Consider the following 70,182-nt stretch of genomic DNA (forward strand, 5'->3'; position numbering starts at 1 on the left):
GGGATCTGCTCTCTGCCAGCTGAGCGGTCCCATCAGCTGCTGGGGGCAAGTTATAAGAACTTGTAAAGATCGGGTCTTTCTCCTTCCACAGGATCCTTCAAGTTAAAGTAGGGTGATTTTTTAGTGATGCTCTTCTTTCTGAAGAGAAGAGTTTGTCCGGCCTGTTGCTCCGTGGTAGGGTGGTAAGATTTGTACTTGGGTTTTATGTATGAAGAGGCTGGTGCTAGTAATGGTTTTTGCACGCAATGGTTCAAACCTGCCACATTCCTTCAGATCCGTGTGCTTTTTCACTAGAAGGACGTGTTACACCTGAGAGCTTGGACTAGTACAGAAGGCAAGCTTTGTGTGGCAGGGCAGAAGCATTCAGGGCAGAGTTAAGGGTCAGCTGTCAGAGAGACAGTTCAGTAGGACTGGAAGGGGCAGAAGCACCTCTCTTGGACTCGTGAAGGTCTTTGTGACAGTGGCCAGGGCTGCTCTGTCCTGTTTGCTCTTAAATTTTGCAGTCTGGCCCTGCACGAACCCAACAGAGGATCAGGACAGACCAGGAGCTGTGGGGCAGTGAGCTGGCAGCCTGTTAGGATCAGTAAGTCCTTATTTTTTCAGTGCACACATGAAAAGTTTCTGGAGCACTGGAGCATGTTAAGCACTCCTCTTTAAATCTCGCTGAAATCTGAGTTAAGTGTAACTATAAAGACAGCCCTAAATAAGAGTTCTTCTAGAGCAAGGCACAATGTTGCAGCTGAGCTTTGCTAATAGCTGCTGAACCACCACCTGAGTTATCCTGAAACCCCGTAGCACTCAGGGCTGGGTACCTGATCTAACATAAGCTCTATTGAAAAAACATTAAAGAACTATCTGGGGCTCTGTTATAGACTTGTAAACTACTGGCAAAGCTGGAAGGATGTTAGAGGACAATGGAAGCTGGGATGATTAATCCTGGACTAAGAAAGGTGTGAACAGGGGCATATCCAAACACACATAATGACTCTGGATAAGGAAACCACATACCTGAATGCCCATAAGGAGTTGGTGATTCAAGTGAGATAGACTATCAATATTAATCTGACATTAAGTCTTCAAAGATAAAACAACTTCAAGATGATGTGTAAGATTTTTAGTCAAGTTTAACACTGGCTACAATTGTCTTTTAGTAGAATGAACAAAAAATGTACTTTCTTCTACAGCAGCTTGTTCAAAATAAGCCTGGAAAGGGTAGGACAACATTTCTTTAAAAGAAGTGTCAAAATCAAAATCAAACTAATATGCTAAAACTTTATCATTTGCTGTCGTTTCAAAGTTGTCTAGCCTATTAGCACTCATGTAAAGAAATTAGGCCCATATCCAGACAAACATATCTGGAAATTAAATGTTGATATATGTTCTATGAAATGTTTAAATTTAGGTTGTGTTAAAGGGGTTGTTGTTTCCTTATTAAATTACTGTCCAATGTGACTGGAATTTGACATCTTACAACAGTGGGGCACACCCAAAATAACATATTGGGGGTTTTGTTGGTGGTGGTTTTTGGGGTTTTTTTTAGGTAATTTATTAATGGTATCAAATACATGTTTTCTCCCCACTCCCCAACGGATCACGTTGGACACATCCCACTTTGGGGACAGCCACTTTATCCTGTTGTGTCACAGCAACATTGGCAATGCTGGCACTTATCACTGAATTTTGGTCCAGTGGTCACATGAAATGAAGAGCCAACAGTCTCATGTCCCTTTAAATATATTTTTCTGAGAGTTCTTGTGGTCAATCACATCAGCCCTGATTTAATGAATCATAGTATGAAGCACGATCCCTGTGTATGGCAGTGGGAATTTACATGCCAGTGATGGGACAGACTTTTCAGGTTAAAAGAAAGTTTTGAGCAATTTAAACAGCGTTAAGATGTATGAGCTTCCAGGATGGAACATGTACAGGTAGACTTACCAGCTTTGACAAACAGAGCTGTAGTGGAGATGTAGAGGAAAACCTGCAAGCTCAGGTTGGACTCTTGAGTGACTCTTGGACTCACGAGTCCAAGCTGTTAAGCTTGCAATGTCCAGAGACTTTAGAGCATCACTTACCATTGTTAGAGAATTTGGAATTATATGGTGCAGAATGCCATGTTTTTGCAATTGGCATTGTTATAGCTCACTTGCAAAGAGAGTTGTAGGGAATCAGTTCTTTAAAGGTTTCCTGTTTCATAGCTTAGACAGCTCTTAGAAGTTAGCAGCTCTGTCAGGAGCATGTCCTAGGACTGTGCTTCCAGTGGGGACAGCAGGAAAGGAGCAGAAATATGTTCCTCTGCAGTCCTGAGCCTGCCTATGCTATTCCTCTTTCTCTGGTAGCAGGGAAGCTGGGAGAGAGAAAGAAAGGGCTTGGCTGTTTTCAGCTGAGAAGCAGGGAAGAAGGAAAAGAGAATAAATCAATAATGCAGCTGTGTCATCTGGGCTGTTCTTCATTGCTGCAGAAGCTTCAAATTGATTTTCAGACTTTGCTGAGAAGCAAAAGCCTTTGCCAAAACAATCATGGTGCTGTAGCAAGGTTTACATGGGCACAGGGTACAGCTCCTGAGTTCACTCCCATCCTTGCAGAACTGTAAGCTCTGCATGCAGCAATTAGTTCATCCCATGCCTAACAGGTGTACACTGCTTCAGGCTATTTGAGTTCTGCATCGTGTTCACAAGCTTCATCCTTATCTCCTGTTTTTCACTGCATTCATGCTGTATTTGTGATATGAACAAATAACTCCTATTCTTTGTTCATTCTTCAACTCAGGTTTTTTTATGCTGCAGTCTGGGAGACTGGTAGGACTGCTACTGAATTTGGAGATCATGTTTTGCCAGCAAATGTGCTGGGAAGCTTCTAGGAGCAGTGGTCTCCTTGGGTTGCCATCTCCCAATGGAATTTCATGTTGCTGTAGTGAGAATGAGCAATAAGCTTCTACTTTTCATTAAAAATGTCCTAGGTCTATCCAAGGATGGAAGATTTGAAAGCAGATGACCTTGGAAGCTTTAAATTCTGCTTTGAACAAGAGAATGAGAAGAAGACAGTTGTAAAAAAGGCTTAAAAGTGGTGCAATCTTAAGATTTCTAAAGACTTTTAATTACATGAACATTGAATATCTCATCTTACATAGACAGGCTTTGTAAAAGCTTGACATCAAAGATCTGCTACAAATATGTCGAGGGAAGCAAAATGTGTGGAAATTGTAAGCAATATGTATGTTAACCAGAAAGAAGTTGAATACCTTATGCTGTACCTTGGCCATGGCTATTTTTATATTGCAATTGACCCACAGGTCTCAGCATGGGTTTAGATGCTCCTGTTCATCCTACCTGATGCAAGAGTGTTCATTACACAGCTCACAACATTTCAATGCCCTCTTCTTTTTCACAGGCTCAGGTGCCCATGTTAGAGCAGAGATCACTGCTCTTCACCCTGAGACTGGCACAATTAACAGAACCGTCTGTGAAACATTTCTCTCCTTCGGGGATGGACTGTGGGAAGAGCATGGAAGGTCTCCCACATTACTACAGCTCCCTGGAGCTGGCTCCAGGCACATTAGTGTAAGAGCCTTCATCACTGCTGTCAAGTAAAAAGACTGACACTGTCCTAGCAAAGAGCTCAGGGTGGGAAAATGTGTGCGTGTGGGGGTGCTTGTAAATCTTAACTCAGCAACATGATATAAATTGGCAAATATAGGTGAGGGAAAGCCTGAACTCCTGTTTGGTCATACTACTTAGGTGTTGCCTTGCTGTTTCTTGCTGTTACAAATGGACCTTTCCCCCAGCTCCCCACAAAGGGAAAGGTTAGCACACTGTAGGGTGGGTAATAAGACATTTGGTGCCATTTAACTTTTACCAGACATCACTTCCTGGCCCTTTTCTATTAAGGAATACAAATATGGTCTTAATGACTCTTACTGATGGAGGACATATCCTCATGGATGACAATTTCCTTCCAATCCTCAGATATTTCAATTTCCACCTTGACATTAAAGTGAAAGCATCTCTGAAGTTGAGTTCTCATTAACCTTACAGTGTGTGGATGCAATGAAAACAATGCTGTAGAGGACTTCCCATGCTGCCATACACTTGATCAGGCTCATTTTCCAGGCTGTGTTAAATCACTGACAGCAAAACGTGCCCCCTCTTCCATCCTGTCCCAGGCAAGGACAGTAATGTGTGATCTAAGCTTTCCCAAATGCAGGGTGTGACCCCTGTCCTGCAGTCACGTGCAGTGCTTAAGGTTGCAGAACAATCCCTGGCAGATTTTCATCCCATGGCAGCTAGCCTGGACATGGTTCAGGAGCAACACAGAACTGTTCCCTGTAGGTGCTATGGATGAACCACCAACACTTGAGGGGAAAAGGATTTAGTTATATGGATGTGAGCAGCAGTTTGCCACTTATCCCCTGATAAGTCAGATAGCAGATACTGACCCATTTGATTTACTGGTATAGATGTCACTTACAAGTCCTGGTTAACCCTGGAAGATTCACAGGACATCTGTTGAGACTGGGATAAAGCATGATTGCAAAGTATTAGCACAGTCATTTATGTTTAAGAATGGAGGCTTATCCCACCTCAGTGTGTTTCTCCTCCCATCCCAGTGCTCCAAGTGAGAAGACATTAATTTTGTTATGGATGCTCAGTCAAAAGCACTTCAGCAGAAGTCAGTGGAAACGTTGACATACTATTGAGCAGGAGTGAAGGCTGAAGCAGCCATCCTGGAAGAAAACAATTGGGACCATCCAGCACATGCCTCACCAAATCTTTCAGATGTGGACTGTGTGCCAAAAAAAGGCATCTGAGGCTATATTCAATACAGATCAAATAACAGAACCTTAGGTGCCTTTTGTTGGTTGAATCCACACGGCCTGGTAAATATGCTTTCTTATGTATGCAGTATCACCTGGGCACCAAATGATTTATTGTCTCTCGGTTTTCGTTTATAAAACTGACAAAGTCGGGGCTGATAAATGCTGATATATGTTAAATTCAACCAGCTTATGATAAAAGTTGCTTGCCAAGTGGCGACAGCTGGCCGCCTCAGTAAACATGTCATGTAGCTACCTTCACCCCTGAGGAATGTTGATTGCTATTTGATATAATAAAGCATTTTAAGGAAATAGGCAAGGAGGTTAAATGCAACAGATACATAATGCTACCAGCCATAATGTCTACCACTTAAAAATTTACTGCCAAGTAGCAAAACAGCTAATACCTACTTCAGTGAAGCCTCCCAGGGCAGTGATAATGACTGTGAAATAATGATAATCACAATGCCTCCATATTTACAGGATACCATTGCTGAAGTGTCATGCAGATGGCTATGGAGGGAGGAAAGCATCTTATTGGGAGGGGAGGTCAGTTCTGCTCTGTACATTCAAGTTCCTCCAGATGCATCTACTGTGGCGGGCGGAACATTGGACAAAGCAAACCTGGAGCCTGGTGTGAACCACGGCTAACAGAGAGTACATCCAACCCCTGCTCCTGGATGTGCTCATCAAATCCAGGCACTGAGTGACACCATCAGCCCTTGGTGCTCTTGAGGCTAGTCTATGTTGCAGGCACAAACACTTCTAAGTCGATGCTGATGCATGGCAGGACTCTGACTTTTCTCCTTGCTTTGTCTCACATCTTACTTCAAATTTGTGCCTGACACAGAGATTGGGTCTGAGGCAAGATGCAGCTCATGAGTCGACTTGGGTCCATACTTAGGTGCCAAAGGAGCACTTAGGTAATGTGACTGGGAAAATCAGCAGAGCTTGGGGGCACAAAAGCCATTTCAAACCTGGTAGAGAAGTGTGGGGAAGCACCTGTGTTCAGGAAAACCTGCTAATTTTTTTCCAAGCTTTCCATTGGGCTAATTAAATGCATTGCCTCTCCCACAAAATTTGCCCCTTTTATAATACAAAACCTTTGGGCTTGTACAGTGCTAGGAGTAGCAAGGCACTGGAAGCCTTCACTGTAATATAAATCATAAATTAGTAATACATGAAAACCTGATGTTGGCATTTCCAGCACTGGAAAAGATTCATAGCAGAATCTGATTTACAGACCTACCTTGCACCAAGTAACAGCTATTTTATGAATCACTATTTCTGTCACATTGATTTAAAACAAACCTGAAAACTCCTCCAGAGCATACTGGCCTGGCTCAAGAGCACTCCTTTGCCCTCTGCGGTGGTCCTGCAGTTCCATTTAATAAAATATTCTTGTGTAGTTTTCTTCTAGTGATGTTCTGCAGAGCATAGAGAGCATAATACTCTGTGTATGCAGAAAGAGATGGACCTCTGTTTGACCCTGCTGGAATTTACTGGAGAAATTTTATTGAAACCTGGGACCAGATGTCTCATCCTTTCTCCAGTGCCACATTTCAGGACCAAGTAGTTCTTGCTTAATATTTACTGGTTTTTCCCTGTTGGGATTATCATATTGTCATATTTAAGACATGTAGTGCTTTAGAGGAAAAGCATCTACATATTCTGGGGGACTCCTAGTGTTGTTTTGAGTGTCTGGCCTCATGAGAATAACCGACAGTCTGATGGTTCCATTGCCCTGAACTTTCTCCCCTGCAAAATTCCCCTGCCCACGAGACAGCTTTTTAGGTCAATATGCCCATGTGCATAGCACAGAAGAGCCATGGGTGGCCAGGCAGAGCAGTGTCACTAAGCTCATATATGTAAAACTCCTGGGATACTCAATTAGAAGCTGTTACTAAGAAAGAACAGCAGGTAGGACTGGGAGCTTCTTCCTGGACTTCGCTTTACTCCCAATTTTATCTCACTCCTCCCCCCAGGGTCACAGGGGGATGGGGAATGGGACTGTGCTCAGTTCATCACATGCTATCTACACTGCTCCTTCCTCCTCAGGGTGAGGACTCCTCACACTCCTCCTCTGCTCCAGCATGTGGTGCCTCCCACAGGAGACAGTCTTCCATGGGTCCTTTCCATGGGCCACAGTTCTTCACAAATTGAAGACCAGAATGTCAATGAAACGTAGATAGAAGGAAAAATTGGAATATATATGTCCTTCTCCTTAAAATAGTCTCTGCAGGTAATTGTTGAATGTAAGACTGGAGAGCAGAAAGTTACAGAATACATCATTTTGTCGTGACTGGAGAAAAAAATTTGGCATCTAAATTTTCAGGTTAGTTTTCTTCTTCCAAAATTTTTGAAACAAAATTAATGCTTTGCACTAATATATATGTTACTGATACTGTTCTTCAAAATGGTTCCAGTGGGGTCTAAACATGACTCACAGTACCTAAGGACAGGATCAATCACTACAACCAGCCCACAAAGTCTTGCAATTGTTTTTCAATTGAAAATGGGGTTCTGATTAAATAAATTTTTGAGAAAGTGCTTGCCTCTATTTCAGAGAATGCAATTCCTCTTATAATATGTGGTTTCATGGGGTTTTTTTTCTGTAAAAATCAGAATTTTGATCCAAATGCTTCTTGATTGAAGCTCTGGGAGTTTAAAAGTTATATTTTGAATAAATTGAATAAACTTTTTTTTATAATAACTATCTTTAAATTTTGTGTTTAGGGCTACTGATTTTATCGCCTTACCAGGCTGTTGTGAATTCAAAATCCTGATTTATACCTTGTTTTTCAAGCATGTGGTATCTGCAGAAATGTACCTAGAAAGACTCCCACACCTGAGGCAAAGTGATCCAGGACTTCAGCTTTTTTGAGATGTTTCCATTGTAACAACTTGTGTACCTCCACCTGTTGAAATGGCTCTCCTTGAATGTCTTTAACTGAAAAATAGCAGATAGTATATCATTTGCTTGTCCGTCAGCCTCTGGCAAAATAAACAGTGTTAATAAGCCAATAAGCATTTTTGTTCTTCACAGCTCTTTTGGTTAATTATAAGCCATTCTGGACCATGATTACATAGAGAAAGCCTCAAGGCTCCAGCTCCCTAAACTGAAATGATGGTCAGAATTTTCCAGACTGACAGATGAGAAAGACAAGGAAATATTTTGTTTCTGCTTGGAATATTCATAATTGTCATTCACCCATTTTCAAGTAGGTGTCCTAATTCATGTCTATTCCAGGTTTATCCCCTAAGCCTCCTCCCCTCCCGTGTCACCTAGTCATAAAGCTGAGTTTCTGTTTGTGGAGAAGAGGTGCTGCCCATCTCTAAGAAAGGGTTAGCAAGTGCACTCCTCAGGGCTTTGCGTGGGAAAGCACTTGCACAACCTACTGCCTTCATGTCTTCCTGGACAGAACCTGCATCCTGTACAACGACATGGAGCTGTCTCCACCTCCCAGCGTGGACCAGCCCCGGGCACTTAAATGATGCATTCTGCTTAGACTGGCAGTGAGTGGGTGGGACACAGCTATTTTATGTCCTTACTTTCACTGAATTCTTTACAGAGTATTTCCCTATAACACCTTCCTGTCACCTTCAAACAGATTCCCACTTGTCACAGCTTCTGTCTCCACCATCTGGGGGGTGACAGCTGGTCAGGCTGTCCTGGAGTGCTTGTCCTAACTCCCTGAACTGAGATTTCCAGTCTACTCACAAGCTGCACCCCTAACCCCCTAACTTTCTAATATTATAAACTTCTTTTAAAAGCGTACTAGAATTTGTGCATCCAGGTGCAGTCTTTGCTCTTCTGTACTCACAAACACTTTGCAAAGCACACCTGTTATCACCCATCAGACTTCTAGGAAACTTGCAAAACTTGTATTTCTGTGTGGGAAATGAAAAAACCCTTGGGGGTCTGCAAAATTAAACCTGCCAAACCATGTGACAAGAGCAATCAGTGTCTGAGCTGGCCACCTACTTACACAGGACAATTTCCCCTCCAAGGGGGCTGCAATAACAGGTCTTTTCCCAGCACACAGTGCAAAACCTCCAGTAGAAAAGCAGGTAGGAAAGAGAAGAAGCTTCTGCTGGTTCTGGGAGCAGCTTGCAGGTGTCATTCAGCTCTGACAGCCCATGCTGAGGCAGCTCCTGCCCTTAGCAGAGCTGTGGCTGGGGACTACCTACCAGTATGAGAGGCAGAAGGCTGGCAGCAGTGGCTCCTACCATGCACTGGATGGCACTGGATGGCATTGGAAATCAGACCTGAGAGCACAAGAGCCATCTGCTCACCACCTTGTGTGGTCTCAAGGAAACCTCTGTCAGTGAGAAATAAAGGCTCAGACCACTCTTCAGTCCAAGTCTGTGAGCCAATAGTGCATCCCAGAGGCAACAATAACAGGACCTAAACTGGCTGATCACAGAACACTTCTGGTTCCGTTTTTTACAGCTTGTGAAAAAAATAACCAACCAACCAACCAGTCAGAAAAAAAAAAAAAAAAAAACCGTCTTCAGGGAATCCAGGAGCAAAGGCTGATGTATCAACTTCCTCCAAGAACATCTTTCCTCTGGAGAATGGACTTTTCCCTGGTCCTTGTGCATGCCAGCCAGTGTTTTTCATGTCCATGCAGAGAAGCTGTAGGGACTTCTATGGAAAGAGACTTCCTTCTCTGTGCCTAGCCAGAAAGATACTGCAGGTGTCAGGGTTGGGGTAAAGGTGTTTGGGATGGGGGAATGGTCTTTGGGAGGAGGTCAGGTTCCTTGGTGACCTCATGACTCTAGAAAACCAGTGAACTTCTGTGTTGTTTCCTGAGGCAAGAGGCTGCTCTGTCTTTCCCAGCCCTGTAGACAGCAGTTCCTCCCTCTTACTCTGAGACACTCCTAAGGTGCATGTTTCTCACCTCAGCAGCTCACCCCCACTGCTGACTGCATGAGAGAGATACCCTGACTGCAGAGCAGCTGATAAATGCATACCTGCCATTGGCAAGATGGTAGGACATGTGGTCATGAGGAGCATGCTGTCTCCCAGTGGCAAAGAGGTTACTGCTGGCTTGCTGGGCATGGCATGACCTCTGCAAGGATCAGGCAGGAGTTTTGCTTGGTTCCTGAGGCTGTACTAAGTGGCTGGCATGGCTCAGGCTCCAGGCAGAGTCCTGAGTGTTTGTGGATAGAAAACAGGCAAGTGAGGCACATGAGAGCATCCTGATACTCCCTCATTTATATCTCACCCAGGTGTGTGGGGCAAGAAACTGGAGAATATGCATCTTGCACTTGGTATCAGGTTTGTATCAGGCTATTGATATGACAATGGCAATGCTTAGAAATGAATTAAGGGCTTTGGGCAGCTTCCCACCTCTTCCTTCTTTCCAAGCCCCAAAGTACAATTGTCCTCACTAGGAGATAATGCCAAATTAAAACAAAAGGACGTGTAGGTGGGATTTCTCTCCCGTAACTGAAGAACTGAAGAAGTCCAAGCCCAAGTGAGCTGTTGCCTTTGCAGCAGGTGAAGATTCATGAGCTAAACACATTGCATCCATCTGCCTGGTGCTCACGTTGAGTCAGTGATTAGCAGGGGCCATTTGCCTCTCCTGAGCACAGCTCAGAGGCTGTCTCTGAGGGCTTGGCTGGCTGCCTGGCCCTCAAAGGCAAAAACCTTGTGGAAAAAACATGCAGCTTTGTGGTCTGCAGACAGCAGCCCCCAGAGCCCAGCTCTGCTGCTCCCACTGAGGGGGATTAAAACATTTGCAGCTGTACACAGGGAACAAGTGCAGCCCTCAGCAAGAAAAGAGGCACTGGCAAGGCAGGGTCATGGAGGCAGAGGGACTTGTGCCAGGGTCTGGTTTTGGGGGTGGCTGATGTGGGAAGCAGCAGATGAACTCAGTAGAAACCACTGGAGGGCAGGAGGGAGAATGGGACTTTTGCTTTGGTGAATTCTAATTTAGAAGCATTTTCCCCTTTTGTTGTAACCAGAATTGCTGCTAGTAAAGTCCAGGGTAAGGAATCAAAAAGGCCTTTGCACAGTATCCACAGATGTTTAATTCAGCCACCTGGTAAGATGTTCAGGGCCCCAGGCACACATCTCAGGAGAGTCCAGGTCTCTTCTTGTCCCCAGAGGTTCGAGCTGACCTGTGGCATGCGGGCAGTACAAACATCATGGCCAATGGGGGAATAGGGAGGGAGTGGCTGAGGGACATAAGAACAAGGGAAGGAGCCAATGGGGTCCCAACAACCCCTGAGGGAAGCCTCTTGTGTCTCCCCAATCCAGGAAATGCCTCCCAGGGTCCCCACACCTTTGGTTCATGGAGTGTCTAAGTCTAATGCTATAAAAAAGAAATGAGGAGCTTGTGTGAAACCCTAGGGAAGGGCACAGAGGGTGTTTGTGGTGTGGCCTCACCTCCACAAGAGTTTGTTTCCTTCAGCATCCCTACCACAGTTCCTGCTTGGCTCCTGCAAGGGCACCAGAGCCCCAGAGGATGCTGGCACTATGTATCATGGCTCCAGATGAGAAGGAAATCCTAGAATGCTTTGGGTTGGAAGGCCCATTAAAAATCCTCTATTTCCAACCCTCCTGCCCTGGTCAGGTATGCCTTTCACTAGAACAAATCTTTGGAGCTAATTCCACACGCCCCCAGAGCTAATGCTTCATCTCAGAAAAAGTGTTAAATCTATCTAGGCTTTGAAAACACACTGATATCAAATCTGAATTTAAAACAATTTATACATAGACCATAATAACATTTTAATGGGGAAAAAATACACAGTCATTTCAAGCTTGAGGAGTCTAAGTACTATGGGTTTGTATAAATGGCTGATATGCTATTTGTTTATTGGGCAATCTGCTTTTTTACATTGTTTGTCAGGCTATATAATTTTAGGTGAAAGCTTTTTAGCATGCTGCACCTGCCAGAAGAACTTTCTTAATACACAAGTTTCTGCTCCAGTGTGCATAGAAAATAGACCACTAATTGCCTTCTAACCCACTCTAGCACTGTTAACCAGAACCTGGCTGCTCTGTAAATTAGGCAACCACATTAATGGTGCTGCTACACAAACCAGCTGAGCACTACATAGTTGATTTCATTTGAGGATCACAAGAGGATCATTTATGTTAAGAGGCTGGTTTTGGCAACAGTAGTACTCTTTTATTAAATTGTATGTTTCCTAACCACAGTGGGGAGCAGGAAGCAATCGCTTCATAGGACACCAGCCAAGAATGGGAGACCTGGAGTCTTTCACTGGGTTTATTTCTTGGAATAGGTTCCTTCCTTCCTTCCTTCCTTCCTTCCTTCCTTCCTTCCTTCCTTCCTTCCTTCCTTCCTTCCTTCCTTCCTTCCTTCCTTCCTTCCTTCCTTCCTTCCTTCCTTCCTTCCTTCCTTCCTTCCTTCCTTCCTTCCTTCCTTCCTTCCTTCCTTCCTTCCTTCCTTCCTTCCCTTGAGCCTTTGCCTGTGTTGGTCTGCTCTGGATCTTTGGACTGCACATTACTCCAAGAGGAGGTCATCTTCTAGTTTGAGCTAGTGGTAGGACCATATGGCCCAGATGGCTGTGGGGTTTCTGAAAGCTGCTTTGCTACAAGGTGATGTCTCACTTCCTTCAGTTGCTGTGATTAAAATACTCTCAAAAAGGTTTCTGCAGTGCCACGTGGATTTTATTGACTCTGAAAAACTATTCTAGATGTAATATAGGAGAACTGCCTCAAATCAAAAGATCTAATGGTCTTGCCTGGCTAGAAACCCAGTGGCTGGGTGTTGCTGTGTTGTAGCTCACCAAGCAGCATTTTAAGCACTCATTTGCTCCTTGGCAGTGCAGACACCAACTTTGTCAGGGGTCAGTGCAGGCTGCCCAGAGCTTTTACTGAAACTGAAATGAGCTGAGAGTACCAAGTGTCTCACTTGGTATCCCTCTGCAAGCACTCAGGTCTTGCTAAGAGCCATGTCCAGAGGTGCCCTCCCAAGGATCAAATGCCTGGTGCATTTCTTACCAATAGGGAGAGACCGACATTCGACTCTCCCTTAATGTACTACAAGACCAAACAGTCTCCACTCACGCTGAGTGTTTTCTGACTGCTGCTTTTTAAAGCCTCCTGTTATTCCCAAAGCTTGGACCAAATACTGAGTTAATGATTACTGGGTGAAGTTTCAGTGGTTATTTTGAGGGGACAACCTTTTCCAGCCTTCTGGACACCTGAGGCAGGACATTTAATCAATGTCTTTGTCCTTGTCAGCTGATGCATTAAATCAGATGGTGTTCAAGTACATAAAATCATTTCAAGCATTGACAATGTGCTTTCCAGTGTGCACGTAAGGAGCAATAAAACCTACATGCATCATTCAGAGAATAAAAATCAGGTCAAATTTTCAATTAAATGTGCCAACCTATACCCATTATGTGTGTGCAGTTCATCATCCCTTCATAAAGATATTGGGTTTTTTTCTAGTGTTCTATGTAACTGTGGATTTAAATAACAGCTTTATGAACTTGAGCTGGACTTGAATTCTGAATCTTATACAGAAATAAATATATAAATACTGAATAGAAGTAGTATACAAAATAAGGAAATTGATAAGGGATTTGGAAATACTAGATGGAAATATAATTAAGAAGATTAGAAGAGAAAGTGAAAGAGAAAACAAATGAAAGAAAGTGGTGGGAGACGAGGCAAGGGGCAAGAAAGGCAAGCAGAGGAGTTTTGCAGATCAGTGGAAATGTTCGTAGCTACATGGATCCTTGATATGTCTAAATTGCATCTAAAACAGTGTATTATAAAAAAATAAACAAAGGTAAGAGATGTTACACTGTACAGAAAATGTTTAGATTATTTTATATACAATGGAAATCAGTGGTCATTGCCATTGGGCAAGTGAGTAATCCATATTATTTAATTGGCTCCACTTACTTTTGTCTCAGTGAGTTATCTGTGAAAAAATTCTAGCTACTTTTCCTACTTTTTTAAAACATGAGAGGTCCAAAAAGTTTTCAGAAGGGCGGATATCTCAACTTAGAAAATATATCATTATTTCAATATTTAGAATTGAACCTGTGCTAGTGACTGAATGAGCCTGTAAGATGTAGATGGATACATTTCTCTTCCCTTTTTGGATAAATGTAAGAACTAGGCCATTGCAGTGTATTACACAGGCAAGGAAATACAAGCAAGGAAGAGGTTCAGCTGATACCACATCTATGTACTCTGTGACACAGTATTTTGTCTGCTGCCCTCCTCCTCCTCCTCCCCAGGGCTCTTCTCTTATCTGCAACACATTATAGACAAACTCAGTTAAAAGAATGCTGCATTTGTTCTACTTTGCCTCTGTAGGTGCTCGAGTCCAACACTTACTCACTGCTGATTTTAGAGCACCCCTGCTCAGAGGACAGAGGGATGGGTTTTCTTGTGGATTCTTCCTAGCACTTCCCTCTGTGGAGTTTGAAAGTTTCACAGCACCTCCAGAGATTATATGGTGTCAGCTATGGAGGGAAGAATGAAATCTGATGCCCTGATTTCCAAATGAATTTCAGTCATTGCATAACCATATAAATACCTTCTGAAATCTATGTTAGATCAAGTGTCATAAGGCTAAAAAGTCTCCCCTGGTTCTTAGTGTTGACTTGAAGTGCTCAGAAGTGCTACTGGAGCTAAGAAAAAGACTGGACAGCACCAGAAGGGGTTAAGACACTTCCAGAGTGCAGTTCCTGTGTCATTGGGTGTTTGCAGCCAGACTCCCTAAAAGCTTCCCCATCTCTTGAGAGTACCTTGAGCTGCTGCAGATCAGCTGTCCAGAAAAGAAAGGTGTTTGCACTGGAAACCCATTCTGGAAAATTTTACCCAAGAGATTGACCAAGGTTACATCATGTCCCTTTGGTCAGACCTGCTGTAGCACAGCCCAGGTCCTGCTTCCCACTTGGGCAGAGGGATGATGAGAGCACAGCCTCCCTCTCTCCTGGCCTCTAGACCCATGTTTTTCACTGTGGGCAGGGAGTACACCTTCAAATGCTTTTCTCTGAAGGGTGTTCACCTTGTGTGTATTTTTTACACCCTGTATTTTTGCATAAATCACCTTCTTCCTCCATGCCCAGGGCTGGAGAATGGAGTGTGAGGAATACCTCCCAACTTTTCCCTGCAGGGCTCAGTATCACAGCTGCCACATGGTGAGCTCTCACTCAGTCCTCAGGTCCAGGCCAAGGATCTGCTTACTGTTGTGAATACATAAAGGACTTGGCTGCTGAGTTTTAAGATGTATCTGTGGAACCTGTGTGATGTGCAGCAGTTCAAAGTTTGATCAAATGTAGGACGCTTTGCACAGAGATATTGGTCCAGAGAGACATTGATGTGGGACAACATCCCAGCAGGAATTCTAACATACTTAAATCCAGCACAGAAACACAGCAGCTAAGAAAACAGAGCAGGAAAATTCTGTGCAGGGTTGCTGTCTCCAAATGTCAACTGTTCCTGTCCTCTACTCATTTGGGATCATCCATACATTGCCACTTTTTCTTTCAGAGCCTTGCAAAGGAGGCAGTGACTCCACACCCTTCCTAGTAGGCATGGGTAGCTGCTGTGTCACAATTTCCCAGCTTCACTTTATACCAGTCCAAACAATTGTAAGGAAAGTTTCCCTGCACATTTGGTGAGAGGCAGAGATACAGAATGGAAAATTTCAGCTCAAATGGTTGAAGTCCAGCAAAATTCCAATGGACAAACAAGACAGGAAGACTGTGATGAGAACTGCCAGGTGCCACTTGCCTGGCCAGGTTCTGTCTGAGCCCCAAACCTCATGTGCCCCAAAGAGCCTGGGGTCTAGGGGAAAAATCAAGCAGTCAGGGGATGTGAGGAGGAGTTCTTTCAGGCTAATGATTCTACCCTGGATTCCTCCAGCTGTAACTTTCTGGATAAATAAATAAATAAATAAATATACATATTGATTTTTTTTCTACTCCAATCTGGTATAATAAACATTTAGTAGAAAACAGAAAACTGTGTGGGGCAAACAACACAAAACAGCTGTGTTTTCAGAAGGAAGGTTCACAGTATTCAAAGTAAATCCTCAGCTCTTCTTACAAGACAGTGAAAGTGTGCTTCCCCGGTGATAATGAAATAGTTAATTTTGGGAAAGATGGAAAAAATTCAAAGGTGTATATTAGAAAGTGTAAAAAGAGGCTACGTATGTAAAAGACTTTACTATTCTCAGCTTTCCCAAGGCAAATTCCCGATATATTTCCTGGACAAGGTCTTGTTTAAAATGGTTGCGTAAACATGTCTTCCTGCAGTTCAAGCTCTCTTCTCTCACACCTGCAGTGTGAAGAAGCTGATGTGTGGTGGGAAGAGCAAACTGAACCTGCTGTGTGCCAATGCTGAATCATTTAGAGGCCTAAAAAAGCTTCTTGCCAAAAAAAAAGCTGATGAACCAGTCTTACTTTAGGGCAGCTGGAATAGTTCATGCTCTCATTTTTATCGTTAGCTCTAAGAGGGAAAGACAGATTTGTTTTCACATGGTTATTGATTATTAACCAGCTTTGTGAAAGGTTACCTTTCTGCTAGATACAGCCATGGTGGGGGGTTAAAAATCAATCCCTGGGAAAGCTCTGTTTCCCAGTCACCTTCTCCCACTGAGGTCCCTTGCCATGGATAGAGTTTACACATGTTGGTTTGAGCACAGGTGAGAGAGAAAAAGAAATTATTGTGAATAAGCTCCACTCACCTTCAATACTTCTTTTCTGTCTAAGTGTGGATTCCAGAAAAGGGTTTGTGCACTGAGAAGTCACTAACTATCATACAGATAGAGAAAATCTAACCAGATTACTTTAGGAAGTGGCACTGAACTATACTCCTTACTGTTGTTTGCACACCCTTCTGCAGGTCTCTCAGGGATGCATATTGACCACTTTCAGGGACGGATTTGTGTCTGCAGAGCCCAGTTCTGGGGCAAGTGGGGCCATTGGCCATTCCCATCATTCCCATCGGCCTCCTCCATCACCCATTTTCCGCATCAAGTGGATCATTTCCCTCTCTGGTGGGACACATTCACTGCTCAGAGACTTCTCCTGCGAACCCTTAGCTGATGGGTGGTGGAAGGACTCCAGCCAAGTGTCAGTGATTGCATCCTAGGTCGAGGAGGCAGGCAGAGGTGATCCCTGGGATCTGGCTCCAGGCGGACTCACCTCCCCCAGGAACCCCGGGCTGCCGGACATCACCACCCCCAGGACGTGGCCGAGGTCTCCAGTGCCGGGATACCCAGCGGGGCCCTTTTCCTGCTCTGCGGCTCGCCACCTTGTTGTCAGAACGGCAAAGCGTGCCCTTATCGCCTGCTCACGCAGGCAGAATGAAAGAGAATTAGCTCTAAATTATACGAAATTCATTTGCTTTGGAGGGTGAAGTGTTTGCTCTATTTAGAAACGTTCGTTATAGAGAGAGGACCGCATTAAGACGCCGGGTAATGGTCCTCCCAGGAGATGAATCAATTTGCTCCGGGTTTTATGGCTTCGGGTTTGTTTGTCCGCGCCGGTTCTCCGCGGAAAACCCGGAGCAGTAAATGCTCCAGGTAACAGATCTCTGGGGAAGGGGCTGTCGGTGCTGCTCTGGAGTCGGGGCACAAGACTTCTCCGGATCAAAGGACAAGTGCCAGCAAGTGACCTGAGTGGAGGCATCGTGGGCGCGGATGGGGGAACCACCACGAAGGGAGCTGCCCATCCCCGCTGGCCGCACACTGTCTGCGAGCCTCGCCGGGCCGCGTATCCTGCCCGGAATGCCAGGGGATGGAGGGGGCAGGTGCCGGGCGCAGGGAGCCTGAGCAGCAGCCATGGCTATCTGTAATTCCCGCTAATAAAATACTTTTTCACTATCCGCACTATAATTGGTTTACAGCCTTTTTTGTTTATTTATCCATAAGAGCTGCTGTTAAATGGCTTGGGAAAGCAATCGCTTAATGGCTCAATATTGAATCAAAGGCTCAGCGTGCTTTCTAAGAGATGGGGGACCCGCGTGAGTCCAGAGCGGAAACTCAAAGCGTAATGGACTGGGCGGGTTTATGATCCCACGGAACAGGGCGCAGGAGCGAGGGAGCGGGACCCTCTTGCCTCGCCGCTCAGGGCGTGCATCACCACTGCCCAAGCCGAGCCGGGCCGGGCCGGGCCGGGCCGGGCCTCCCGCGCCCGCCCTACACAAGGCCGAGGGAGGGCACCCCGACGAAGGCGGCCGGAGTGTCGGGGAAGCGGCGGCGAGAGGAGGCGGGCCGGGCCGATAGGAAGCGTGCCTGCACCCGAGCAGGAGAGAGCGGCGGCCGGGCCGAGCGCAGGGAGGCAGGGAAATGATCTTTGTCCCTTTCGGTAGCTCTCCGCCTCCTCATAGCCTCGTCACCAAGTCAACCGGCACCAGCTCGGAGCGCATTATCTCCGAGGGTCAACACATTGCAGCCCAAGCCGCGGGGAAGGCTCCCAAATTTACCTCTTGGACAAACAATCCGCTGCCTATCGCTCGCTCTGGTGATAGCATTGTGGTCCTCCACCGGCCGGTGCTGGCCTTCGCCCAGGGCTCCGGAACACGGGTACCCCCGGGGGAGCGCCCTGCCCGTCCCTGGACACCCACATCCCTAGGGGAGATGCCCTCACAGCCAAGAGTGCCCTGTCGCTAAACCCCTCCAGGAGCCGAGTCTACACAGGCCGTCCGAGGGTTTTCCTCCCCGGGGCTCACTGAGGGAGCAGCAGCTTCTGGGCAAGAGAGGGGAGAGGGAAAAGATGAGTTTAAGCGCCATCCGTCCCGGAGCGCCCCGCGCATCGGCGCAATGCCCTGAGCCCCTGTCGGGCCCCGCAAGCCCAGCGCCGCGGGATCCTCACCCACAGCAGGGAGCAGCACCCACCCAGCACAAGGCCGGGGGTCTGGGGTCGGCCCGGCGGAGGGGAAGGAAGGGAGCTGCGGGGCCAGGGCCGCTCCGGGTGGCCTCCTGCGGCCCGCGCCCCGCCCCGGAGGGTTGCGGGAGGGCTCACGTGGGGGAGAGGCGCCTATGGGGAGGCGGCGGGAGCCGGGCAGGGCGGTGGGGCCCGGCGGGGCCGCCAGCTGTCAAAGAGGCATCCCGGGCTCCGCCAGCGGGAGCAGCCTTATGTGTCCCTAAGCTGGGAAGCCCCCTTGGCCCCGCTCGTCATGAACACCGAGGAGCAGTATTACGCCTCGGCGCAGCTCTACAAGGAGTCGTGTGCTTTTCAGAGAGCCCAAGCGCAGGACTACAACCCCAGCCCCCCCGCCTGCCTGTACATGGGCAGGCAGCAACAGACTCCTTATTCCAGCGCCTTAGGGGCTCTCGAGCAAGGCAGCCCTCCAGACATTTCACCTTACGAGGTGCCCCCCATCACTGAGGATGCCGGGGTCTCCCACCTTCATCACCATCACCACCACCACCACCCTCATCTTCCTCCTCCCCACCAGGACGCGCTGCCTTTCGCAGACGGGGCGGACACGGGGGCTGTAGAGGAGCCCCGAGTGCGGGTGCCTTTCGCCTGGATGAAGTCCACCAAATCGCACGCCTGGAAGGGACAGTGGACCGGTAAGCCCCGTCGCATCCCTCTGCCCGCCCGCTTCTGTCCCACTCGGCGTTCAATAGCTCTCCCTTGCACCGGTCCTGCTCCCACCGCTCGGATGTCGTGTGGAGCATCCCTGGAGGGTCGTTTTCCCCCTGCTAGCCTCTGCAGACCCACTGCTCTAGGGCTGCTAGTGTTGGGTTGAACGCCGGGGAGAGAGCCGGCGCTCCAGCCCCCGCCGGCGGGCTCACCGCTCCCTGCGCCTCAGCAATTATTAACGAATTATTTTTCACCAATTAACTAATTGTGGCCAAGCCGGGACGTCGTGACGCCTCCCGGGAGCTGCTTCCTCGGGCAGCAGAGCAGAGCGTCCCCCGGGCGCGGTGAGCTCCGAGCGGGGGCCGGGTCGCGGCGGCACCTGCGAGGTGGAGCGGGCGGGGAAGCGGCGGGCAGGGCAGGCGGGAGGGGACAGCCCCCGCGTCCCTGCGCCCACCGTGCGGCCGCGGAGCAGCCCCCGAGCCCTCAGGACAGCCACCGAGACCCTCTGAGCTGCCTCTCGGCTCTGCCCCGGCGCAGAGCCCATCTCCCCTCCTGGCCTCTCTATCCCGCTCCTCCCGCTCCCCGGCGGGTTTTAGGCACAAATGCACCTCTCCGAGGGAAAAAAAACAGGGCACGGAAAACAATGCACAAACGAAACAGAGTTGCCAGTGAGGGGAAGAAACTCTATCTAGGCAGAAAGTTCCGCTGCCCAACAATATTTCTGTCTCTGCCGGCACAATGTTATCGTGTCCTGCGCCTCCGTCACGCCTATACGGCAAATATTATATTAATGGCTTTGTTCAAATAGACAGTTGGAAAAAGGACCACAGCATTAAAATCTCCACGAAATAGTTTGGGAATTGCATGGGGCAGGCCGAGGGGGAGGGAAGGACAGGTGGCGGTCCCTAGTCTCCCTGAGGCGCATCCGCCCACAAAGGTAGAAGAGAGTGCTGTCCCAGCCCGCGGATGGTGCCAGAGCGGAGGTGGGGAGAGGGAGAGAGAAAATCAGGTTGTTTTCCGTGAGTTGAGTGAATTTCGGGAATAAATATAATAATAATAATAATAATAATAATAATAATAATAATAATAATAATAATAATAATAATAATAATAATAAGCCAAACTTTTGAACTACACCTCTTTTTTTTCTCTTTCTCCTGTACCCGAAGAATGACAAAACCAGCAGGAAAGCGAAACTTTCCCGATGGAAGCCTAAAATTCTTGCCTGCTGTCCCTAGCCCTCCCGGGAGGAGCAGGCAGGGGCCGTGCATGGCCCGGTCGGTGCGATGAGAGTGCAGGGTTCCTGCCGGAGCATGCCGCAGGAGCAGAAAGGGGCTGTGAGCGCTGTGCCGAGTGCGACAGAGCGCTCACAGCCAAACCCCGGCATTGTTTGTACCGTGTATGTGGCAAACTATATGGCCCGGCGGTTTATTTTTCATGCAAACCCTTGGGATTTAGGTGTCCATGGAGGCTGCGGGCCTTTGCCCAGGGAGGCCGCGGCGAGCCCGGCCCGGTGCCACACGCCGTGCCCGGCCCCGGGCTCCGCCGCTCACCCCGGGCTTATCGGCCTTGTCCCGGGGCCCGACCGACCGCGGCCCTCCGACAGACCTGGGCGTTCCGCCTTCCCGGCAGCTCCAGTAAAGTTTAAAGTAACAGAATAAGGGTTTTTTTCAGATACAAACTCATGCGTGCATAGGTTTAGATTTACCAACATTTTTATACATATATACAATGATTTTAATATTTATTTATACACGCACATAGGTATATACACATCACTATGCAAACGTTATATGTGTATTTAAATATATATTTTAAATACATATATAAGTTTTATACATAGGTTTACATTTACAAACAGTGTATATATAAATACAGAATCATGGGAATAGGAAGATGAGCTGTGGGAGAGTCCACGTATCTCTCTTGAAATTATTATTTCATTCTGGCTATTTAAAGCACCATTCCCCGCAGATGATATCAACCCAAAAATCGTTCCCAGAGGGGCGCTGGCACTGGCAAAATCGGTCCTGAGTTTCCGTGCCCACCTCCTGCCCCTCTCGATGTGCCCGCCTGTACTGCCCGTGCCCCGGTGCCCACGCGGGACTGCGGCGGCCGCGCTGGGGACGGCGATCCCGCTGCCGCCGCTTTTTACGGGAGCAAGAAACCCAAGGTTTCATCAGCCTTGGTGGTTGATGAAATGGAGCGGCAGCGGTCCAACTCCCGGCCCGACCCAGCAGCCCCACTAATTATAATGGTTATTTTTGCTTTGTTTTAGAGGGGTTTCTTTGGTGCGTTGGTTTTTTTGAGGGGTTAATTTCTTCCATTTTGCTTTGGTTTGTGTGATGGAGTTTTTTTTTCCTTTTTATTTTCTTATCTTTTTTTAAAATTATTTTTAAAATTAATTTTAACGAGAACCTGAACAATTGCGGCCCTGGATCCGGGAGCCTTTCTGAGCTTTCAGTGTCACTCAAACGATGGCACGTGAGTTTCTTCCTCGGCTCCAGAGACGGCGCTTCCCTGAAAACCTCATCCAAATCATTGCTAAAAAATATTAAATTATTGTCAAATAAAATAACAGCAGCGGTGACTGCCGACAGCAGCACCACCTCGCTCTGCCCAGCAGGACAGCTCCCCGAGGCCTCCCCATCACCCCGCTTGCTTCCCCCCGCGAATCCTCCGCGCCGCGCAGGGGTCGTGGGACGTGGTGCCCGCAGCCCGAGGGGGAGGGCGGGTGGGCCCAGGCTGACTCTCGCTTCTCTCCAGGTGGATCCTACATGGTGGAACCAGAGGAGAACAAGCGGACGAGGACGGCGTACACGCGGGCGCAGCTGCTGGAACTGGAGAAGGAGTTTCTCTTCAACAAGTACATCTCCAGGCCGCGGCGGGTGGAGCTGGCTGTCATGTTGAACTTGACCGAGAGGCACATCAAGATCTGGTTCCAGAACCGACGCATGAAGTGGAAGAAAGAAGAAGACAAAAAGCGAGGGGCGGGCAACAGCAATGACCCCGAGCAAGACTGCGTTGTGTCCTCCGGGGAGCTGCAGACCAAGGAGGATCTCCAGCCGTGCCCCGCCGGGAACCTTCCCTCGGGAGCCTCCAGGGACCTTCTCGCCCCCAGCCTAGTCCCCAGAAGGCAGCAGGACTCCCGGTGAGCCGCGGGGAGCTCCACGGCCCGGGACGAGGAAAAGGATGGGACATGGAAAAGAGCGAGAGGTTGGGGCCAGCTTGCCTCCGCCGTGCACTGCCGTGCCGTGCCGTGCCAACCCACTCGCGCCTTCCCCCGGGGAAAAGCGGTGCCTCCGCTCCGAAACTCGCGTTCTCCGGAGGGTAAATGTAAGATGCCCAGCTGTGAGAAGGAGAGGCTTGCTGCGGGCGCTAGCGCCGGAGGAGGCCTCAGGGAGCCGCCGGGATGGCGGGGAGCTGGGCCCCGCTGCCCCGGGCCACCCGCGCCTCAGCGAGCCCTACGGGACAGCTTCCCCCGGGGAAGGTGGGTGTCAGGTGGCCACCAATGGTGTGTGCCACCCCGGGTGCACGGAGAGCTCTGGACACCGGCGGAGAAGCGAGCGCACGCTGCCTTCCTTGCCGCCCACAGCCGCTCGGTCGGAGCGCGCGTCCCGCCGCGTCCGTCGGTCCACAGGCGCGGACACGGGCCCGAGTATCCCGCACCATCCATGGGCTAGCACGCCGCCGTCCCCGTCCCTTCCAGTCCCCCAGGGCATCGGCTCTACCGAGGACTCTCTCAGGACTGTTACTTACTTCTTTGGAAACTGGAACCTGGTGTCTGTCGTTTTCTTTTGCTTTTGGGAAAGACAAAGGGGGGGGAGGGGGAGGGAAGGAAAAAAAAGAGACAAAAAAAAATTTAAAAATTAGGAAAGAAAAAGCCCACGTGTCCTGCGGGCAGGATTTGTCTCCCCCGATGACCAGCACAGGTAGCCAGATCCTCCTCCGGGCTCCTCCAGCGGCTGCGGGACCCTGAGCTGCCACCAGCGCAACTCCTCGGCTCCAGGGCTGCGCTCGCCTCTTCCAGGGCTGAATGCGAGCCCAGGGATGCAGCAAAAAAAGTCGCAGGTGCTCTCCGGGCGAGCAGACAGCCAGATATATCTGGGGGTAGGGCTGGTTCCAGGGGCATTGTCCTTTGGGAAAAAGCTCCTGCCTCTCTTCCAACTCTTTCGCAAGCTCGGACTCTGCCTCGGAGAGGAGAAACCTCTCTGCGGCATGAGCTCCTGTCCCAGCGTGGCTCTCTGCGTGGTTTTGCTCTGCACACTTGTTTTTACACCCAGCAGAGGCCGGGGCCAGCTGCCTCCCGAGGCACTGCAGAGCACCGCGGACTTTTCCTGGGTGCTGCTTTTCGGCCGGCCCGATGTGCGGGAGAGCTCGGCTCCTCCGGGCTGGAGCGGGGACAGAGCCCGGCCGGGGCTTCCCTGAGGACACACGGGTGGCGGAGTCCGTGCCGGCCGCCCCGGGCCCAGCCTGCCTTTCCCGCTTCCAGGAACAGCTTCCCCGTCCCGACAACGGCGGGGACTCCAACTCAGCGGGGAACAATTCACAGCCGACCTAGGAACAGAAGACACCGGTGGGAAGGAAGCAGGAACTGTCCGGTTTGCTGTCGGTCAGGCAGATCTGCCTTCTTTCCTCGACGGGAAGGTTCCTGCCCCGTACCCGGCAGCAGCAACCCCTCGAGCATCCCTCGGGGGCCGCCACGGGCCCTCCGGCGCTGCGGGCCCGGGAGCGCCATGGGAGGAGGAAAATGAGGATAACCTGTCGCAGCCTGGCCAGAGGGTGTTCCCAGTCCCTCGGCTGCAAGCGAGGGGGAGAGCAAATAGCTTGGCACAGCTCTTTGGGGGTTTCTCGTTTCACATGGAACTTCTAAGACTAAGGCAGAAACTTGAACTGAAGGTGTAATTTGTCTGTTGCTTTTCTTTCCTCTGGGGACATTACTGTCTGTGTGCAAACAGGACTATTTCTGGTAATTTTTCCTGCAAGTTGCCTGAGAAATTTATCATCCGAGCCTGTATATCCTTGTTCATCAAAATGCAGTCAATGAGTGAGAACTGTTACTAATCATGATATGAGCAAAATTCAAATAAAGCTGTTCTGCTTAAGAAGTAAAGCACCATATTAATTAAAATAATATTTCTTAAACTTTTGGGGGATATTAAGCCATTTAGCCATTTTTAAACCTCAGATCTTTTAATCCCTATTCATTAGCATTAACCTTTCACTGGTAACATGAAGTGGAACAATTTCCATGTACCTTTTACAATGGCTGCCACAGACATTACAAATCAGGAGCCGCAGTAAAAACAGATCCAGCTGAAGAAAGGATGTCTCTGACACAAAATACCTCGATTTTATTCTAAGATTTGTTGAGCCTGGCTGAGCCCTGGCTGAGCAGCATACATGGTAGCTGAAATGTTGCCTGTCCTTTCTTTAATATAGTGCATTCAGTTTTGATTTTCTTCGTGCACTACTCTGAAAAAAAAAGCGTGCACAATTAATGGGAATTATTTGATCACGGTGCCAAGGTGTTTTTATTAGCAGAAGCAGAAGCACATAGTTTAGTTTTAATGAATAAAGTATTTTTTTTCTAAGAGCTGACATAGTTTATTTGTTTAGCACTTACATTTGTCTATGTGTATATATATATATATATATATATATATATATATATATATATATACACACCCTTTTTACAACTGCACCAATGGAAAAATTAACATTAACTAAATCAAGATACCTTGTAGATCTAAAGATTCATGGTAACTTCACCTGACAGAACAGCAGAACAGCCAGCCCTACACAGTGCTGGGGAAAGGCAAGGCTGACATGGAGAGTTACTGGACCACTGGAGTTCTTGAGCCATTTGAGCCATGTCACCTCACCAAAACCAGTTGTCCAGATATATCCATCTACCAGGGAGACACCTCCCTTTATGAAATAGTTTATGACTTACTTGGAATCACCTTTAAGCCTAGGATAGAATGTCCATAAAACTTTCTCAAACTACTTTTAAAATTAGACAAGAAATAATGAAGTGTGAGACATCTTTTTCTTTCCTTTTTGGACAATTGTGAAGTCTTTTAGGCAAGTGTGGGAGAGGTATGTCCTGAAAAATTGTATGTGTTCAGTGTTGTTTTAAGGAAATGCTGAGCAAGATTCAGGGCAATTTTCCTGTCCCTGGGTGCACCTTGCCATGGCATCCACCCCATTGGAAACTATGGAGACATCAATTGTATCTATACCTCCAGGGAAGATTGGCTGTGAGTATGGATGGAGCTTTGCACAAGCAACACCTTTGCTCCTCCTACTTTGCTCAGATCCATCCCCCAGTGCTGCAGGGAAAGCGTTCTTGTCCTGCTTCTGCACTACGGAGACACTGACTGCCATCCCATGAAAGAGCACAAGGCAGGACCTCTCCTTCCCCCAGGCTCGGCTGAGCACCTGAGGTGAACGGCAAATCCACTGGCTGAGCACCTGAGGTGAATGGCACATGGCTGGGAAAACCCCAACAGCGCCTCGGGGCTGCTGTCACACCGGGCCAGAGTCTGCTGCCAACCCTGCCTTACGTCCCCCAGCAGGACCATGTCCCGCAGTCCTGCAGCAGTGGCCGTGTGAAAAGCAGGATTGCAAGACTATACTTGTCTCCTCTATTACAAACCTATATTTTCACCTGGAGATCTCTCCATTTATGGATAATTACACCCATAAATCAATACTGAAAGCAGTGATTTAACCTAAGGTGTGAAAGATTTTCCAGTCAGGCACTGAAGGCTGTTACCTCCTACTCTGTGATTGCTGCTGCTGCCATGAACACAGCCAAAGAGATGCTGCAGGTTGAGAGATGAAATATTGCTCAGAAAGGCTTTGGTGCAGCCAGGAAGTGCAACCAGGAATGGGATGCCAGCCCTGCAACCACCACCAAAGCAGGGCCCTGTAGCCTTCCTTGGCAGTGCACCTCATGGTCTGTGCTCCACACAGGGCAGAGGTGGCTGAGGGTTACGTGTTGAGTTTCAAGGCTTGTTTTGGGAGTAGAAAGAAATGCAATTGTGCTCCCTTTACTGGTTATAGCTTAGAGAGACCTGTACACATTAGCATAGACAAACCATGCAAACACACATGCACACACACGGCTTCCAAAAAACTGTGACTCAGAAAGGCAATACCTTTTCTGCTTTCTTCTTCCGTGGATGGGGATAAAAATGGCTCAGTCTTCCAGGATATTTTTTTATAGCAATCAGGAAGAAATCTAGGGCGGACAATGAAATGAAATGAAATGAAATGACAATGAAATGTAGAAACCCTGCAGTGTCTGTGTTAGTAATGAATGCTATCTACTTTCACCTACCCGCTATTTACATTCATTTAACATTTAGCATTTATCATCACTGCTCCTGTCTTACTGGTTTCCAGCACCCTTTCCAGTGTCTTTCTGTGCACTCTGCCAGCACCAATGTTTCCCAGCAGTGCTTTAACTGCAAGTGCAAAGAATGGTGGAGCAAAGGGGAAAGTGCTTGGAGACAAGGCTTCTCCTAATCTTTGCCTTTCTACACCTGCTCTCCTCCCTGTCCTGGTGTGCAGCTCCTCTGTTCCCCAGCGCTTTTGGGATCACAGCATATGCAGGAACAAAGAAAATGCAGAGGAAATGAGCTGAGTGCCTCTCTCCCCAGCGTGCCTCGGGGATGAATCAGGCCTGGCCAGCCTCATTCATGCAGTAGGAAACTCAAACACGTGGTTCCTCTACTATAAGGTCTGACGCACTTGCTGCCTCATATCAGGGCTTGTTCCAGAAATCATTGCAGCACCACTGCAAGGAGGAGAGGACTTGTTCTCCTTCTGCATGAGGTGCCTTTAGGCATATTGACAGGAGCTCTGGTTCCATCCACCAGGATTTACTGGTCACAAGAGGCAGGTGCCTTTGCAGACAGGCATATTCTTCACAAACAACCCAAAAATAGATTGAATGGGAAGCTACTCTGGAGATGCAGGTGAGCTGGACCAACAAGGCAAGAAGATTGCAATGACCCCTGCAAAAGCAATGCATTTGGCAAAGACAGGGTTGCTTTGTCTCATAGCACAGAACAATGGAAACTATAAGCTGCTGACAGTGGCAGCTTCATTTTCTTCCTGTTCTTTGACCTAGACCCAGGAGGAGAAAATCATCTGCCCAAAGAACCCCTGGCAGAGTGATTAAGGTTCAAAAGTAAAACACATCCATCAGGCTCAGGAAGCAGAGGGTGCAATGGTTTGTGTCTCCCCTGCCAGGGCTGGACTTGGTGGTGGATACTGGAAGAGTTGTCTTCAAGAGTGATTGGTAGCACTCTGGTGGTGTTCTGTTTGAGCATGGGCAGTGTGTGCCATTTTATATTCAGCTGTGCCTGCTTTGGGCATTCCCTGCAGACCTCGGAGCACCGAGCAGAGGCAGGCAGGGATTAGTGACTCCCCTGCTGTAAGAAGGAATCAGAAACAGGGTGTGGACCTCCCCTTGCAGAGAACAGAGGGTACCCACAGCCCTTGCTGGCAGACCAAGCTGTCTCAGGACCAAGGTGGAGCCAGGGGAGCTATACCAGGTCCTGGACTGTGCAGAGACTTGTGTTTGAACACCGCTTCCCTGGGCCCAAACCCTTCTCCAGAGAAAAGCAAACAGTTGCCTGTTGGGAGCCTCAGCTGGGTGCGGCATCATAGAGCTCCAGGCATGTTTTGAACACAAACCCTCCAGGATAGGAGGCTGCACCTCCCTGCAGCAAGCAGTAGCAAAGCAGCCCCCTCACATTCTGGCTTTTAACAACATTTCAGCACAGTGGCTCGAGTCCCTCTGATCCAAACACGTGCCTCTCACTCCCTGCCAGGATTCCAGCCCGGAGAGCTGCTCTCTCATCTGGTATGCCCTCTCTCCTTTCCTGCTGCTAAGCCCTTGGTGGTGAGTCAGTATTTGGCTAAGGGTGAGACTGCATGAGGTGACATTGCTCAAGATAAGGTGGCAGAATAGCAAGTCTTGTTTTGGCATTATTTTTATTTTTAGTCCATTCTGTAAGCTGAATTTTTATCCAAAAAATGAAAACTATCATAAGAGGGGAAGGAGGGGGTAAATCCCTTTTACTTTGAAGGCATCATATCCTTTACCTTGGGATGGATGTGATAGAACTTGTTGTTAAAGCCAGGCTGGTTCCTGGAGCTGTGATTGAACACCTGCTCACAACTTCACCCTCTGCTGCCACATCATTGCTGGTTTGTTATATTTATCCCACATACTTTAGTGAGACAGTTTCACTTCAAACAGAAAGAGGTACATCTGATGGCAGCTGTGCAAGAGAGCATGTTGAGCTGTGCATGAGGTTAGGTGGAGGTAAAGGCAGAGGAAAGGGCCATAAAATGTAGAGCTGCATGACCCTCTCATGACAAAGAAGTGATTCTTTAGGACCACCTCTGGAGGAGCAAAAATAGAGCTGAAACTGGAGCCACTGAGCTTTCTACTCTGTTCTTCTGCCCACAGTAAGATCACTTCAGACATGTTCTTTTCTGTTCACTAAGGGCTACATAACTGCAGATTTCACAATCTTGTCTGTTCCAATGCATCATTACTCCCACCACGAGTGCATTTTCCGAGCAGCCAACCAATCTTACATATTACAGCTATAGCCTATGGTTTCTTGCCCTAATAGCAAGGAGAGGACAATGTACTTCTCTTTAAAACAACCTCCCAAGAAGCCAAAGGAAAAGTTTTGGTGACAAGAGAATTAATTTTCCAGGCAACTTCTGCCTTATTAGAGACTTTTAAGAGAAATTCCCAAGAGCAGATTCCCAGAGCTGAATCACAGAAGCGGGACAAGATGGGCTTACAAGGCAAGTAGAGGAATGGTACTCCACGGAGTGATGGAAGGCAACACTTTCACAGGATGGACAGCCAGAAGGATGAGCAGGCACTGAAAGCAGGAGAGGTCAGAAGAGAGGCAAATTAGGGCTGAAGCAGTTGGTTTGTTATGGAGAGAAGCCAGAGGGAAGCATTAATGGAGAAGGGTGAAGAAAAAAGTAACTGATGTAATGCCAAGACCTCAACAGCTACAGGATTATGACACCAATGAGGTCATTAGCTGGGAACGCCATTTGGCTTCTGGGGAAAAGTCATGATACAGAAACCAGGTGTTTTGTGTGTTTTACTTAGCTGTTAATTGCAGCTTGCACCTTCCTTGTAGAAGCTTAATTCCCCCTTGTAATGTGATGGAGTTTTCTCACTTGTCTTCACATTCTTCCTGGTCCATACGCTAAAGGAAAGTTGTGATTCTGGCAGAGATTTCCATTTAATGCAGTTGCTCTGCAGCAGTGTTTATTCACTTGTTCCAGCTGTTCCTGCCTATGGCAAATCAGGTACTTAGAGTCCTGCTTGCTCAGAGCTCTAAGTCAAGCTCTGTTTTGGCCAAAAATCTTACAGACCTGCCTCACAGTTCCTGTGAAAAATAATCCAAATTCATTTAGATGCAGGCACTGGAAATTGTCAGAAAATCTGCAGAGATGTGGGAGATAAAAATCCATTTAGGGTGGCAGATTTATGTCCTGCTCCAGCAAAGTCCCATTTGCCCCTGTGTCTCCTTTTATCCCATCCTCTCAGCTTGGCTCTGAGGAGTGAGGTAAGGCCCACAGCAGCACTGCTCGTGGAGGGTCTGGAATATCCCACCCTCACTGTGGTGTCCCAGCTGCTGGATTACAGAGGGCTGGGAGTAGTGCTGGCTTGTTGGAAAATCTTAGTGCCCCTGCTTCTCCTCCAGGTGTGGTCCCCAGATAGGTCAGGGCTTCATTCCTCACTGGCTGGAGCTCTAGGAACATTGGGAGAGTGTGGGGAGGGAGGCTCAGGAGAGGCTTTTACAGGCTGACATCAGGAGCTAAGAAGAGACAAGCTGACACCTGCAGGCCGTGTCTGCGTGGAGGTGGGGAAGGCAGATCCAGGGAGATGCAGGGTTGTAGGAGGATAGAATACAAGAAAATAAAGATAGTCTAGAAAGTAATCTTACCCCTAAGGAGTTGCAGCTGGGCCAATTATCAAAGATTAGGAACAGGCCTGACTTTAACAGGCTACAGCTGTAACCAGTGAGAAGAAGACGCTATAAAAGAATGGGGTGGCTGGTTGAGAAGGGAACTGCAGTCTGTTGGCTGCTTTGTGAAGAAGAAAGAGGCAGTGCTCTGAGGAGATGCCCATGAGAAACACCAAGAAGGTATGGAACTTTTGTGATAAGGAGACAACAGTATGGAACCCCTGCACTAAGATGACAACATGGGGTTACCTCTGCAATGCCAGCCTGGCACCCTGCCTGCTGATGGGGCATGGAGTGCGTGATGCAGGAAGATGCAGTAGGACCTAAAAAGCATCCAGGGAGGGAGTAACTAAAGAGACAGTGCTTCTCCCCATGCCACAGGGAAGGAATTGTACCTGGGAGCCAGAAGAGCGGCAGGGAGGAGGAGAAGAGGAACAATTTGCTTTCAAGCCTTCTCCCTCCTTCAGGCATACATGGAATAAAATATAGGGCAGAAAGCAATGATACAGATGAAGGAGCCATCAGGCAAGGGCAGAACTGGAGGGCAGCAATGAATGGGCAAGGGCCAGGAAGCTGTCACACCCCAATCTGAGGGTGCAGTGGCATGTCACATTAATCAGAAATCCCAGCACTCCCTCTCTGCCTCCTGTTTCTGCAGCAAGCAGAAGCAGCTGGATGAGACAGCTCAGCTCATCAATCCAACAAAATGCTCATCATCCTGCAAAAATGGAAATGAAATATCTTTCATTTTGGAAACAGCTCACTGCACGCCTGTACCTGCCCTACCTTTGACACAAAGCAGGAGCTTCTGCAGGAGCTGGAGGCCACAAAGAAGCAGGCAGGGAAGCAGAGGAGAGTTACCTTTGGAAACATAGATGCAGCATAGCTACTGGAAGAGGTTCCTCACCTTGCCTGAGCTTCCTTTTGCAGCCTGATGCATCTTGGCTGTTGGCCACTCTAATTTCCCTGCTGCCCTTCCAGAAGATATCCCCCTTTGCCAGGAATCTCTCCATCTCCTGCCATCCCTTAGATGGCCTCTGCTATATCCCCATACACTTTCTGAAGCTATCACTTACCCAGTGTAGAGAGACATCCTGAAAGAAGGGGGACTAAGGGAAATTTGATGGAAGGGAGCCTTCAAAGAGGCAGAGACTGTTCCAACTGAGGGCTTGAAAGAGGCATAAAGCCAAGAGCCAGCAAAGGAGATCTAGGCCATGGTCCAAAGCTAACTGCAGCCAATGGGACTGATTTGACTGGGTTTTGGACTAGATTCTTGAACAGCAGATGTAAAAGAGGATATCAGGGGTATGATGAGTATGGAGAACTGAGGATAGAAAAGTGAGAAGGAGGCAGAGGGATTTGTTCAGCCATTCAAACATGGTTTATGTATGACATGTAAAGGCTTTATTTAGTGCCACCAGAGCTCTCCAGATGGTGCCACAGCCATTGGCAAGTTCTGCTCCATGAGGTCTTGTTTTACATGGCAGCACTGGCTGATGTCTTGTGTAGCAGTAGCAACAACTATCAGAAGAAAGGAAAAACTGCAGAGGGAAGAAGATGGTGGAACTGTGCCCGATGCTGTTGTGATGCCTGGTGGGAAATGGATGCTGAACCTCTTCAAACTCTTTATATCGATCCCTCGTGGCAGAAGCCCAGCGAGGGGAGGAAGGATGTGCCAAACTCCTCTCGTGAGGTCAGATGAAGACAGGAACACAGCTCGGAGGCGGGAACGCATTTCGCACGGCGGGAATCCCTGCGGAGCCGGGCGGGGCCGGGGCCGCCGCCGCAGCGCCACCTGCGGGCCGCGCCGCGCCACTGCAGCCTCCCCTTCCCTCCTGTTGGAAGTCACAGCTACCGTCCCAGACCTTCCTGACGCAATCCCAGCGTGTCTCGATCCCGTTCCAGCCCCACAACACAGAGATGCTGCAATGAGAACATTTTGGCTGTGAGGAAGCAGGTGGCAGTTCCCCACTGAAAGCCAGAGGCTTGGGTTGCCTTTGGTCAGCGTGCCAGCAGGTTGGCAGATGGGTGCTGGCAGCTGTCCTCATGCTGATGGTTCAGCTCTGCCAACTGCACAGGCGCAATTCTGGGCAGTGTCTGGGCAACAACATCAAGAATCAGTCCTGTGAGTCCAGCACAGCTGCAGCATCTACCCCAATCCTGCTGCTTTTGCCTTCCTGCTGAAGAAGCAAATGGAAAGGAGAAGATCTCCAGGGGCATTTCACTAGGAGTGTTCAAGTTTGCAGATATCCATGTCTTCTTACAAAAAACACAGGAAGGAATGTCTTTCTGGAATAGGCTCACACAATTTCAATGCCACTTAGGAATCTGAGTACACCCATAATTTGAGCATGCCTCAAGATCACTCCTCAGCACTGAACGCAGCTGTCACCAAATGCAGGTGACTTCTGTGTTACCCTCTAGAGCAGGTTGGCTGTATCTAAACCACATCCTGAAAACAGTCCATTGCTTGTCCTAACTCTAAATCTCCACCCAGAAGTTTCCTGGTGGAAGAAAGCCATCAGGCAAAAGCTGGCCCAGGCCAACTGCTGGCTGTGGACCACACCAGCCATTTAATGGCCCAGCTGATGGAGCTGCAGGGCCCTGTAATATTTCCTGGCACTTTTCATTTTGTTGGGACAGATGTAGGAGTTCAGCCCTACCTTTGCTTATCAAATGGGCAACTTGACTGCAGCAAGGAAGATTTCTGTCACCCAAGCTGGTTCTGGATGACTCCAGAGAATTTCCAGGGGAGTTGATCTTGGCTTTGTGAGACAAGTACTCTTCTCAAGGAGTTTGATACCGCAGGATGCCAGAGCAGTGAGGATTTGGGAGCCAGGCTGAGAACCTCCAAATCAGGACAGAATGGTTGAATTTGAAGAGCACTACTGAAGGCATCTGAGCACATGCTGATTTGGGAGAAAGCAGTCTTGTGTCTTTCATAAAACAGCATGTATAGAGTGTGATGTTCAGAAAGGAAAAGCAGATTGAGTGAGGTTAAACATTTAAGGTCAGATAAAACCACACTGCTGATTCCTTCAGCATGAATCATCATTTTGTGCTGACTGTGCTCCTAACACTTCGTACTGGCCCTTGCTTTTTCCTGGACTGTCAGGAAGGGACCAGTGAGTTGAGCAGGTTGGGTGGGCAGGGAAGGGAGTGGCCTGGTGAGACACTGTGAGGAACCTGCCTGCAAAGGAGCAGTGGCTGCTGGGCTCTCATTCCTTCCTTCCGTGTTCTCCGTGGGCTCTGCCAGCTGCTGTGGTGCATTTACCTGTGTCCCTCTCTGCAGGCTCTCCCTTTGCTCTGGGCCTCAGAGCCCATCCCAGACCACAGGAACCTCCCTCATGGGGCACAGGCCAGGTCGGGGTGAGGGGTGCTGCTGCCTGCAGCAGCTGTGCCTTGGCCCTCTCTCAGCGGTACCACTGAGGGCATCCCCTGCCTCCAGGAGCCCTTGGCTCTGCAGCCCCAGATTCTTTCCCTTACCACAGCAGGAGCAATCTCCTTATCTCTGAGACAGGAAAATTCCTTATTTTCTCTCTTACCCTTCAATTTTGCTGTCTCTTGCATAAGGTGTCAGCAGCAGGGTATCTGTGTGACAGCAGCTCCCAGCCCACAGCCCATGTAGGAGCACTTTGCTACACCAAGAGGGAAGGAGGCAGGTTTCTAGGTGTCCATGGCAGTATGCCTGAGTTGGGATGTGCATTGGAGAAGGCTGAATCCACCCGGACTCAGGACCACCACAGACTCTGGTGGGCTGCTGGCCCCTGGCCTTGCCAGCCCCATCTGCTCCTGCTTGAGCAGCTGCCTTCCTTGGGCCATGAGGAAGTTTTCCTGCTCCAGCTCAGGAACATGTGCCCACAGGCAAGGAGATAACAAAGGGCATGTTTCACTGGCAGGAGCCCTGGCAGGGACCGAGCCTCTGAGGATGGAAAACACCTTTGGAGCTGAGATAGGAGATTGGTGAGGGAGTGACTGAGAGTGAAAGAGTAGGTCCAAAGTGTTGCTCTGGCCTTGGAAGAGCAGGATGTCAGTTACTGGGAACAGAAAAAGGATCATGTTTCTGGATTGAAGTCCTCGAGGAAGAAACACACTCCTGATAAGAGAAAGTCCCTTTTTCTTCTGAGTCACTACATTCCTGGAAATAGTTGCGCAAGATGTTTTCAGAGACCCCTTTTCTGATCTCCATGGTTAGCTCTGTCTCCACCTCTATAGATACATACAGGCTTCTTGATGGGGAGGAAAGAAGATCTAAAAAAAATATGCTAATTTTTTTAGATCTTCTTTCCTCCCCATCAAGAAGCCTGAAAAACAGCATACACTTATGCACTTAATATATATGAAAAATGAGTGGTTTGATTATTCTCCAAATAGCACATTTGTATTACAAACTGGGAAAAAAATTCTTTGGTATTATGGATAGGAAGGGATTCTCACTAATGCAAATTCCATCTCACGTGAAATTTTACAAATAACAACGAAAAAAATCTCTAGAACAGGTGAGGGCTGGAATTTCCCTGAAACATAATCAAAAGCTCAAGTTATCTTTAAAGAGACCTCAGTAGTTAACTGTTGTACAGCTCTTTATATGACTTCCAACAATCTCCATGAAAGAATTAGCTCATTTTCAAACTGTGAAAAAGGAAGAAAAATCTTGGATACTTATGCCTCTTGTCTCTTGCTTGATTTAGGAGTTTCAATGCCTTTGGAGGCTCAGGAGGCCTCTTGGTATCCATGTCTTACCCATACTGCACTTGAGGTGCTGAAAAGCAGAATGGTCATCTTAAAAATCCTGAAACCCAGCTGATTGTGGAGTGCCCTGAATCACGTACCTGGTTTCTGTTTGAGTTCTGCATCAAGATGTTCTCCAAGGACTTAATTGCAAGCAAGCCTTTCTTGAAAGCCCTACCTGGTGACACTCAGGGAAGGAAGAGACCAAGCAAGTCTTGTAGCCCCAAGTGATCTTTCTTTTTGCATGGTCACACCATGACATGGAAAAATTAGACCACAAGCAGTCTCAGTTTCCTGGGCTCTAAGTTTTTCTTGAATGCCAGCAGAGGAAGAGCCAGAGCAGTGAGGAGCATCCCTTTCCAAAGAATGCAGGAGATAAGGCAGCTTTTCTCTCACAAAGGTCTTTGGGTCTATGCAAGTTATCTGTGGGCCGGGCTGCAACTCTGTGGAAGGCAGCAAGACGTGTCAGGGGAACAGGATCTGACTCAAAAGCAAAACTGCATGAGCTTGCGACAGCTGCCCAAAAATACCTGGGTGACTAAGGGAAGAAGAATGCTGAAAGCAGGGAAGTTTCAGGTGCTCTGTTTGGCTCGTTCTCTCCTTTTGGAATAGCACTAAAAGCAGTAGTTTTCCCCCAAATACTGCCTGTTGCAGCTGAGGCACAGATGTTGCATTTGGCATCTTCCTAATTTTCTTCAGTCCAGCTCAAGTGCTAGGGATCAGCAGGTTGGAAATGAGCTGTCAGAAATTTAAACTAAAGGAGGCTGGATTTAGACTAGATACAAGGAATAATTTTTTACAATTGGAGTGGTGAAACTGGAACGTGTTTCCCAGAGAGGGCATGAAGGCCATGGATTGCCCAGAGATGTGGGAGATGCCCCATCCCTGGAAACATTCAAGGTCAGGTTGGATGGGGCTCTGAGCAGCCTGATCCATTTGAAGATGTCCCTGCTCATTGCAGGGCAGAAGGACCTAGGTGAGTTTTAAAGGTCCCTTCCAACCCACATTATTACATGGTTCTATAAAGCACACTTAAGAAAGGTAATGATGAGCTTCCCTCAGTTTGAAAAATTGAATCACAACACCTACCTGGACCAATAGGCCAGATATTACATTAAATAGATTATCTATTATACAGATTGCATTAGATATTATCTTAGCTGAGTTAGTGTTTTAATTAGAGGAAATTAAGAGCAATGAGAAAATTATTCATATCATTTACCAGTGGTTAACTGGTCTAGAGTCTAATGAATGCCACGGATTGGTATCTAGACATCTGTGTGAATGTATAATGAGAATCATCCATGAGTTTTCATCCTCCATTTTCCTGTACCTACTTTGAAGCAGGAGGATCCAATGGTTGTCATCCCCAAACAGGTGATACCTTAATTTAGAAATACAGGGCTTGAAAGGGATTCCCAATCTCTAATTCCAGTCTCCTGGCAACAAACTGTTTGTTTTCATGAATAGCTCAAATTTTTCCCATTTCTTTGCAAGTAACTCTCTGTTGCCCTCTTTGAAGGAGGGTAAGTTTGACTTCTGAATGTGTCAAAAACTGCTAATGGAACTGGGGGCATTGCAGAAGCTGAGACTTTAATTAGAAGAAACTGTCTGTGTTCACCTGAGTCTTAGAACATGCAGGTGAGAAGGAAGCAGCCCTTCCTCATCAGCGAGGAGAGCAGGAACATCCTGCTCCCTCAAAGAGCTGTTCTGGAGCAATGCCCAGAAGGCTGCTAAGGCTTCTGGGAGAGTTTGTTCCCATCTGTCCCCAGAGGTTTCTGACAGTAACCAGAGCTGTTTTGCTGGGGTGATTCCTAGCATGCACCTCCTTGGCACTGACTCTGCTGGGTCAGGCCCCCCATCCCATGGCCTCTCCCTCCAGGGTGGCCTTGCTCTCTTGCTGAGCTGCCCCTGCAGCTGGGCTGCCCCCAACAGATTTGTGTCCTGCTGACTTTTGTTAACATTTACAAGCTGTTTGCTCCCTGGAAGGCCTCCAGTGCTGCTTCTCTGGCATCAGTTCAAGGTTTGCTTCCAGCTCTAGCTGCTCTAAACTTCAGCACACAGTTCCACGCTTGTGTGGGACTGAGGGAAAGTATTTGGTCATGAATTTTGGCTAAGACACAGCAGAGCTGTGTCAACAGAATTGTAAGCTCCATTATTGCCCTTTCCACGCCAGCTGCTGATGGAGTAGCAAGGAGAAACCAATGGCCTCACACAGTCCTCTGGAGCCATGGTTTCAGTCAGCCATAGCAACCCCCCCCTCAGTTTCTGAAGGATGGGCTCTGCAGGGATATGTGTTTCTAACCCCTGCTTCATCCACAGATGGAAACAGCCTGGACAGAGGTCACTTGTGTGGGAAAAATGCTGGATGGAGAATGTGTCTCAAGTTGTTGCTTACTCCTAATGTAAGATCTTTATTTTTTTCTTTTTATAAATCTTCCTGTCTTCATTCTGCAGATCCAGAGTGCTCAGTTGTCAGACTGAGGACACATGAAGTGCCCCTAAAGGATACTTCAGATCAGAGCAAGCAGACATTTGCTCCAGATGGCATCCAAGTCCTCCAAGGACCTTACTGTTCTTCCTGTGATGGGCTATGGCACATGTTCTCATCCCTTGCCCCAAACTCAAAGAGCTTTCTTAAGAAACTGGTATTTGCCTAAGAGTTGATCCAAGAGAAGGAATACCAATTGGTTTGTTATTGTACAGTGATAGGAGCAGGAAAATCTGACAAGAGAGGGAGAGCAGGGGACTTCCAGCTTCTAACTTTGGGGCCAAACCTTCTGATTTCCTGGATTTTTCTTTTCATGGACTCCTGCTCCAGCCCCTGTCTGGCAAGCAAGGTGCAGCAGCTCTGACCTGTTGAGCCCCACCAGTCTGGGTTGGCTGGCTGCTGAAGGACTGCGTGGAGCTCCGTGAGAATTGAAAACACCCATGGGCTGCTCTCCACAACCAGCCCACCTTGACAAAGAGAGCTGGTTCAATGTCATAGTTCAGCTATGGACTGATCCACGTGCCTGTAAATATCCACTCAAATAAACAGGACACCCAGTTTGTTTCTTTTTACACTCCTTTATGGTGCGTGAGGAATATAAAGGAAGATGGCAGCTTGATGGTTTGCCTGCTTGGGGATGGGAGAGGGAACATATTTGAAATTGGAGTGGATATGATTTGCTTGGTTACTTGCTTCTTACACTCAGAAATCTGAGTTCTGTGTTGCCAGAGTAAAGAATTTGAGGAGAGCTCAGAAAATGCATGCTTGCTAATAGAAATCGAGAGATCTGGAATGGGGATGTTTAAAATGTGTCAGGTTTGTTGATGTATCTCTAATGAGCTTTTTGGAGAAAAAAACTTCCGTGGACATCAAACAGTTCGCCTCAATGAGGGCAACTGTCTCAAAAGTCCTACAGGCAAGAAAGAAATTTTCACACTTTCAGCATTAAAAAACCCAACCTACAAAGCACACGACTGAAAGATTACAGGGACTGTTCCAATTGTTGCCATGCCTGGGCTGGTGCCAGAGGCAACTGTGTGCCACCACTGCAGCAAGGAGTCCTGGATTCTGCCAGTCCCGTGTCACCCCAGCCCCATTGGCATGGGTAAATGCCAACAAAACCACAGCAAGCAGCACCTCTTAAACCCTCAGATCCTTTGTGATTAATTTACTTATTGATGGTCTTTCATAACTCCGTGGTCATCTTTTTTTCTCACTGCCATTAATTATTCCTGGAAGCAAATAAAAGGGCCCACCGATATCTCTCCCTCCCACTCAGCACAGCCAGCTTTTCCTTAGGGAGAAAAAACTTGTGCTCATTTGCAGTGGGACAATGCCGACTTTTGAACCTCTAACCACTAAACAAACAAACCTTGCGCTCTGCTCCACAATCCAAACAGGCTTTATTGACAGGCGTATCGCAGCAACGCGCAGCAGCTCCGGCAGCAGCCGGGCCGGGATCAATGCTGCGGCGGGGGCGGCCCCGGCAGCCGCAGGACATCCTCCAAGGGCCGGCCCCGCCCGGGGCTGCTGCCGTCCCGGAGCCCTGTGCCGGGCACAGCACAGAGGGAGGAGAGGTGCCTGCAGAGCCCTTCCAGCCCGGGGAGCCCTGCTCTGCACTGCAGCAGAGCCAAGAGCCTCGGTTCGGGTGCTGCTCAGCTTTGGCTGTCCCCAGCAGCTCCTCCAGAATGATCCAAGGACCCTTTAGAGTCACAGAAGGATGAATCTGGCTCCTGCCTCCCTCCGATCAGGAACAAACCATGGACATTGGACCCAGCAGGACATGCTCTGTGTCAAGCCCGTGTGCAATGAGCATTGCTGCTTTGCGGCTGCACCCGTGTTTCCTGGCCAGGCCCACTGCAGAGACCACATGAAATGCAGCAGGAAATCAGGCAGGTTCCTTGCACTGGAGCTACTGCTCCCACCGTGGTCTTCTCCCAGGCACAGGAGCCCTGGGTCAGGTTTTCATGGCCACATATCTGCTCTTGGACTGCCAGCCCCTGGCCCTGCAAGGCATGGAGCTGCATGCAGACAAAATGCAGCGCAGAGGCTTTGGGGCTGGTGCTTTCCATTTCCCCAAGTTCCCCTAGGCAGAGAGAGCTGCCTTGTCAGTAGGGTCAGTCCCTGACCAGACCATTCTCCCCAGGCAGTTCTGTAGATGCTGCCAGCTTTTGCCTTTGGCTTTTAGCAAAAAGATAAGAAAAGCTTCAACGAGGAAGAAACCAAAAGAAGGCAAATGGAATAACTGAAATAAATTTGATGACCAAAACTGAACAGCATGGGGCTAAATCCTGGGGAAGTCCATAATCCACAGAATGTGTTTGGGGCTGGACAGTGCCCCCATCACCCCTGCTGGCTCCACACCCAGCCAATGGCACTGGCTGCAGCATGGCTGCTCCAGCCCGGCCTCACTTCTCATCTGGACTTCTCCCATCCCTAAGTAAGAAGTACATATGGCAAACAGCCAGGGTGATTTGGCCAAATCAACTGGACTTTTCTAGTTTTCATCTCTGCCTAAGTGAGTCTTTTGGTCTCTTTACCCTGATTCCCCCCCATCTAGCCAGCATGTGGAAATGGGCCACAGCCTATGCAAAGTAGGCTCTGATAGAGCACAGGGCTCTTCCAAGGATTTCTGCTTCTGGTGGAGCTGTGATGAAGACTACATAGAGCTGATAAAATCAAGGGAACCTTGGAAAACCAACTGAGACGGCCCCTCCCTCCCCCCTCAACAAGGCAGAAATTGTAAGGATGTGAGAAACAGCACACAGTTTAACCAAAGGGACATTGCACATACAAACAAGGCTCCTCACTTCAGCATGACAGGACACCTTTTTCAGAAGAGATGAAATTCTTTCAATTTCTCTGCAGTGCAACTAATAAATCTGGATGGATGACTATCTGCACTGGATTTATGGGCTCTTTTACAAGTGCCTAACATTAAGCAATTCACTTCTGAACGTTTAAACAGTGCCTTATCTTGTCTGCTCTGACCCTCAGGGCAGAATGAACATTTTGCATATTCATGGTAGCAAGAAGAAAATAAAATATAAAATAAAAAACCATGTGCTTTAATAATTTTTTTCCTGCTAAAATTCATAATTAGCCCAACAACATTGCAAAGGTCTTTTGGACCGATCCCTGAGATATAACGGGGGTCGACTGGCAGGCAGCGCCCCCACTTTACCTAACAAATTCCAGGGTAAAAAAAAGCACCCAAACATAATAATAATATTAATAAAGCGATGGACACGCTTCCCCCGGACGACGAGACACAAACACTGTACACCTGTACACACGGCCGGCCCGGCGGGGCGGTGCAGTGCATCGGGGGGCCGCTCCCTCCGTGCCCCCGGCCCGGCCCGGCCCGCTCCGCTGCGTCCTCCAGCAGTCCCTGCGCCGCTGTCCCCGGCCGCTGTCACTGCGGGGCGGCGGGGCCCAGCCCGGCGGCGCCCGCCCCCGCCGCGGGACCCTGCAAGGAGCCGCTGGGGCTGAGGGGCTCCGCGCCGCCGGGCTGCGCCTGCTGCTGCAGCTTCTTCTTGTTGATCTTCCTCTCCTTCGCCCGCCTGTTCTGGAACCAGATTTTCACCTGCCAGGAGGTGGACAGGGGAATGAGGGGGGACAGCTCGCCGGGGATCTATCCCCCTCCCAGGGGCTCTCACCGAGAGCATCCCAATCCCGAGCATCCTGCCCCCGCGCATCCCAACCCCGCGCAGCCCGGTCACACGTGGCGTGCACAGCGAGCGCCACTTTTGGCACAGACCTGTCTCTCCGACAGCCCCAGGTTGGAGGCCAGCTCCGCTTTTCTTCTGATGGTGATATAGCGGCTGTAGTGAAACTCCTTCTCCAGCTCCAGCCGCTGGTGGTCGGTGTACACGACGCGGTACTTGTCTTTCGTCCTGGTTTTAACTGCGGAGCACAAAGCCAGGGTTGAGAAAGTCAAAGCCAAAGGGCAGAGCTGAGCGCAGCCATTCCGTCTGCGGTGCAGAGCGATCAGGAGCGGTCCTATCCCCCCCTCCCGGGCTTGCTGCTCGCCTCCCCCTGCCCTGGGCTGTGGTGAGCGCAGCAGAGGAGAGGAGACGTCCCGCAGTTCCTTGGGGACATGGGACATCAATGCCAGGCATGCCGGCGGGCGCAGAGCTCCCAGCCCCGGTTGGCAGCCCTGGCCCCACCGCGCAGCCCTGCCTCGCACAGGGACGCCTTCACTGTGCACTTGTCGGCTTTTGGTTTTGTTTTGCCTTCCCTAGCGACAACAAACTTTTTATAGAGAAAGAGGAAAAGGGAGAGAAAGAAAGAAAAGGCCCGTTGAGGGCACGGTGATTTCGTTTCTAAACGAGAAACAGCCGTCTGAGGGGGGAGTATCGGGAGCGGCTGCGGGGAACCACTCGTGAAGCGGCCAGCTCGCCCTTTTCTGTTACGGCACGGGGGCTACAGGCATTTCTTGGGAAGCCTGGAAGTGTGACGTACAACTTCAGAGCTCAGAAAAACCCAACGACCCAAGCCAACAAACAAACAAACAAAAAAACCCCAAACCAAACCAAACACCGAAACCCAAGGGAATCCGAAGGCGATGCCAGCTAGCAGCCGGTGAGAGTGCATCGCCGCAGTCGCCTGACCTCCTTTTTCCCGAGGGTTTCTTGTTTGACTGGTTGTGTCCCCGGCCCTCCCGTTCCCCAGGGAGCCGAGGCGGGGAGTCTCTGCCCCCAAGGTGCTTAATGGCTAGCAGGCTGACTTTGTTCAGGTAAACTCTCTGCAAACCACAACAAAAGCACCCTGTAAAGATACAAGCCTGATCAGAGAAAACTCCCCAGAGCCAGTGAATAGGGAACACAATCCCAAACAATGCGGGACAAGGAGATCTTATCAAAGAAAAACCCTTCTCAAAGCCTTAATGACAGCCACATTCTGTTTGAATTACCACTACTGAACAAATGGCGGCAGGCGCTTTCATCCCCCCAGCTCTGCACATTAACATAAACACTGGCTCCAAAGGCAGAATTTGAATGGAGACAAGGGACCGGCCACCACCGCACAAGCCCAAACTGTGGGAACAGCACGGGCTGCTGTGGGAAGCGCGGTGGGCCTGTAAGAGTTCCACCGGCACCCGGGACGTGGCAGTGCCAGCGGCCGGCACCGGGGCACCGAGGCTTTTCCCCCGGGGCGCGGCGGCCACGGGCGCAGCCGGGACTCCCGCACCGCTCCGCTCCGACCGGGACACCCCCGCCGGCCCTGCCGTCCGTCACGCAAGGCAGGGGATGAGAGGGGAATGCCATAAGTCATTATGCACTGCGAAAGTCGTCATCCTTTTGGTATTCCCGGCCACTATATACAAATATTTGAAAAAAAATTAAAATAAAGAAAAGAAAGAAAAAAATAGGAAAAGAGGAGATAGTAGCAGTGGAAGGCGTATATCAAAGCGCGGGACACGCATGTCCCCTGGCAGATGCACGGTGGGAATGAAAGAGAGGGTCTCCGGGGGTATTAACATCACAAGGGAGCGCGGCGCCAGCTACGGCCTGACCCGGGAGGGCACGCCCTCGCACGGCCCGGCCCGGCCCGGCCCGGCCGGGGGCACGGCACGGCCCGCAGGGATCGGGCTGGCAAGTGGCCGCCGCTGTCGCTCGGGAGGCCTGGCCGCACGGAGACCTTAATAAAGGGCAGGCGCCCAGTGACTCAGAAACAAATGCGGAGCGACACCGGCCGATGATTTATATGACTATAATTGGTTATAAAAATCTTCTAAGTGGCTATAAGCAGGAGAGCGGAGCAGTGGCAGGAAGAGCGAGCGTTTCCTCGGGATCCGGACCATTCCACCCTACTCCGCCGGAGCGCACCCCCGGGCACCGAGCCCCGGGGCCGGCAGCGGCTGCTCACCGGCCGAGCGCCGGCCCGGCACCCAGCACTGAGGTGGACGGGCTGTCGGTAGAGCCCGGCATCCCTGTTCTCCCGAGGACCGACCCTCGGGAGGGCTTGTTTAGGGGAGCTCTCCCCGAGAAAAGGCTTTGCCGAGCTGCCCGGTGAAACGGGGAGCCGGCGGCGCCCCGGGGGAGTCGTCGGCGGGGCAGCCCCGGCCCGCCCGGCCCCGGCCCGCACTTACCCTGGCTGCTGAGCGGGGGCTGCGCCGGCTTCCTCATCCACTCGCAGAGGCCGCGGCGCTGCCCACCGGGGGAGAGCGGCTCGGGGGCGGCGCTGGCGGCGGCGCTGGCGGCGTTGAGGGGCTGCACGACCCCGGCGGAGCAGTGGGGCGCGGGGCCGGCGTGGTGGTGGGCGTGCGGGTGGTGGTGGTGGTGGTGGTAGTCGGCGGGGCTGTAGGCCATGGGGGCGGCGGGGGAGCCCCCGTTGAGGCCGTGGACGGCGCCGGCGGCCGGCGGCGCCCCTTGGCCATAGGTGCCCCAGTCGTCGCGGAGCGGGGCGGCGTAGGGCGCGGGCCAGGCCGGCCCGGGGGACTGGGCGCCGTCGAGGTTCACATGGTACCCGCCGTAGTCCGCGTACTGCGGGGCACCCACGAAGTTCTGCGCCGCCAGGTTAAGGCCCCCCGAGTGGCGCACCGGGCCGGGGTACATGGGCCCGTCCTTCTCCAGGAGGTAGCTCACGTACATGCTGGCGGGGCCCCGGCGGCGGCTCTCCGCATGCTGCTCGGGGCTCTGGCCGCGGCGCGCCTGCTGCTGCCTGGGGCCGGGCTGCCCGGGGCGGGGAGGGGGCAGGCGGAGGGGCCGCGGCCCCGCGCTGCGCTCCGCGCTCCCGGTCCGCGCTCCCGGTCCGAATCCAATGGCCGGCAGTCCTTACATGATTAACGATTGTTTACAAGGCTCTATTAGTAATGGCCCAGACACACCAAAGGCAGGTGACGTGGAGAGGCGCTGGGTATATAGCTACTACCCCTAAAAGACGATTTGCATTTAAAAAGATAAGGAGAGGGCAGCGACCTGATCACAGCTAAATATTCAAGCCTTTATTGTTTAAGAGCTTCCTCCTTCCATTGCAACCTGGTGCACTTTAACCTCCAATCACAGGTTCAAAGGATGAAATCAAGAGACTTGCAAAAGACAGAGAGGGAGATCTAAGGGCGAGGGTGGGAATATGGGAGCCGTGTATCACGGCCGATCTGTAGGCAGCACTTTAGCCAGCTCTTCTCTGTGCTTTGGTATTGGGGGGTGGGCGGGGGGGGGGGGAAGGGGCGGAAGAGGAGGGAGTTTTGATTAAAAATCCACAAAGCTATTTTGTCGTGGTTGTTCTGAGCAACAAACCCCATCGCGACGGCCTACTGCTTTTTGTAAAACGCTTCCCACCCGCTCCCGCTCCCGCTCGGTCATGGGCGATGAAGGCGAGGTAAGAGGAGAAATTCCCCCCTCCAAGGGCGCTGTCTCCTTCCTCCGCGTGTGTCTGCAGAACTTCGAGGTCGGGCGCGCCCAGCAGGTCCGGGAAAGGACGAGGACTGGGGGTGCCTTCGTTTAAAAAACCCTTTGCCCTCAGACCCACCGCTGGAGGGAGGCCGGATAATCCCGCCGCCTGGCCAGGTCTTGGGACCGAGGCAGGGGATGGTTCTTCTCAAGGAGGGAATCATCAACCTCCTCCCGGAGCCCGTCACCTCACCGGGAGATTCCCTCGCTGTATGTAGCGCGGCCGAGCCCGCGGGAAGCCCGGCGGCTTGTCCCTCCAGGCACACACTTCTTCCCTCCCCAGCTCCTTGGAAACCCTCTGGAAATGCTGGCTCTGGAAGGGCGGCTCCCAGGCAAGCGGCAGCCGTCTCCCCCAGCCCAGCCAGTCCCCTTTGAAGAGGCGATCCCCTCTCAGCTTCCCCCCGCCGCTTTTATGCTTTAACTTTTCACCCTGAGCGGGGACAATGCGAGACGACGTTTGCATATTCGCATCTTTTCCCATGACACAGCGAGGAAACCTTTCACCCGCCGAGAAAAAATGGATGGGGACGGGAATGTCCCCCCGTTTTCCCAGCACTTTCCGCCGGAGCAGCGCAGCACCGTCTCAGCCGTTCTCACCGGCTTTCCCGGTCCCCTGGGGCGGCTGCGGCTCGGTCCTACCGGGGCTCCCCAGACGGGCCCCGCGCTGTCGCGGACCCTCCTGTCCCGGGTATTACACACGGAGATCCACGTGGTCGTGTCCCAAGGGTGCTTTTCCTTCCACGTGGGTGGCTGTTCTGCACTCCGAGGAGTGTCGCTGAGACGGGGTGTCTCGCAGCTGAGGGCGGATTTCAGCTCTGCAAAGGCAGATGTCCCGAACCCACTCTCTGAAAATCTCCCCCTCCTTCTTCCCCCCATTCTGTCGTTCCTTTGGTACTGAGCGTGGGGCTGACGCGGAGCCAGGCTTTAACGCCAGTAAAATTCAGCGACCTGTCTTAAAATGTCCCAAGGGATCCAGTGTCAGTGGCCCTGAGAGACCGGGACGCCCAAGCAGGAAAGGATGGAGCATCTCTCCTTGGGTAGAGGCCACAGATGGCCCCCTCGGAGTCGCTGTGCATGTCCTGGATGCGAGGAATGGGGTATCCCCACCCTGCGCACAGCCGGGAATGCTGTGCCCACACCGTCACTTGTTTGCAGACGGCCGCGGTTGCGACCCTACGATAATAGCAACGCAGCAGCAGGGATGCAGAGATGCCTGCCGGACGCCTTCTCGGGAGGGAATTTCTCTCTTTGTTGCCTATTCCCACCGTGACACTTTCCCCCCGCCCCGACGGTGGGATAACGAGGAGAGGGGAGCGGGGCTTGGAGCTCCCAGCGCTGTCTGAGCAGGAGACTGAAATGTCACTCTGGAAGGGAAATGCTGTGTCCCTTCAATGTAATCGCCTCTCCCGATAAGCGCCGACAGAGCCGATCTATGCAGATGTGAATTTGATGATGCCATAAACGGAGAAAGGGGCCATTAAAACGACAAAACTCTGGACATATTGTAATAAAACGCACTGCAACCCTGATCAGCCCCGAAACAGCCCGATTCCGTGTCTAAGGCGCCGTCAGTGAATCCCTGGCAGGCAGGTGGCTTTTTGGGGTGAGACCCGAGGCCAGCCCGAGCTGACAGGGCCGGGGCCGTCGGCCGCGGGATCAAATGAGAGTCTCGGATGGGACTCCAGTGAAGGGACAGGATAAGGCTCCGAGGCAGCTCCGCCACTACCTGGAATGGCAGCCGGAGCGCTGCTCCGCTACGCTGCCCTTCTGACAGTGATCCCAGTTCCCCCCCAGTACGGGGAGGACTTGGGAAGACCGAGCCCCACCAGCCGTACCCTAACCGGGCTCGGCGGCGAGATGGGGACGAGTCCCGCTTCCCCCGCGGATAAATACTTCCAAGCATCCTCCGCCACCGCGCAGCTGCTCCCCGGACGGGACCCACGGCAGCTGCTGGGGATGGAGACACGCTGTCCCGCGTCACTATTGCCTTAAAATAAGAGGGATCCCGATCCACTCCTAGATGCCTTGGTAGCCCTTCGGGCTTCTCACCCTTTTGAGTGGAACAGGATTTGTCCTTGCTCCGGCCCTACCCAGCTATCGGGGCTTCTCAAGGAGGCTGGGGAGAGGATATATCTCTCGGCCGGGTTTCACCCGTTTTCTCCCCTCCTTTCTGCCCGCTCCCTCTCCGCTTTCGTCTCGGGTTTTCCCGCCAGCTCCGGCCCAGAGCTGCAGATCCGGGAGAGGAGTACGGATCCTGGTATTTTGAAGTATTTTGAAAGTCGCTCTCCACCATCTCACATCTCTCTGGTCTGGGACCAGACCCCCACTCCGGAGCCTGGGTGAAGGCCTGATCGCTCCCTCTTCTCTTCCTCAGTTTTTTTTTTTTTTTGATTGTTTGTTTGTTTGTTTGTGGGGGTTTTTTTGTGTTTTGTGGTTTTTTGGTTGGTTGGTTGGGTGGGTTTTTTTGTTGTTTTTTTTTTTTTTCTTATTTCGTTAGATCCCGAGAGGGAAACTGCGACTCAACGCCTCTCAAGCGGACAAGTGCCTGATAGGGGACACCGTTCGCAGGGAAATATCTTTCCCCTCCCCTCCACGCTGACCTCGATATTCTCCCCGCAGGGCTGTTTCACCCAGGGCTGCCTCCTGGGCAGACGCTGGGCTCCCCGTCCTCCTCCTTTAGCCTCAACCTTACTTCTTGATCTGAAAAAATAATTTCCGACATTTTTCCGTGGGAGGCAGGGCAGGGCATGGCTGCGGGGAATCTCCGGGGGCAGGGCAGGGCAGAGCGACTCTGCGGGACCCTCGGGCCCCGGGCAGGCGAGGCAGGAACCGGAGCGGGCACCGCGCTTCGGGGACGATGCTCATTGTCGCCTCGGGCCACGGGGCTGGCCTGAACTGGGGGATAATGGACAGCCCAGCCCGAGGACTCCCGTCCCGGGTCAGAGACGTCCCCATAAGTCCCGGGAAGGGCCGAGTGCTGCGAAGCACCCGCCATCCCTCCTCCACAGGCTGCTCCCACCCGGCGGGAGCCCTGTGGGGATGCGGATTCACTGTCGTTATTTCTACCTGCTTTGTGGTATAACTGCTTTTTCTGTGATTTAGGAGAATCTCGGGGTGGGGTGTGGGGGATCTCTCTGTCTCCCTCCACCTTAACGACACGGAACCGGGAGCGTTGTTTACAAGGTAAAGAAAAAAAAAAAAAAGCCCGCTTGAAAGCCCTTTGGCGGCCATGGAGAGAGAAGGGAAGGAGGAATCGTGTGTTAGTTAGTCCGACCTGTGGAATTTATGACTCCCCCTAAGCACAGACATGATAAGGACTCAGAAAACATCTTGGATCTTTTCAAGCCGGCAGCCCCCGAGGCTTTGATGTAGATTACATTGCAGAATAACCCAATACTTTTATCGTGGGGTTGATACTCGTCTTGTTTAAGCACATGCCTCTAGGAGGGGGTTAGATGCTGGACGCTCGCTCCCGAGCGGATTCGCGTTGCTGGGAAGAAAGCAGACGGGGAGGGAAGGTGGCACCTGGTGCCTGGTCGGGCTCAGCCGCCCCGTACCGGCACCGCCACGGGCCCGGTAGCCAGCCCTGCCTCTTTGCACAGGTGCTGCCCGGCCTGAGTTCTCATGGCCCTGCTCTCCTGCAGAAAACAGGAGCGTAAACAGTGAAGAAGGAAAAAAAGTCGTATGATACACCAGAGGCTTCTGCAGCCAGAGAGGTGAGGGTGCCCCCACCCTTTCAGATTCAGTGGCTGGCACACCTCTGCTGACCAAGGAAATAGCCTTGGCTGGATTTTATCTTAATAACTTTCTTTACTTGACTTTACCTCACTTCGTTATCTTTTTTAAATGTCACAGAGGAAGAAGGCCGCACCGGGGCGCCCCGGCTGCCCGCAGAGAGCTGTGCCCGGCCCTGCTGGCATGTCCCGTCTGGCCGGGCCGGGCCCGCTCCGGTCACGGGAGCCGTGAGTCAGCGGCGGCGCGCACCGCGGGACGGCCCCGACGGCGCGGCCCGGGCCGGGCGGGGCGGGAGCGCTCCGTCTCACGGGAGGGGAAACCCAGGGCTCGGCTGTTGTCACCTCTGCCCCCCAAGGACACCCCCGCCCACCCAGGGACGCTCCCCGCAGCACGCAGGGCCGCTGTCATCTTCCCACGGGATGCAGCGGGAGCGCGGGGCTCCCAAACCTCACGGCCCTGGCTTTGCGGCGAGGCACGGCCGGCACGGGAGACCCAGGCAGAGGTTGGCCCCGGGAAACCGCAAGCCCCGGCCCAGCTGGTGGGATGGAGTCACTAATGCCAGTGTGTGTCTCCCGTGCCAAGCAAAACACCGAATTTGGGCTGTAAAATGGTTTGCACACATTGCCACCAGTGTGCCTGCCCCCGTGCTATCTTCCTCTCCCAAGGGCAATCTGAAGGCTGATGCCCTCACTGCTTTCCTCACTGATTAATTTCCCAGCTCTGAAGCCTTAGCAGGGAGGTGATGCACGCCCCTTGGGTGTGTTGTCCCCATCTCCACAACACATGCTAGTCTTGCCGGTTTTTCTCCACCATTCCATCTGCTCCAAGCCCTTCCATGGCAAGATGCTATGGGCTGGTTGCCCCATGCCACTGTGTCCCTCAGCCTTGAGCTCCATGGCTGAATCCTACAAACCCCTTCAGTGAGCAGAGGCATAGGGTGTTGCTGACCCATGTAGATGGTTTGCTGTTTGCAAGATCATAATTGTACACATCCCTGAAGGGCCATAGTGCCTTGTGGATAATATTTCATACTAGCAAATGTAGGAGCCCAAGGCAGGGAAGTGCCAAGCTCTTCTTTGGCCTGGCAGGGAGCAGGCCAAGGCTCCCACATGGGACCTTTCCTTACAATGGGGCTGTAGGAAGGCAGAAGAAGACTAATCTTTCTCCCCTGACAAACCTTTATCCTCCAACCCAAAGCCTTGGTCCCTCTGGCTCCAAGGAGAAATTGGTATCTGACTGCTCCCCACCATCTCACATTTGCTGCCAGTTATTTTATTCTAGTTTCTGAGAGGGAAAAGGAATCTCACTACATTTTGTTTCTGGTCTGAAAAGAAGCCCCAAAAGGAGCAGAAGGTAGGGGCAGGCAGACCCAGAGCCAGCTTCCCAGCTGTGGCCCACACTCCCCTGCCCCAGGCTCTCCTCCTTGACTCAGCTCCCAGGGACCAGCCCAGCCCTGCCCCAGTTTAGCTTCACAGCCCCCCCTCACCCAGAGCAGCCCTACACACAAGAGGTTTTCCAAAGGAGAACCCAGCACACATCACGTAGTTTCTTCTCCAAGAGAAGTATTTTGGAAACTTGAGCTAGGCATCTCTTTCTTTTTATGATCTGAAGCCTCCGAGCCTCCTCTGTAGACGGGACAGTCATGGCACTGGTGGGACTGGAGGGCTGTCACTAGAAGTAACTTCTGGGTTTTCTTCAGCCAGTGGAAGCATAGAGCAAGGGAGGAGGGAGAGGAACCCTAGTGTGCCTGGAAAGAGGCTTCTCTGGGCAGCCAAATCTAAGTGTCAAAGCTTAGCTCTGGTGCAAAGGATCATGAGTAGATGTAGGCAATCCATGGCAGCAGGAGTGGGTCACTGTCAGGATCTCCTGTCTGTTTTCATCCCAGCTAAGCAGTGTTTAAATAAACCAGCTCCCACACCAGTCTTTATGTGCCTCTGTGGAGGCAACCACAGGAGCGCCACCACTTTTCCACCTCTCTCCACAAACAGCTCTTCAGAATTCCTTCTCAGCTGAGATCTGAACTAGATTGTGCTCCAGGGCACCCACACATCTTCAAGGAGTGTTACTCTATCAGTTTTCTGGCACAGCCTTAAACACATAATTTTTAATCTGTCAGTGACTGATAAGGCAGGATCCCCAGAAGCTGCACTATTTATCTCATTACAAAGCATTTCAGGAAGGATGAATCTAGCCCAGGTTTTAGACAACCTGCCTGGAAGGACTCCTGCTGAGCCATTCCATAGTTCTGGGGTGCTCACCAAGGGTGAGAAGGAGCTGGGCTCAGGTTCCACCTCTTTCTGAAGCCATTTAAGGCCTTCTCAACCACAGATCTGAGTGGGTATTCGCGTGCCTTTTTTTTTTTTTTTAAGGTGTTTTTCTTTGCATGGTCTAATTAATTAGCCATTGATGCAGGAGTGAAAGTGGCAGAAAGGGAAGTCTGAGCCCTGAGCCACTGAGGACTTGATCTGATTCTGTGTTTGAGAGAAGGGGGCTGAGATTTGGTGCATCCACCTCCATGGGACCCACTCATCTTCAGTATACTTTGATTTTTTTGCTCCTGAAATAATTTCCAGCAGAAGTTCTGACTCTTAAAATAAAACCTGTCTGCAAATAACTCTGGAGCAATTATGACCTTGGATTTCTTCATTGCCTTTCACAGTGCCCTCCATGAAGACGTGGAGTGAAAGCCACTGCTGGCATGCATGACAGGCTCACTCTTGCTCTTCTCTTCGGGTTTGACACTTGGTAAGTCCCAACTTCTCTCAGAGGGACCCCACAGAGCCCATCCCAGGTATCCCAAACCCAAAAGCATGACGTGCTGGAGAAGTACCTCCAGTTTTTCTATAGGGACAGAGAAGGGTCTCTTACATTTTTGGTAAGGCAGCAGGACATGGTTGTTTGGGAAAACACTCTGAGGGGGGTGGGGGGGCAGAGCGGTTTGTGCTGGTACTGGGTTTATCCCATCGGTGCTACGAGGTTTTGGCTGTGGAGTCCTTTTGACCGACACCCTCACGCCCATCCCTACTCCCGGGTCTCCTGTAGCTCTGGACCAGACACCGCGGCTGGCCCGGCTCCCTGTGCCTAGCGCCAGCCCTGCTCCCTGTCCCCCGTCCGGCGTCCCTCGGGCTGTCCGCGGTCGCGGAGCTCCACCTAGTGCCGGCTGCGGCGGGAACGGGGCCGCCTGTGCCCGGGCATCCCGCGGGAGAGCTCCGAGCTCCCCGGGACACGGCTGTCCGAGCTCCCCGGACACGGCTGCCCGAGCTCCCCGGACACGGCTGCCCGAGCTCCCCGGACACGGCTGCCCGAGCTCCCCGGACACGGCTGTCCGAGCTCCCCGGACACGGCTGCCCGAGCTCCCCGGACACGGCTGCCCGAGCTCCCCGGGATACGGCTGTCCGTCCGAATTCCCCTAGATACGGCTGTCCGTCCGAGCTCCCCGGGACACGGCTGTCCGAGCTCCCCGGACACGGCTGCCCGAGCTCCCCGGGACACGGCTGCCCGAGCTCCCCGGACACGGCTGCCCGAGCTCCCCGGGATACGGCTGCCCGAGCTCCCCGGGACACGGCTGTCCGAGCTCCCCGGGACACGGCTGTCCCCTCCGAGCTCCCCGGGACACGGCTGCCGGCTCCGAGGCGCGCCCTTGCAGGCGGAGGGGAAAGAAAATTCGGGCAGATTCCCCAGCGCCATCCTGTCTTTTCGGCTTGGGCTGTCAAATTATCTTTCTTCTTATTTCTGTTACTGTTGCGAGGGAGAGCTGAAATGTCCTTCAGCGCTTTTAATTGACCTCAACCCTTCTATTGCTCGTCTTCCTGGATTAATGATTACTGGATCTTAGTCAGTCTGTGCCTAACTTAAGGCATCCACCTTAGACTAAAGGCATCTCTGCTGGAGGTCTTCAGACAAGCTTAACTCTCTCCATTCACTACAGGGGGCAACTCATCACTTTCTCCTGACAACGTGCTTCTAGAGGCATAGATTAGGGGTCTGGATCCTATGAGAGAAATGTGGGCATTTCCCTTCAAAGATCACAAAACTGATCCCTATCCAGCACTGTCTGTGGCTCTGCACAAATCTCATAATGGACCACCATTTTGCTAAGTCGTGTGGGAAGCATCCTGGAAAGAAAATGTCCTAAAATAAATTATTTTTCAATTATTTTTCAACTCAGTACCTCCTGTAGCTTTGTTCCATCCATCTCTTCTGCGCGTAGAAGCAGATGCACAACTTCCCACACGTTCAGCCTGTACAGGAGGGTTATTCTCCTGATTCCTCTTCCTCATGGAATGCTGTGTTGCCCGAGCTGCTTTTCATGTGTGAATCATGAGAAGTTGTACTTGCTCCAAGGTTCTCTATTTGCCTTTATATCCCCAAGTCTCAGCTCAGTAGTGATGATGGGGCCAGATGAGCTATGTCCATTTCTTTTCAAGTCTTGTGGATAAGCACGTGACACAATTCACTGGCTTGTTTTTAAGTACATGGGATTCCCGTCTGCTCCTCTTTGAGCCAAGTTCACATCTGCTTAGTTTCCAGGACCAGCCAGGCTTGGAAGTGACCAGTTCAGCATTAGGTTCCTTTAAATTTGAAGGCTGAAAACTCCTGTCTTCACAAGATGCTTAACTCCCACTGTCCAGCCACTGCAGGCTGTGGGCTAACAGTGCTGGACAGTGATATATTGCAGATGAACACCTTCAAACAGTTATGGCTATGTTAAAAATTATATACATTTTGCAGAGAATGCAATGTTAAAATTTATTTCTGTCTGAATATCTCTAGATTGCTCTTTAGCAGTTTGTATCTGATTAAAAAATTGATGATTCATTGATAATTATTAATAACATTAACAAAAACATACAAATCATAATCACTGTATTACAACATTATTTTTAGACAGTGTTAGTAAAGAGCACCTCAATTTCTGTGATAGCATAATCTTTGAATAGTTATTATTTTATAAGATCTGCCTCTGAAAAATCCTAACTGAACTTAGCACCTTGTAAAATGCAAAAGAGAAAAAACTATTAACCAATATATTCTCATCTTGATCCACTGTGATGTAGACAAATGTATCCTATTAGTCATGATGAAAGTTGCATTTAGAGATTCCTAAACCTCATAGTGAAAATAGCTGTCTTTTTAAGTATACTGAAAACACATCAAACCTCTGGGTATTGTCCTGGGAGTCTGTGAGAAAGTTAAAGAGGCATAGCTTCATTTTAGTGCAGCAGTGTTCATATACCCAGGCTGAATTCTGTGGATTTGGAGAGATGATAGTACACTCCTAAATTACAGAATGTAATTTCTTCAAAATTAAACATTTTTTTTTTTTATTTTCTATTGAAACACGCAAAGCCCCATGAATGGAATTAGCTGTAACTCAGCTGAAGTGAGACTTCCAGCTGGAGACTGCCACCTGGATTTTCCAGACCAGGGAGGTAGAAGGTTATCTCCAAATATCACTCCTCTTGGTTATTTTAGATGCTTATTTAAGGTGGAAAGGAATCCCTCCTGTGAGTGCCTATCTCTCATCAGCAGTTGCAGAATGTAGCCTGGCTGAGTAGAGGCCACATGAGTAACTAAATATTGATAAAATTAATTCACCTGAACACCCACCAACCACACTTCACAACCACTGAGATGTCCAGGGTAAGACAGTTATACTCAATCAAACTAAGAGCTCCTTGTAAAACAAGACTGATGGAACTGTAAAATTTGGACATCTAAAACTGGTGACTCCAATGGGTTTTTTTCCCAGCACTCCCTGACATCTGGAGATGAAGATGTGAATAGCACTTCTGGAAATCACAGCAGCTCTCTTTAGCTGCATAGTCAATGATTGCAAACATTGACTGAAATTACTGTGGATTCTCTCATATTTGCTTGCAATGTGGCAAGAACAGTATAATTCAATATGTTGATTGGGCACTATTTACACAGCACCAGGAAAAGAGACATTCAGTTGGAGAGAGGCAGCAAAAAAAGCTGTCGTGCTATAGGTGTGTTTGCTGAATTCAAACAAATGAATTACACCTTCTTCTCAAAAAGTCACATAAATACTGACTGGCTCACAAGAAACACAAACAGTGCAGCAGTTGGTGACAATTTCTTTTCCTAGAGCTGATATAAAACACTTATCCTACACAGAGTTTATGACAATACTGAGACCAAATCCACAACTCAGATTATTTTTCAACCTGAGGGTCTTCATGCTGGAGCACAAGGGGGGACAGCAAAGATTCCTCATCTCTGTTTACACGAGGTTTACTTTTGATGCTGGAATAGTGTGTAGCAAAGTTTTTCTTTGTATTATGGTAAATCTAGAATTGGGAAGAAGAAGTAAAAGATATCTTCTGTTATTATTTATTGTATTTGGAAAAGTGCTCTCCTCCCCATGAAGCAGGCACTGAGAAATAGTGTGTGTAGTCCAGAGTGGATACCCAAGGAGCAATTGGTAATTTGGAAAGGAATTGTTTATCCTCCCTGAAGAGGAGATAAATATCTGGTATGGACAGAGCAGGACTTCCTCAGATCATCTTTATTATTTTGACCTCTGGGAATGACATAAAGCATGCTGTCTGTGTCTGTGAGGACATGGCATGGTGATCCCTCATGACACCCTCTGGCCCCTGGCACAGGCTCAGCTCCCCTCCCATGTCAGCCAGCAGCATCACCAAACCTGACTGCACTGGCTGCTGTGCGAGGGGAGCCCATTCCCTCAGCACAGGCTGAGAGACTTCAGCTTTCCAGAGTCCCAGTGGGAGGAAGAAAATCCTCATCAGGAAGGTCAGGATTCTTTCTGATGGCAGAAAAACATGCCCCAACTTAAATGGATCCATGGGCAGTGTATCCATAATAGAGTTGCGTACTTCAATAGAAAGCAGGAGGCTATCCCTCATCTCATGGTCATCTGTGGAGCTACATATAAACCCCACAAAAACCCAAACCCAAACCCAGACATTGCTCACACGTTCATCTCACTGTGTTTACTTACTGCTCCTTCTGCCTCAGCCAGCTGACAGGCCAGAAAGGAAACCAGGTAAGAAAAAGAGGGTCGTTTCCTGGAGTCAAGAGCCCAACAGGACTGCATCATGCAATAGCTGCAGAAGGAAAGATGGCACAGAAAACTTGTTAGTCCTTGGACTCTCTGTAAGTGACTGTGTGGAATTGCAGGACTTGAATGGGGAATCATGGGGATCAGAATGATTTTATAGAAAGAGGCCAGAATTACAGTGTTGTATCAGTGGAAAAGAAGCAGAAAGATAAGGATAAAACATGAAATGATTTTACAGTGACTTAATCAGAGTCCTTAGTAAAATCTTCATTGTGGTATGACACATAATAGCATGATGTTTGTTTCCCAGCTTCCATAGAGAAAATGTTAGGAAGACAATGCCTGTCTTTCATAGAAACTAAACCTGTTCCTTTTGGACTATGCAGTCTTAAGTAAACTTCTCACAGCAAGTATTTTAATGTAATTTGACATAAAAAAATCTTTCTGAAGTTTAAACACCACCTTAGAAATATTGCAGCTTCACCAGGCATCAGTGTTGTGCCTGACTGCTAAAGTCCCTTGCAAAGTTACTGGAAAAATAGGCTCCCTGATATTTAAACTCTCCACAGCAATCTTTTATGGGTTAATCTGTCAGATTCCCCTGTACATTTAATGCCATTACAGCCTTTATGTGGTGAGGATAAGAACAGTGCAGCGTCATAGCACGGCACTCTGTCCCTAGAGCATCTGTGAAACATCTGCCAGAAGAGCTCGGCCAACTCAAAGTCCTTTCCTTTCCTCCATGTTTCAGACCTCATAATTCTCTGTCACCTTCTCTTCTCTTGTTCCCTGGGGCCCACCTCTAGGCAGAGTCCACCCATGCACAGAGGCACAGGCTGAAAATTATGTGATGAGAGCAAAGAATTAGCTTTCCCCAACTCTTCCTTAGCAGGGTTTTTATCTAAGAGGATCCCTAGCCACCTGGAACTGAAATAAACCTGGTGAACCTTGATTAAATAATAAAGTCTAGGAAAGAACCCACCAAAAATTTAGTCAATATGGAAAACATAGCTTTTGGGGGAAAAAAAAATAAAATGAAAGAAAAGAAAAAAGAGAAAAGCAAAAGAAGAAAAAAAGGGAAAAAAATCTGTGGTCTGAGAAAAATCTGAGAATAAGTTCCCTGGGGAAAGAAGGCACAACTAAATAAATATAATGAATTAGACCTGTCAAATACACATAACCTACAGTGTTGATCACTTCTGCTTTAGAACAAAACCTGCAGGATCAGGCAGACTTTGTTAGATTTAGAGGAAGATCTCACATTTTGCAACTAATTCTGGGTGAGAGATAGTGTACAATAAATAAAAGGTCATTCAAACAGTGACCTAGTAAGTACAAATTCTCATGCTGTGCATCACTTGGAAATACACTTACACATCTTTTGTAGCATAATACGGTTGGTCCATTTTAAATCCACTTTGTATTAATTTGTAGAAATTTGTGTCAACCTGAATGCCGGGGTAAGGATTTACACCTGTGGAAATTATCAGAGAATATGTGTCAATTCAGAAGCTGCCAAAACCAAGCACTGCTCTTTTGTCCCACTGTAAGACATACCCAGGGAGAATATTTCCCACAGCAGTATTCCATAGGACCAGACATCACTCTTCATGGTGTATGTCCTCTCGAACAAGCTTTCAGGGGCCATCCATTTGACTGGCAGCCGAGCCTGTGCAGACAGGGGGATGGAGGCCAGGTCATGCTGTGACACAGGCTGTGACACAGGCTGTGACACAGGCTTTCTGACTGACTGTACTTCTCACTGCCAGCATGACCGATTCATGTGTTTGCTGTGTGCAAGGCTGTGTCTCTGTCAGCAATCCCTGGGCATTCCCATTGCAGAGAGAAATGGACACTCCTAAAGAGCCAGTTCCTCTCATCCATTTTAGATGACTATTTGAGGAAGAGGTGAGCTCAGTCCTGAAAAGCCACCTTCCTTCCTCTGACTTCAAGCATAGAGTGGCCCAGATGGAGATGTCCACACTGTGCTTCTTCATAAAGCCAGAGGATCTGGCACACCCCCACACATATGCTGTTGTCCTACACTGTTATTACCCACAACAGTAAAAAATTCCCAGTGCTTCCATCAATGGATGCTTTAAAAAGAGCATGGATACCATCTCATTTACAGAACCAGCTTGATTATTTTAATTATAATCTAAGAATTTGCTTTTGCCAAGGGCAGGAAAAACTGAGATTTCTGTGTTGCCCATACAGACATGCACAAAGCTAAAAAGGAATTAAAAAAATCAAAACTTTTCTTTCTTGGTTCCTTATAATTCTTATAATGCTGTGAAAACCAGAGAGCCCTCATGAACTTACATTGCCCCTGACAATGTAGTTGGAGTCATTCATTACATCTCTGGCAAGGCCAAAGTCACAGATTTTCACCACTTTCCCATGGGTCACCAGGACGTTCCGGGCAGCGAGGTCTCTGTGGATACACTTAGAAGGAAAGGAAGGATTAATGCTCAGCAGCATTTGGTACCAGTGGTGGACAATTCCCTGCCTTCTGAGCTGCCACCTCCTTCCACTTCAGCAGTTTGGTGAATGGCCAAGCTGGACACCCCCTGGCTACTGGTGGCAAAGAGACAGGGCCAGAGCAGGCACAAAGGTGCCGTGCAGTTGCTTCTTACTCAGGATGCTGCCTAAAACTGCAACCCAGTCTTCGCTGTTAAACCAGGAAGGAGGTATAGTTCAAGCTTGCCACTGAGTGGCTCTGTTTCTCAACCTGCCTTTTATAAACTGACCTATTTTTGGCATCTTTTTTATCTGAAAAATTTGCTACCCTTCACCATACCGATTTGGACTCAAGAAATTCCATTCCTTTGGCAACTTGATAAGAGAAGCAAAGAAGGTCTTCAAAAGTGAGCACATTAAAATCCTCTTCTTCATCCACTGGTGTGCCTGCATCCTTAATTTTATCTGTAAAAAATAATCAAAAGTATGAATTTTCCATGGACTTCCTCACTCTGATCAATCCCACTGACTGTTGTAAAGGATTTTCACAAGCTCCTACCAAGAGCAACATCACAAAGAGCATCCATCTTTTTTATCCTTCACTCAGATACAAAATAAAGGTGAGTATTTTCATATTCAAATACTATGCTCATAGCATAAGCAGAAACATAAGACTCTGATCTCAGTGGTGTTGAATCCTCCTCCAGCAAAACTCCTGCCTGGACTGAAGAGAAACATATGATAGAAAGAGGCCTCTTTTGTCATGGAATCTAGTCTGGTCATATCAATAATATAAAAAATACAATAAAACAGCATTCCTGAAGATATAATCAATTATCTCTTACCTTCCTCAGAAAGCAGCACAATCCCATTTGATTCCAGTGTCACATTTATGTTTTGACTTTGCATGGTTTCAAATTCATCCCCTCTGCACAGAGCTGTGTTCACACTGTACTTCAGGTGAGTCCCTGTCCTGGGGTAATCAATACATTTTCAAAGGTTTCACACAGTATCACATAATCTATCACATCTAATTTATCACATAATCTTCTACACATAAACTCTTCTGCAGTGAAAAACATGAACAGTTACTACTATTAAAAACCTGTACACAGACATGACTCTTCTCAAAACTGGGAAGAGAAACAAGAGGTTTTTTGTCTTCTGCAGTCTCCATAAGGAGAATCAAATCTCAGTTCCTCATAAAGAATTGTTTATTAAAGTATGTGAAGGCACATTCTCAAGAATTCAATAATTTCACCAGTGTACACAGCACAGGTGAGAATGCAGATTAAAAGCAATAGCAGTTTTTAAAAGTATCAAATTGTTACTAAATTCTTTACCTAGAGTTTTGATCCTGATGAATATTGTGGTAAAAGCTGAAGTTTTGTTGTTTAAAAATATCTGTCAGTGTCCAGTGAAACTTTTCTCTCTTGCTCCTTAAGTAGTTCAGAAGGTCACCATAGCAACAGTATTCAAATATCAAGTAGATTGGTCCTGAAATAGTTGGAAATGTAAATAGCCTGCTGCTATTTATAGCACCCTCCCTATTAAAGCCCTAATGCTGCTTCATTTTCTCTCAGGATTAATCTGTGTTAAAACATCCCAAGCATCTTCCATTCCCAGGTGGATAAGCTGTACTGATAGGCACATAATGAGAATTTGTTTACTGACTATAATGTCCCTTGGGAAGTCTGTGTAACTTTGTCCTTGTGGTGCATCTCTCAAACTGTATTGAAAATCCCTTATAGAAACAAAAATCCTTGCCCATCGCAATGGCAATGGGGAGGACAGTACAGGCTATAAGGATGCAACATATTTTCTAAACCATGCAGGGTTTAAGCAGAAGATGACTCCTGCTAATTATCTGGGTGGTGTGAATTTGTATCCTTTGACCTACATCCTTCCATCTATCTGTGCAACCTTCATGCTCTGGAAAGATCCTTTTTATTTTTCCCCAAGAAGACCACCTGAAACCCAAGAGTACTTTGGGTACTAAAATGAGGGATAAATGACGGATAAATGAGGGATATCCCTTGCAAGGGGAGGTGTCTTAAGTAGAGCACTGGTCAGGACACTTTCTCGAGAAAGGAAAAATACATCCAAGTCCTGAGCCAGGCAGGCTTGGATAAAAGCCATGACCAGCCAGCAGGAGCTCAGAGTGCTCACACATCACCCTGCAAAGCCTCACTCTGCCACCACCACTTCTGGCCCAGAAAGACTGACCATGAATCTGTGGATATTTCTGTGAGAAGGCTACTGTCAAACAAGGTAGGACACACTGAAAAAAACTGTAAAGTGTCTCAGAGAATGGATGGAAAAGTCATGAGAACCATGTAAATACTGCTGAAAATGGCACTTGGATAAGGCTGGAAGTGTTCCTGCCCTACCCTACCAGACTAAGCAGGTCTTCCCTGCAGCTCTCCTCCCTGCACCATCACATCCTGCCCACTGTTCCAGAAGGCAGTGGCAGTCTGTGTATTTTAAAATCAGCTAAAGCTACTAAGAACAATCTATTTCTCTGCTTTCCTCTTACCCCTCACATATCTGGGCCTGACAGTACTGCCACTGATGCAAACTGAGGAAACAAAAGTTAACTGTTCTGCTTGGTCTTTCTGACTGAATAAATAACCATGATGGAAAATCTGTCAAGCTTTTCAGTGTCAGGTGTTACAGTCCATGATATGGACCTACACTGGGTGAAACCCTGGTATTTCCCCAAGCTGATCTGTTCTTTAGCCTTTCTTCACCTCCTCTTGTTCACCATTGGACTGGCCAGAGAAGCAGTTTTTTGGACAAGAATAGCTGTGTAAATTACTTCAATGATAACATGAGTCACACATTAATTAATCAATGATATTATCTCACTACTTTTATCTTGGCCCACCTTTGCTTATTTTTTTCACTCTTCAGTTGTGTTTTTACATTTTGTCCTTTAAAAGGTTGTCCCTCTTTCCTTTTTTTACTTCTCCCATTCCTTTTTTTTGTGTCCCTCCTACCCCTGTTATTTTTCAGTTTCTTTTGTTTCCTGTCTATCTTTTAGCTATTTTTATCCATTCATTCGTGAGTGACATGAATTAAAAAAAAAATTATAATTTCCTATGTGAACAAAATCATGTGTATACAAAAGTCCCTGACACCAGATAAGTTTTTCCTCTTCACTTAATAAACTGGCTCATACCAGTGCCATCACCACCATAACAGGAAATCCTATTCTACAGAAGGACTGTTGTATCACTTCCTGCCAGTACAATCAGAAATGACCCTTTTCTGTACACATGCATGGCCTTAAATTTGCTTTCAGTTCATCTTCATCTTATTTTGGGTCAGAACAGAACAGCAAAATTAGTCCTCGTTATTCCGGCAGTTTTAATTGGTTCTTTTCCACAATTTCAATTACCTGACAGGGTACATGCTCCTAGTAGGTTCACAATATTTTCATGGCTTCCAATGTGAGTCATCATTTTCAGCTCAGACATCAGAGCATCTTTTTCTGAAGCATCAGGTTTTTCTGTAAAAGCAGTAATACAGATTTGGAAATCTCTGGCAAAGAAATGAAAATTTAAAAAGTTGTGATGCTGTGTCACGTGCAAATCTTCGTTTCAAATTCATTGGACTGACAGTACACTCAGGAACATCCTAAAAAACCCTTCCCAAAGTATAAAAAGATTCAGTCAAAGGTTGAAACTAAATTTGTGTGTGAGTGCAGATCATTTGAGAGCTTGGGAAAGCAGTCATTAAATGTCAACATTTGTCATTCTTGGGCTGGCAAGGAATGACAGCAATATATTAAAGTGTTTCCAAGCACAGAAAAAATGGCAGACAAGCCTGTGGCAGAGAAATGTTAAGAGAGGAAAATGGCAGCCATATGGCACACAACCAGCTGCAATCCAGCAGCTGAGAGGGCCACCCTGTGCTTCAGTAACAGATTTAGTCTTGTTTGTCAGTGAGCATTTGGTGCTCACGACTTCAGTGAATTGTGTACGTGAACCAAAATGATCAAGTCAAACTTCCACAAAGGACAAAGGAGTGGGCCAAGGAAGCAAAAAACTGATGCTTATGTGGAAATGGGAGATGAAAACCTGAATGGCAGTGCTGGCAGAAAGGGGCTGTGTGGGCACACAGGTGGGCAGGGTGCTGGTACCAGTGTGAAGCTCATTCCAATATATAACAAAAGGTGGGTGAGGTGGATACCGGTCTCTTTTCCCAAGTAACAAGTCAAAGGATGAGGGGAAACACTTCAGTTTGTGCCAGGGGAGGATTAGATTGGATATTCAGAAAAATGTCTTCACCAAAAGGGTTGTCAAGCACCAGAACAGGCTGCCCAGGGAAGTGGTTGAGTCACCGTCCCTGAATGCATTTAAAAGACGTGTCACCGAGGGACTCGGTGTAGTGGTGGGCTTGACAGTGATGGTTAACAGATGGGCTCAGTGATCCTAGAGATCTTTTCCAGTGTAAAGTACTCCAACATTCTGTGAACGGGGCTGTGATTAGAAGGGACACAGTGAGGCAGCCCTCCTCTGCTTTCTTCCAGGGAGACTTGCTCCTGGACACTGCTTTTGTGAGGAGTCCAGACCATAGCAGAAAGGAGTATTTGAGGTTTAGTATCCTTATTCATAAGGAGGGATGGAAAGAAACTGGTTTATGTCATCATGAAGAAAAAAAGGCTGCAGGAAATTGTGCTGGAAGTTTTGGAAACAAGCTAGCTCAGACACAGCAGGCAAAGGGTTTGGCACAGCTAGGCAGCACTGCAAGAAAAAGGGGCCTTACACCAAGGGTCATAGTCACCAATATAACCAGCAGGCTAATCTGCACTGGGAATTTGCATTTCTCCTCTTTAGAGGCTCCATACTTCCCCACACAACACAGACCTTCTGTAGTGTGTAGGGCAAAATGCAATGTGCTGTGGGATGAAGACACTTCAGCATTACCTTTCCAAACTGAAACAAGGTTTTGAAAGCACTTTGAAAGGATTTTGAAGATAAGCATTCGTGAGGTGTAACTGCTGAAAGTTTTCTCTATAAGGGGGATTTCTAATGCCTCTTCTACTTTGGAGATACTAGAACACATCACTGCTTGTGGAAGGCACCAGGGTTGACCATACCTTTTAGCATTTTGACTGCGACCTGGACTGAATCTCCTGCATTGTTAATTCCATAAGCTGTTGCAGTCACTACTTTCCCAAAGGCCCCAGAACCAAGGACCTGTCCTACAAGACACAAAATGCCAGTATTATTTGCTGCTGGTACAGCACAGACTATTGCTCCAGTATTGAGATTTACCTTATGGATTGCTCACCAAATTCCAGATTTTCCCTGGGAAATTCCCATTTTATATCATATTCAAATTCTCTGAAGTCGATGTAGATGTATTCATTATCTGATGGCCCTATCATCTGTATCATTTGCCACTGGCTTTCATATTTGAATTGCTTTGGAAGAAAAAAAACACACAATGAAATAAGTCTTAGAGAAAAAACAGTCTGGTAGGAGCAAAAGAAGGATTTTCAGGTATTTATGTTTGCTTTTACCTTTTTGTATTTAAGAAAAATGAATATAAACAAAAAAGCAATCAAGAGAAGAAGAAATCCAATGGAGGCATAGGATGCAGCATTGTCCAGGGGTGAAGAAACAGCTCCTGAAACTTTACAAGACACATGTTACTACCCACTGAAACAGAGTGTGTGTACAGCTGAAAATGAAAGGAGAACCCATGGTCAGTTCTGGCAGTCTGCAGCCCTCTCACACCTGAGCCTCCTCTGCATGGGGATTGAGATGCAGCCATATGCAAAGCAAGATGGGCAGTGGGCATTAAGTTCTAGGTAATTCTGACATCTATTTTCATTTAAAAAAAAAGGAAAAAAAAAGCTAAATCCATTAATATACTGGAATGCATGGAGGTGTTGCTGTGATTCTTGGATTGAACTTAGTGAGCAAAAACAGGAATAAGGTGTTGATTGGTAGATGAGCATGCAAACATGAGACTTACCCTCATATTTTGCTTGTTTCTTAACCATAAGTATTATGATTACTTTCTATTCTAATTCCAGCATGAATGCTCAAACTCTGACAGTGGTCACAACTTCTGTCCACTGTAGTCAAAAGCACCAAACTGCTTGTTCATCGTGACAAAGGAAATCCCTGTACTGCAAATACCTGGGTTTTCAAAACAATTCCTACTGCAACAGCATGCTCCCTCTTACTGAAATATTTTTCTCCATGGAATAGATATAGTGTTGCAAGTACAAAGTGCAAATAATCATACTGACTTTCTGGTTCAATGAGGAAATAAGCTGTGATTCCCTTGACAAGAAGAGAGACTACCTAACCAGGACTTAACCTTCTGTCACCCGCCTACAGCAGTTTAAGAAGGTCTCTGTCCCAGAATTCCTGCTTTCCAGACAGGGATTGACCCCTCAGTGGGTCTGTTGGCTCAGCCATGATCTTGCTTGGGTGTGCAGTGACCTCCATGGGGTGAGGAGAGCTCCCATGGGCATTTCTGGCAGCACCACAGGGACCTACAGAAAAGCAGCAAGGGATAGCACATGCCACCAGCTACCAAAGAGCCTTTAACTCTTGCCAAAGATGATTCATCCGGATTCCATGTAGGGATCACTAAAGTAAAATAAGAAATCAGCCTCAAACATTGCCCTGGCTCCTGCACTTCCTATTTTTTTCTGTTTGTTTTAATGAGGGAGGCCTCTGCTTTGGGCCTAGAGAAAAGAGAATTGTGTCTCCCATTCACCCACCATTTCTGATGCTGTGTACATACAGAGCTTGTGTTTTACCTGCAATGCCATTGCACAGTCAGCCATTTAGCCAAATAAAAAGTATTGTATGTTCTACCATGCCAGCTATAGTTGAGAAAACCCGTGCTAAAACACTGGCTTATGGTACCTGACAGGTTAATGAAACCCTTTTCACAGGCTGAGCCAGCTGAATTGTTTGCACAGCACTCCACTGAGAAGGTTGTTGCTGTGTCCTGTACATATAAAGTACTGCTTGAAATCCATGACCCCAGGGATCTCCTCTCTGGCAAGAAGTTCTGAATCCCCTCTGTGATTTCCTCTGTGCAGCTGAAAAAGGAAGCAGACCAGTTTAGATTTTTAGCTTTTTTTAGTGACATTTGCCGGGGGAGAAGATGGGAAGTTCCAAAACATGTCTTATGTGTGTGTTGGAAGTGAAGAAGGGAAGGGGTTTGTGTTTTGTCAGCGACAGAGTGAGACCTCTGGTCACTGACCAGTCTCATTTTTGGTGATGGACATGGCAGGGTTAGCAGGGGCTGAGCTACCTCCTACACTGGGCTCACTGCCACTCTCCACCACTGCCTTGGCGGGGTACTTGCACTCCCTGAACTCTGGAACCTCCATCAATTTCGCAACTGACACCACCCCCCACACCTCATCTATTCCCACTGGTTTCATATTTGCCTCAAAACATTTAAACCACTAAGCAGCTGCAAAAGAGCCATGATAATACTATAAATGCAGTATGAACCCAGAGTAGAAGTTCTACCTCCTTTCCCTGAGGGCAAGTCACTTCACCCATGAAGTTTCTCTCACTCATGATGGAGAGCCTCCATCCACCCAGATGGACAGCATTAATGACTTATTAAGGAGCTTGACACTCAAGGGAAAGGTGGTCCACATAGATAATTTTGTCTTCTAGCTTTTCTATCATTCATCAACTTACTGTCTAATTTACTCTCCACATAAATAAATTAGGAGATAAGGAATAAATTTATTCAGCTCTACTCATAGCACTAGCTTCTACATTTGGAAGTTCCTCAGAAAAGATATGTCACAGCACTTTCTCCACAGAAAGATGATTTAAGGAGTATTTAAAACCCACTCTCTGCATGTTTTTTTTTCCTCTTGCATTTCTGCACAGATTGATATAAGGAAGACTTTTAAGAGATATGGATAAGAAAATTGTCTATGTATTTTTTTATGTCTAGCTAAAACAAATACTTTAGAGTTTATCCACAATCTTACAAAGGAAAATTTGATTTAGTATTCTTCTGCACCATGGGATTATTAGTTTCTTGGCATATCTAAGATAAAAATTGCAGAGTTCACAAATCAGGTCAAAGCTGTTTCAGCATTTTTTTAAATTTTAGAGTCTGACTCGTTCCCCTAAATAAATAGAGGAAATGGAGACACTCTTACTAACTTTACTGTAAATACTCTCACTAACTTAACTGGAAACACTCTCACTGACTTTAGTGGCTTTGGTAACAGGTCACCATAGCAGGTCTTTTAACCAAAGCTTAACCAATTAATCAAGCCTGTATTAACCAATGCATTCCCTGAATCCCTATAACTTTGATAGGCTAAGAGAAAAACTTAGATTGGACTTTGTTACTCCTTAACTGTTGATATAAACCCAGTGGGATCTATTTTGGTGCAAAGAACCCAAGACACACATCTTTATAGACTTCATTTGATGGCAATAAAAAAAGGGAAAACCTCTCCTGATTTTGGTGATTTGGTTCCCCTGGAGTAGGGGAACCAGTTAAATGCACACAGTGAAGTGTGCATTTGACATTTAGTTTGTTACAGGCTGGTCTTCATTTAATCAAGAATAGCTCAGATAGTCTTTGCAACAAATAAAAACAAAGAAAGCTGTTTACTTGGATGAGTTGAGTTCAAGACAGTTCCTCCAAACCCAGGATGAGGCAGGGTAACCTTCAGCAACACAGGAGATCATCTTGAACAACAGCTGCATCCTTATTTCAGGCTTTCCTGCGATAAGACAACACAAGGCTTAAGGACATGGCTCAGTGGTATACTTGGGAGTGCTGGGTTAATGGTTGGAATCTATGTTCTCAAAAGATCTTTTTCAACCTAAACAATTCCATGATTCTGTAAGACAATTCCTGTCAGCACTTCAAGCGACAAAACCCTGTACACTTGTGTGGCAATGTCATATCTGCTGAGACCAAGGTCTGCTTCTGTTTCCAAAATAAAAACTGCATGTCACAGTGAGAGCTGGGTGTAACTCACAGTCCTCCTCCTTCCTTGGTTTTGTGGATGGCAGTGTGGCAAGGCAAGGGGAGCAGCCACTTCTCTGTATAGGCACAGCCAGACCAAAACAATGGCAGAGCCAAAATTAGAAGTTTCGACTTCTGCTTTTCTCACTCAGTCTAAGCAGCTGGCCCTAGGACTGCCCTGGCACTGAGGTTCTGGGTGTCCAGCTTATACAAAGTGTGCACAGAAGACCCTTGTATAAATTATATATCACAAATAAAGCCCCCAGACCTGGAGCAAGGGAGAGATGCTGCAGTCATGTGGCACAACTGAGATGACTGAGACCATTGGTCAGGATTGTGCATGTGTGTGAATTGTGGGCAGGGGTGTATGAGGCACTGCAGCCCAAACATACAATTTGTACACCAGAGGATCTCCACACTAACTACATTAACTCATAAATGCCATTAGAGAAAAAATGGCATAGAAATCTAATTCCTAATGGGGATAAGGGTTTCCTCCCAGCTGTGTATCTCATGTGGTTTCTGCAGCAGCCACATAAGTTCCAGCTTTCTAGAGATAGAGTTACTGTATTTTACCAAGTTCCTAGGCTTGTAATTTTCTTAAGAAGCATTAATTTTTCTCAATATGTAACCGATTCCTCATATTCTGTTTATGGTAGACTAAAAAGAACAAAAAAAAAAACCAAACCAACTTTCTCCTCCTTTGTTTGTTCCTCATCCCTAACTGACACAAGAAATACAACCCACAAGCATCCAATGTCTTTCTCTGACCCAGTGCCTGGATTTCAGCAGTGTGATGCAGTGTGAAGAAAATCATGGTTTTGCCTTTTGATCCTCCATTTTAAGCAATAAATCTTTGTAAATGAAATAGGGAATAATAGGGATAATGCCAAAATAATAATGCCAAAAAAACCCACCCTATAATAGCTCAATTTATACCAGTGACAAAATCCCAGACTTTGCCAAATCTTCAGCAATAGTTTTGTTACTTACTTCTCACATACAGAGTGAATTTTTTTGTTACAACTGTATCACCATTCTCAGCATAAAATACATATATCCCAGACTGGTGCTGATGGTTGCAGAACTTCGATGAAATGCTGTGGAACAAAGTCAAAAAAGGGAAAAGGACAAAATATTGACTTGAAAAATTTTTCAATGCAGTTAAAACGCACATACATGTTTGAAACAATTCTGCGTCTTTTCATGAAGAATACAAAGGAAATTATTTTTGCTTAGAGAATATAAATCCCAGAATCTAACTGTGCTGGTGAGAAGATATTTTTTCCCTGCAGTACTGATTTAATTCTGCATTTTTTCTCTCACTCTTCCTGGAGTGCACACAGGCTGTCAAGCTGTGATTTTGTTACTAATTCATTGGATGACTAGACACACCCAGGCACATCTGCTAAGACCAGCAAAGGATCAAACTTTCTTCTCTCCAAGGAACTTTGATGGGAGTTTCTAGCTGATGTGATAGATTGTGTTAGGAAACAGCAATGACAGGGAGGAACATAAGAGACAAGCATTTCCAAAGAGAAAGATCTCACATAGGCTCAGGAAAGCGATCATCATCATAAGTTCATTGTCAATGAGCTGAAACACCAACTCTCAAGGTCATTCTGCAGGAAAAAGCCAGCCTTTTACTAATCCCTATGGCCTTTGAGCCAGTGGATGGCAGAAAACCACGACCCAAACCATGCCAGAGACAGCTTGTGACAATGGAGATGGCCAGGAGGGGCTCTAACAAGTCTCTGGGCAGAAACTAACAGCAAAGAGCTGCAGAGAATTAAAGATTCATGCCTGGCTGTCCTGTTCTGTCACTGATGTATGGGACATGGGATGAGGCAGGGAGAAGGGAATATGCCATTGTACAGTGATGGTATCCTATTTCTGTGTTTCCAGCTAGGTTATTGCTGTAGGACAATTGTCAGCTTTGAATAGCAGATAATGCAGTTCATCAGCATTAGAAGAGCAACCTAAGAAAATCTCACGTGTAGTTGTTGACAATTTGGGATTAGATATTTTTGCTGACAACACAATGGTAACCATGTTGTAGGTTCCCAACTCTGTTTTAGTGATAAAGGCAAGCAGGAACATCAGAGAGTTTGAAGAGAGAAGAAAAAAAAAACCAAACAGATAGCCCATATCAGCAATATGCAAAGCAGGAGAAAGCAGTAATGAGATCACTCTAGAGAACTGAAATCGGGATATTTCTCCTTAAGCAAGATACATACAAAGGCACCAAGAATCGCCTTGAAATTCTAAACCAGGAAAACTCCTCTTGAAGCCACTGGCAATTTTGTCTTTTGACTAAGGCCACACTTTCATATAGTTATTGACTTTCGAATGTCTTGATCCGAAATGGCCTTAACGATGTCTCCGAACTCATGGATTTTTTAAAGTCAGAACCCTTTTAAGCTGCCTCAAAAAAGAAACTGAAGACAAGGAAAAAAAAAGAACCAATCCAAAAATAATTAGTTGCTTTTGAAATTTCAGGTTGGAAGGATTATATCTTAATGAAATAATCAGAAAAAAATATTAACACAGTATCTTCAATACCTGAAAATATAAGGGGATGAGAGCTAAGTACTATAAATTTAACAGAGAACATTGTGTGTATGAAGAGTCATTAGCTCTTAAGGGGGAAGTGAAAATCTGTAGTGTGCTGGAACGGAGAGCCCACAAAAGTAAATAAAAAATGGAAATTCTGAAGAAATGTCTAAAAAGATACTGTAAGCATAGTGACAGGAGAGATGGATCACTGGGTTTTGAAATGAAAAGCTGAAGAAAAATACAGAGTTAATTATTAAAATTTAATATGATCTTTTATTTGAAGGAATTATTTTACAAGAGACTGGCAGAAATTAAAAGGATAAAAACAGGAAATGAAAAAGGATACGAAAGGAACAAAGTAGAAGTACTGGGAGACAGGATTACACAGA

The 70,182-nt window shown here is 48.2% G+C and overlaps 3 protein-coding genes across 3 annotated transcripts in view; 1 reads left to right on the plus strand and 2 right to left on the minus strand.

The window, feature by feature from the left end:
• Positions 1–18,944: 18,944 nt before the first annotated feature.
• On the plus strand, positions 18,945–22,512 carry PDX1 (pancreatic and duodenal homeobox 1). The gene is made up of 2 exons (XM_066570989.1): positions 18,945–19,344; positions 22,124–22,512. Exons 1-2 carry the CDS (start codon positions 18,945–18,947, stop codon positions 22,510–22,512), a joined length of 789 nt encoding a protein of 262 aa, XP_066427086.1.
• Positions 22,513–41,021: 18,509 nt separating this feature from the next.
• On the minus strand, positions 41,022–44,202 carry CDX2 (caudal type homeobox 2). The gene is made up of 3 exons (XM_066570999.1): positions 43,701–44,202; positions 41,367–41,512; positions 41,022–41,192 (listed from the first exon to the last, which is right to left on the minus strand). The coding sequence occupies exons 1-3, from the start codon at positions 44,200–44,202 to the stop codon at positions 41,022–41,024; spliced, it is 819 nt and encodes a 272-aa protein (XP_066427096.1).
• A 10,715-nt stretch (positions 44,203–54,917) lies between these two features.
• FLT3 (fms related receptor tyrosine kinase 3) overlaps positions 54,918–70,182 on the minus strand; it is a 28,938-nt gene continuing 13,673 nt past the window's right edge. The window contains exons 10-24 of the mRNA XM_066571770.1: positions 68,231–68,337; positions 66,878–66,989; positions 65,143–65,321; positions 63,777–63,889; positions 63,545–63,677; positions 63,351–63,455; positions 61,647–61,757; positions 59,590–59,743; positions 59,092–59,219; positions 58,587–58,711; positions 58,109–58,231; positions 57,344–57,455; positions 57,161–57,260; positions 55,727–55,832; positions 54,918–55,052 (exon numbers count right to left, since the gene is read on the minus strand). Coding sequence (XP_066427867.1) covers positions 54,918–55,052; positions 55,727–55,832; positions 57,161–57,260; positions 57,344–57,455; positions 58,109–58,231; positions 58,587–58,711; positions 59,092–59,219; positions 59,590–59,743; positions 61,647–61,757; positions 63,351–63,455; positions 63,545–63,677; positions 63,777–63,889; positions 65,143–65,321; positions 66,878–66,989; positions 68,231–68,337 — 1,843 coding nt within the window. The remainder of the gene's footprint in view (positions 55,053–55,726; positions 55,833–57,160; positions 57,261–57,343; positions 57,456–58,108; positions 58,232–58,586; positions 58,712–59,091; positions 59,220–59,589; positions 59,744–61,646; positions 61,758–63,350; positions 63,456–63,544; positions 63,678–63,776; positions 63,890–65,142; positions 65,322–66,877; positions 66,990–68,230; positions 68,338–70,182) is intronic.

The sequence above is a fragment of the Molothrus aeneus genome, chromosome 2 (genome assembly GCF_037042795.1).
Source record: "Molothrus aeneus isolate 106 chromosome 2, BPBGC_Maene_1.0, whole genome shotgun sequence".
Lineage (NCBI taxonomy): Eukaryota > Metazoa > Chordata > Aves > Passeriformes > Icteridae > Molothrus > Molothrus aeneus.

Coding starts and splice junctions, on each gene's coding strand:
- CDX2 (XM_066570999.1), bottom strand. CDS start 44,202: ATGTACGTGAGCTACCTCCTGGAGAAGGACGGGCCCATGTACCCCGGC. Junction 41,513..43,700: donor GCCCCCGCTCAGCAGCCAGG/GTAAGTGCGGGC, acceptor TGTGCTCCGCAG/TTAAAACCAGGACGAAAGAC. Junction 41,193..41,366: donor TGGGGCTGTCGGAGAGACAG/GTCTGTGCCAAA, acceptor ACCTCCTGGCAG/GTGAAAATCTGGTTCCAGAA.
- PDX1 (XM_066570989.1), top strand. CDS start 18,945: ATGAACACCGAGGAGCAGTATTACGCCTCGGCGCAGCTCTACAAGGAG. Junction 19,345..22,123: donor CTGGAAGGGACAGTGGACCG/GTAAGCCCCGTC, acceptor GCTTCTCTCCAG/GTGGATCCTACATGGTGGAA.